The sequence below is a fragment of the Scyliorhinus canicula genome, chromosome 3, assembly GCF_902713615.1.
Source record: "Scyliorhinus canicula chromosome 3, sScyCan1.1, whole genome shotgun sequence".
Classification (NCBI taxonomy): Eukaryota; Metazoa; Chordata; class Chondrichthyes; order Carcharhiniformes; family Scyliorhinidae; genus Scyliorhinus; species Scyliorhinus canicula.
The window spans coordinates 250,972,457-251,044,545 of NC_052148.1; the positions used below are offsets into that span (position 1 = coordinate 250,972,457).

At 41.8% G+C, this 72,089-nt stretch overlaps 1 protein-coding gene and 1 long non-coding RNA gene across 2 annotated transcripts; both read right to left on the minus strand.

Annotated features, from left to right (window-relative positions):
* Window positions 1-1,524: 1,524 nt before the first annotated feature.
* LOC119963424 (TBC1 domain family member 14-like) lies at window positions 1,525-46,591 on the minus strand. Its single transcript, XM_038792530.1, has 12 exons — window positions 46,270-46,591; window positions 39,718-39,836; window positions 33,978-34,060; window positions 33,250-33,367; window positions 32,061-32,167; window positions 29,365-29,445; window positions 28,044-28,138; window positions 23,891-23,962; window positions 16,930-17,058; window positions 11,856-11,965; window positions 8,475-8,733; window positions 1,525-5,625 (listed from the first exon to the last, which is right to left on the minus strand). Exons 1-12 carry the CDS (start codon window positions 46,270-46,272, stop codon window positions 5,560-5,562), a joined length of 1,242 nt encoding a protein of 413 aa, XP_038648458.1. The 5' UTR covers window positions 46,273-46,591; the 3' UTR covers window positions 1,525-5,559.
* A 1,787-nt stretch (window positions 46,592-48,378) lies between these two features.
* Window positions 48,379-53,435, minus strand: LOC119963425. Its single transcript, XR_005460099.1, has 2 exons — window positions 52,564-53,435; window positions 48,379-48,457 (listed from the first exon to the last, which is right to left on the minus strand). It is a non-coding gene; the product is annotated as an uncharacterized LOC119963425 (long non-coding RNA).
* Between the last annotated feature and the right edge of the window lie 18,654 nt (window positions 53,436-72,089).

Sequence of the window (72,089 nt, forward strand, 5' to 3'; positions counted from 1 at the left end):
GCAGACCCGATGGGCCGAATGGCCTCCATCTGCACTGTAAATTCGGTGATTCTATGTTAAAACAAGCTTTAATCTAAACACAGAATTAACCACATTGTCAAAGAAATAGCTATACAATTATATTTAGTCAGACTAAAATCCTTTGGGAATCTGCTGTTCAATTTAAAATCTTACAACAGACTGCAAAACTACAGACAGATCTGGCTCCTCCCATTAATTACATCATCTGTATCCCACTAAATTCCATGACCTGCTTAGCGAGGATTAAATACAATCCCTCATGAATGATCTACACTCCAGGGACCATCCAAAATATAAACAATGTTCCATTAGCCCCTTTTCTGCAACCAAATAGCTGGGATGAATGATTACCTCAGCTTTTATGACTCTTTATTTACAGCTTTAGTGGACACGCTGCATCTATGTATTTTAAATCAGGGGTTTTAATAACATTACTGCCACATATATGAAATAAATATTTAACAATTCCTACATTCATCATATATTATAGAGGCCACTCGTGGTTAGAATATAATTTGAGTCATACATTTCCAGAGCTGGCATGCCCCTGCTGTGCCTCTCCTGGACTCTCAGGCCAGTCACATGTAATAGCTATCACCTCATAAGACAATGCTTTGAAAACTGATATGCATGACATAGTGCAACTGATGGTTAACATTTGATGGAATCTGGTAACTTTCAGTATTAACGGATGATTGAAAATGAAAAGCTACAACAATGGTCTCAATGGATCCTTGCATTTAAAATATATTTTATATCTACAATCATTAAATACGTAACAAATTGGACAGGTGTAGAGATTTCTGGTTCAAAAAAAGCTTAAACGGTTGCAGGAATACAAGGGGCTGCCAGTGCTAAATTATTTAATATGCACCTTGACTTGAAAGTGATAGCAAAACAGGAGAATCAGGTGTCAATCTGGTTCAGCGTGCTGTCAGGTCCTCATCTTACACAGCTTGGACCTGTGGTGTGAGACTCCATGGTGTAAAGTTAAATTCAAGGTTATTTGGTAATATGATATTAACCGTTGAGCATTAGATTGAATGCATCAAAAGCTTACGTTGCCATAGTGTAACCAGCTGATTGATTCATGAACCTACAATCAACCCATCGGCTGGCAAATGTTAAAAATTTCACAGGGAAATTTAGAGCCATTGCACAAGCCTTTTTTTTTCAAACTATCTCAGTACTTACAATATGTTATGATCTGATTAAAACATTGTCGTGGTGAACCTTAGAGACCATGTGACTTTCCTGTTCGAGGTTTTAGCAGATGTCCTGTCCAGTGGAATGGGAGCGCGCACGCGGATCAAAGCCACTGCCATACCTGATCCATTTTTTGAAAGTTATGCTCTGGATTGATCTACCATATTGACAACATCTTTAAACGCGTCAATGAACTGCTTTGGTTTAAATCGGTTTCCAGAACGGCACGCAAATTTATAAACAGGTTCATGGCTGTGGAGCTGCAAGATCCTAACAAAAACATACAAAGGCCAAACATTTCACTATCAGTCTGTCTTTATTCAGAGTTATTTCTTTTAGGAAAACATCTTATTTACATTTGAAGGAAAATCTTATATTTTGTAACTTAGTATAGCTTTTTCCACAATCGGCTGATTCTCAGTCTGCTCAGCTTAAAGCATTTGTAGCCAAACATACTGCAAGGATTAATAGAGTATGGACCATTATTAAAACTACAGACGTGCTTTTTAAAATGTTGGTTCATAATTTTGAAACTGGGTCAATTACATTCCAATGATTGTACAATTAATGAGGCACATTTAAAATGTGTGAAAACCACTTCCAGTGCCAAAACAGCAGAAACTTTCCAAAATCCGGGGAAAATAAGGAGTGGTTCCTGTCCCAAAAACATCAAATGTGGGAAATAAATCACACTGCAGTTAAAATGAAAGGGTCATGGTCCTCCAAAATAGATATAAACATAGTCCTTAAACATTTCCATCTGTACAATTTGAAATTATCTAATTTGATTGAGACTTATATACACATCATAATTGTATTGTTTGTACCTCAAATCGAAATCAAAGAAAAAGTTCTCAACTACACCCCATGAGGGATATTTCATGATAAATTCTCTTAAAAGAAACTGTGCAAATATTTACTTATTGCAGCATTTAACTCTTCACACTACCACACTAAATCTTCATCGGTATGACACATCTATACAAAGCACTAAATGGTGGAAGTACTGCACACAAACAACTGGAAAAAAAAAGCAGCTTCACCAGCACAAGTTACACAGACATTTATCAGGTATTGTATTACACAAGTGCAAATAAGTCACTTTCTGCTAACAGGCCTTCGATGTCCAATTATTCACATCTCCTACAGCAGTCAGTAGGGAAGGAGAAGCTTAGTTTATTTATAGCTCATTTTATTTCCTCCATGGGAATGTGGTCCTGTGCATGGTACTGTACCCTCTGTACTGTACCTCTTCACGACAACGTTTTGCATAATCCAGATAAATAAACCTTAACTCGACCTGTTAATTATGCATATGACCCAAAATCAAACATATTCCTGAACTTTGTGTAACTGTTTTTTTTTCCATTTAGTTCAGATTTTCAACCTGGAAAATAGAGAATTCTCTTCAAACAAGGTTTCCAAATATGCCTGCAGTTCTGAGAGTTCCTCCCACTCTTAATTTGGGATGATTCTGTATGGCTGAATCCCTGCTGATGGAAGTCCTATTACACATCTATTCACTGAAGTGTTTGCGTAACAATAGCTTACAATACAGTTGACAGCAAGATCTCCTATGTTCCTCAAAAGGAAATTTCAGGTCACTAGTACAAAAAAACCAAGCTGACATTGAGACGCACGGGTCATCACATCTTTTTGTTCACAAACCCGGAGCTCTCACGTATTCAGAGGTACAAAAAAAACATAGGACAACAAATTTAAAACACGCAAACCCTTTGATCGCATGTTGATCATAAAGCATTATGAGGGTGAAAAACGAGCAGTGTTTGAGTTTAATTGGGAATGCAATATTATGGAAGCATTTTAGCAGAAGTTGACCTCTAAACCCTCGTGAACATGTTAACCTGACAGCATGGAACCACAAAGCCCAGCGATGCAATTAGATACTGCCAGTTTAAAATTTTGGTGTGAGTTCCTGAGGATGTAACTGGACATAGTGTTAATTACCGTTTTGTCCTGATCATCATATTGCACATCGGCATTAATTCAGTAACCCATCCCAACATGCATCAGTACTAACAAATTCCAATACCCAAACAACAAAGTTTAATAGAATTAGGATTCAATTCAGAACTGGGCTAGATTCTTTTGCGTGTCAAAATATCTTATTGTCAGGAGGTACCTTAGTGTTTGATTATGCGAAACAACCTTTACAGTTTCAGTTAGATACAGAAGTAATCAGTTAACGGTTGAGGAAGAAGACGACTGGCCAGCACTCATACTCAATATTGAATGATTCCTGCTGGAACATGCATGTTGGAGGCAAAGGGGGGCAGCGCCGAACATCAGTTATGCTGCATGTTAAAAATGTTTACAACCGTCAGAATTTAGACTCAACATGAACTGGGGCCACTTAGGTGTGCTACGATGCAAGTCTACACGTACTAGTTATTAACTTCAGGAGAACAGAGAAAAACCATGTCTGGGAAAGAAGTGGAGAGCAAAGATCAGAAATATTAATGTGCATTCAGCTGTGAAAAAAGATTTAACCATGTTCTGCTTTACTTTAGGTTAAAATATATTTGGAATGGATGGATCATTTCAATAACAATTTAGCTAAGCAATTGTATTGAACGACTGGCTAATTTAAGAATATGCTCAAAACTCCAAACTGCCGTCAGTTTTTTCAGAAAGGTTTTATTTCTTTGAAGATGTGAACTAATATGGCATCACAGTGTCACTGATACTATGTGACCTTACAGATGAGCAAAATGTGTTTTGCTCACCTGATGTTCATACATGTGGACTTTCCGATAAAGATGATTTGTCGCGATCAGGAGCTGGGATTCTGGCTGAGATTTTTTAAATCCTCTTTAGTCCAAGGGCTCTTCTATTCTAGTTAAGAGCTGAAAAACAAGTACAGTCCAAGAAGCTGACCCAAGTACTACTGGTCATTATGGGTTAGATAAATCTAACTGAGCCATTGAGCCAAGTGAATGATTTATGATGGTAACCAGGACTCCCAAAACTCGCATGCTTTGTGCCACATTGATATTTTCAGTATGTCAAAGCCAAATAGGTAATATGAATCTGCTAACACAGCTCAGTAAAAATACAAGTGAGCCCATCTCCAGCAGTTTCAGCAAGAGCTTAAAGAAAGGCTGTTTATTAGCTTTCCTTGTAAACCGCTGGTGTACAGCAGGCCACCTATTAATTGTTTGATCACAGAAAACTACCCGGTGTTGGAGAGTGGCAAGGAGCACCCCACACATTTTATTGAGTGCACTAGTTTTGAGCACTGCAGTCTGCCCCTTCACACCAATGGCTCCTTACTTTACTGATAAGATTAAATGTATGGCCATGCAGATGCTAAAGTTTCTTCTACAGCTTGCAATGGATAGATTGACTGTAGCAGAGGCCACAATCAAAATACAAAAGTTTTATAACAATAATGCTGACGTAGAAACTGCATTATGGCCTGCAAAAAGAAACACGTGCTTTGCTACCGAAAATCATATTTTTGTACATTATTCAATAACGGTACTCTGGAATTTGTTTGCACAAGCAGCAAAATGACCTGTATTTCGATGTAAAGCTCATGGAAAGATTAGGTGGTATGGCTTTAAACAGTTCATGATGGATGGATGGATGCAGCCACAGCTCTGTCTTCTCCTTTAAGGTGAGATGAGATGCACATTAAATTAATGGGGTGCACAGTTATCCATAAAGAAAAACTGCTATATAAACAGGGGGAGGTGAAGTACAAAGTTTATTTGAAACTGAGCTGAAGTTAGATGCTTCCAGTTATACAAAGATATAAAATGGTTGGAAACATTAATTTATGGGGTTATGGTTGAAGTTCAATATGACCCCAAATCTCCAGTGAGATGAAATTAGGGCAGCTGAGTTGAAAGGAAAACTACGCTGTCAAATTTCTGGACCCATTCTATTACATGTTCTTTGAGAGTGGACATGCGCGCTTTACAAATCACATGTTGATCAAATTTGTGACCCTGCTGGCAGTATGTCATGTGCCACCTACTTAAAATGCTTCACGAAAAGTTGGTCAAAAACAACTGAAAAAATACTTTGGTCGTACTGTATTAATGAAGTTTAAAATTGTTCAACTAAAGTAACCTCATGTGATTGATAGGAGATGAAACTGTTCAAGATTCTTAAGGCTGCATCCATGATTTAAATTACGTAAAATATATTCTTTTAAGGCTAATTTCCAGTGTATCAGATAACTCGATGATTGTTGTAAATCACAGTAAAAACCCCTTCACTGTAATTTACAAAGTCTGATATGCATTTTTGAATATGGTGGCCATAACGTACTGCAATCTGGCTTCAAACGTTCAAATATGCAGGTCATCGTTTCAGAGCTGGGCTTCCTTTGTCCACCTCTCTTGTATCTTTCTGCAGTGCTGACAATACCTGAAAGTGAAAAATTAAAAAGAAAAATCAAGACTGATGAAGCCAATGCAGAATTTCAGGCTATCATAGAACATAGAACAGTACAGCACAGAACAGGCCCTTGGGCCCTCAATGTTGTGCCGAGCCATGATCACCCTACTCAAACCCACGTATCCACCCCATACCCGTAACCCAACAACCCCCCCCTTAACCTTACTTTTATTAGGACACTACGGGCAATTTAGCATGGCCAATCCACCTAACCCGCACATCTTTGGACTGTGGGAGGAAACCGGAGCACCCGGAGGAAACCCATGCACACAGGGGGAGGACGTGCAGACTCCACACAGACAGTGACCCAGCCGGGAATCGAACCTGGGACCCTGGAGCTGTGAAGCATTTATGCTAACCACCATGCTACCCTGCTGCCCCTATCGATAGGTTAAGTTTTTAAAAATAGGGTTGCATCAGAGATTCAACACTCTGGCGCAGAGAGCCACTCAAGTGGGAGGCGGAGATGTGAACAGGGGGAGGTATTGTTCAGTGGATATGGTGCTCTGCAGCCAACAGTGAGATTCCTGAAGGTTGTGTTGTCTGCCTGGTGCCAGAGTTACGGACATCTCTCCCAGGATGGAGACAATGGGCCACAACTTCCTGATTCACCAGTGTCTAATTTGGGGGGTACCCCAGTGATGTGCTGGGGAATCCCTCCAGACATTTCCCATGAATTGAAATCCATTTCTCCCACACCAATCATTGAGCCATGTATTCAACTCTCTTATCTTATTTACTTTGTGCCAATTGGCACATGGCTCAGTCGGTGATCCAGAAACAATTATTTTCATGGGTCTGCTTTTTAATTTAATACTTAATAATCTTCATTGTCCCAAGTAGGCTTACATTAACACTGCAATGAAGTTACTGTGAAAAGCCCCTAGTCGCCACATTCCGGCGTCTGTTCGGGTGCACAGAGGGAGAATTCAGAATGCCCAATTCACCCAACAGCACGTCTTTCGGAACTTGTGCCCCTCCCCAAAACAAATGACATCCACTCTGAGGTAGTTATGGGCCCATCTTGGAATTGAAAGGAAGGATCCAGTTATCGTTCTGCATGTGGGTAACGAGATAGGTAGGACTAAGAGAGGGGTTTTGGTGAGGGACTATGAGTATCTCAAAGCTGTAAGGGTTGACCCAGCAATTGTCAGATGTGCTAACTTCCTCTGGGCAATAGCGCAGGGCTGGAAGCCATCTGACAGAAGCGGTTTAAATCGCTAACTTCGGGTGGTTGTGTCAGTTTTACCCTGATTGTTACTCTGAAAAAGAGGAAAAAAATTCACTTCTAACTCCCAGAGTAACTATTTAAAAACCCAGACCCAGCCTCGCATGGGTTCCCTTCCCCAACACAAATGACATCCACTCTGAGGAAGTTATGGGCCCATCTTGGAATTGAACGGAAGGATCCAGTTATCGTTCTGCATGTGGGTAACGAGATAGGTAGGACTAAGAGACGGGTTTTGGTGAGGGACTATGAGTATCTCAAAGCTATCTGGGCAGTGCGGTAGCAGAATGGTTAGCATTGTTGCTTCACAGCACCAGGGTCCCAGGTTTGATTCCCGGCTTGGGTCACTTTGTGCGGACTCTGCACGTTCTCCCTGTGTCTGCGTGGGTTTCCTCTGGGTGCTCCGGTTTGCTCCCACAAGGTCCGAAAGACGTGTTGTGAGGTGAATTGGACATTTTGAATTCTCCCTCCGTGTACCCAAACAGGCGCCGGAATGTGGCGATTAGGGGCTTTTCGCAGTAACTTCACTGCAGTGTTAATGCAAGCCTACTTGTGACAATAAAGATTATTAAATATTAAACTAAATTAAAAAGCAGACACATGAAAATAATTGTTTCTGGATCACGGACTGAGCCATGTGCCAATTGGCACAAAGTAAAATAAGATGAGTGTCGAATACATGGCTCAAAGATTGGTGTGGGAAAAATGGATTTCAATTCATCTTTGGTACCAATACTGTGGAAAAGAGGGAGCTGCACTTTTGGGATGACCTCCACCTGATAGGTGTAGGGACCAGTGTCATATAACTTGGACTCTAGAGAGGGGATTAACATAAACAGTGAGAGAGGTGAAGAGTTCACGAGGTTAACTAGAGAAAGGACAAGCAATAATTCAGGAGGCCATTAGAGCTTGAGCCTCCATGGCCAACAACCGAGACAACCTCTCGGGCATAGGGTGAAGGTGTGGGGATAGGGTGGAGGTGTGGGCTTAGGTAGGGCCGGTGCAGACTCAATGGGCCGAATGGCCTCCTTCAGCACTGTAAATTCTATGAAGGTTAACGTTGGGGCTCTAAACATTCTCCCCAGAAGGATCTACCCTGCAATCAGCAGGGGGCCTTCCTCCTGGGCCATCTTGAACTTAATTTGTACTTGCCTCTGACAAAGGTGCATCCATCTTCAAGGTCTCCAATCAGCATCAGCAGCAACCACCTTCGCTGGTGGTGCTGTTGAGGCTTCAGTGTTTTTGGTTCTCTAATAGTGTTGGCAGCATCACTACTGTCCTTGGTAGGATTTGGGGTCATAGATGGCCGATAGGAGGCCACCAGTGGTAAAATTGCCGAGCCAATCCCACAACAGCTAAGTGCGGGCTAGGTGCCCATATTTCAATTAAATATCAGGGCCCCCGAGGCCTGGGGTAAAATTCAGCCCATTTATTTCAAATGGTAAATATTCTGATAACAAAGGTTGAAGATTAGTTCCTATTTTTGCAATAATTCAATTTAAGGGATCAAGAGAAGAAAAAAATACTTCAGCATCAATAAATTACATTGTTTTTCTCTCTCATAGTAATAAGAGCTTTACTTCGCTCTTACCTGAGACCACTTTTTATTTCTGCTCTGTAACTGAATGGCTGCAATGGCTCCAAACAAATCCTCAGATGACATATCTTCAGGGAGTTTGGTCAGGAACTGTGCCATGTGGATAAAATCCAATTGGGTCAAAATATCCTCATATAGCTTTAAGATCCCCAGAGCAGTTCTGAAGAGAAATTCCTCTTCATCCCGGCAGAATACATCCCAAACACGACATGCAAGGTCCAGAGGGAAAGATTTACTGTACAGAGTGAAGATCCTGAAGGGAATTAAACACAATCATTACACCTTCAATTACCATTTTTAAAGTATTACTTGTAGCAGTCAAATATTTGTTTCAGAAATGCCTAAAGAATAGTGGACATCTGGCAACCAAGTTTTTTAGAAAATTGTTTTGCCAATGTGCTGTTCAAGTCAATCCAGATGAGGCCTTCCTTATGTTTACCAAATTCATGCCAGTTTGAAAACATTTCTTGTGAATTCAAATGCCAATTTAACACTTGAAGGATGACCTTGTCCTACATAAGAACCGTACATGAATGTGGTAGAATTCAACTTATTCATTTGTCCAGTAGAACCAATTGTATCATTTATAGGAACTGATATGTGATCATTTCTTTAAAACTGAAATATGAACATGTGCCCTTCATAGTACCAGGGCTCAAAAGAAAAGGCAGGTATTTGTCCTCATCATTTTTTTTTCCCACTTCCTACAATCTTTGTAAATCCTTGTTACAATAAAAATAAACCTACTGTAAATGTTCAATAACAGCACAAATGCATAGTTGTGAAACAATAGGAACAATGTACTAAAAATGTCACATATTTGTGCATCACCCATAAACATTTTCCATAATAACTGTAAATGGTCGTGTTTATAACAGAAATTACCGACTGAAAATTTGTCATACTGTAATTACATCCTCCCATCAGTGGAGGTGCTGCAGTGCCACAATAATTATAGTTTCAGGAACTTAAACAGCCTCCGTCATTTACAATGCATGCATTAGTGGTAATGTGGTATGCCTGTCGTACATGGTGGACCGTGAATGCAAAAAGGGAAGCAACCAGAATTTTATTTTTAAACAGTAATTAATTTCTCTGGGCAATTGTTAGAACCTTATCGTTAGAAAGTGATCGTCCTTCAACAAAGTATGAAAGCAAATTACTGCAGATGCTGGAATCTGAAACAAAAGAGAAAATGCTGGAAAATCTCAGCAAGTCTGGCAGCATCTGTAGGGAGAGAAAAGAGCTAACGTTTCGAGTCCGATGACTCTGTCAAAGCTAACAGTCAGAGAAAGTGGGAAATATTTATATAATATTTATACAGTTGTGGATAGGGCCCTCAACAGTGTGCGGTCCATCTCCCGCACCACTACCCTTGCCCCCTCCACTCCCTCCCAGAACAAGGATAGAGTCCCTCTCGTTCTCACATTTCACCCCACCAGCCTCCGGATGCAAAGCATAATCCTCCGCCATTTTCATCAACTCCAGCGTGATGCCGCCACCAAACACATCTTCCCTTCACTCCCTCGGTCAGCATTCCGCAGAGACCGTTCCCACCAAGACAATCTAGTCCACTCCTACACCATACCCAGTACCTCTCCCATCACCCATGGCACCTTCCCATGCAATCGCAGAAGGTGTAACACCTGCCCCTTTAACTCTTCCATGCTTAACGCCCCAGATTCAAAACATTCATTCCAGGTTAAGCAGCGTTTCACTTGCATCTCTTCCAATTTGATCTACTGCATTCGCTGCTCCCAATGTGGTCTCCTCTATATCGGAGAGACCAAACGCAGACTGGGTGATCGCTTTGCTGAGCATCTTCGGTCTGTGCGCGTTCAGGATCCTGACCTTCCTGTTGTTTGCCATTTTAACAAAAGACCCTGCTCCCATGCCCACATGTCTGTTCTTGGCCTGCTGCAATGTTCCAGTGAAGCTTAATGCAACCTGGAGGAACAACATCTCATTTTCTGGTTAGGCACACTACAGCCTTCTGGCCTGAACATCGAATTCAATAACTTCAGATGATCAGCTCTACCCCACCTCGACCCATTTGTTTTCATTTTATTTTAACTGTCTTTTACCATTTCTTTCTTAATATACATTTAATTCCCCCCCCCCTCCCAATCTTACCCACCTTTCCTTCACCTTTCTCCTCTTTGCTTCCCCCACATCTACAGTTCATCCTCTGATGTTAGTTTCCCTGCTGTTTGACCCTTCACATCTTTTGTCCTCTCTGGGGACTGCCATTAGCACTCTTTCCCCTTGGTTTCTGCGGCCAGGGTTTCCCTGGGTTTCATCTTTCATTCTCACTCCACCGTATAAATATTTCCCACTTTCTCTGTCTGTTAGCTTTGACAAAGAGTCATCAGACTTGAAACATTAGCTCTTTTCGCTCCCTACAGATGTAGCCAGGCCTGCTGAGCTTTTCCAGTGTTTTCTCTTTCAACAAAGTATGAACAGCTCATGAAAACTGTAAGGCCAGATTTCTCATTGATATCAACATAACCTTTTAAATTAAGTCCATTTATTAAACTGTTTGACACTTGGGTTGTAAGCAGCACCTTTGCAATCAGAGCCTTATAGCCCTGGAAAATGGTTGGCATTATTTGTCTTATATTGGCAGCTTAATGTGGAAAGCAAGAACAATATAAGTGGTGGGGGTGATATAGGTAGTTTCCATATGAATATGGACATTGGAATTTATTAGCAAAATCTAAAGCTAAAGACAGAATGAATACATTTAAGCGAGGAACTCAATTATATCTGTAAGCAGTAGCCTAGTTAACCACCACTCTCTGTCACTTCACCTGAAAATTATGCTTCACTGACTGTATACATCATAGAAGTCTAGTGTATTTGCCAAGCATTCACAGTCTCATGGCAAAAAAAGTAATAATTCCAAGCGTTGTAAATAATGAACTAGAAGCCCCATCAATTTAAATAAATTAATTTCTAATCACTCCTTTCTGCCTTAAAAAAAGAGCTTCTCCAATTAGTTTCCCCCACCACTGTGGGAAGGAGTTCAATTATACCCCACCATCCAACACAGCATGCTAGCGATAATGGTCTTGAAGATTATCCTTTTGTAAACTACATAAAAGCCAAAAGCTTTTTGGCACCGTGCATATATGTGTATGAGAATTGGATTAATGAATGCTTTAGTTCCAGGAATCATTCTACATTTCAAGGAGCTGTTTCTTTTTTTTTTTAAACTCAGAAAATGAAAGAGCGCATCTAAAAATAGTTTTAACTTTAGTAGTTAACATCCACTCTGCCAGTGCTCAACTATTGTTGAGACCAGAAGAGGCGCCAACAGAAATTTGCATTAATATAGCATTAAAAGCGTCAGAAAGTTAAGAGAACACTGCTTACCAGTCAATTAAATAAATATCTGGGGTAAGGTTGTTTCTCTTGAAATGTGCAAATAACCTCGGTAGGTTTTCCTCAAAGAATACCTCAAAGGCTGCAAAATATTTCAACATCTTTAGGAGAGAAGAAAAAATGTTTGAAAACTATTGTTATAATGAAAACTAAACAACCGTCCTATTAATTAGAATAGGCAATAACCAGTAAAAATGCTTAGCCAACCAAGATTTGAAATCACAATTTCAGATCACCATGGTCATTGAAGGTTTCTCCAAAGGCCTTCAAACCTTTCAAAATGTAATTTACAATAACATCCTTCATGTAGCACCACTATAAATCTTAAGGCAAGAATGTTGGTATGAGGGGCAGCACGGTGGTGCAGTGGTAGCACTGCAGTCTCACGGCGCCGAGGTGCCAGGTTCAATCCTGGCTCTGGGTCACTGTCCGTGTGGAGTTTGCACATTCTCCCCGTGTTTGCGTGGGTTTCTCCCCCACAACCCAAAGATGTGCAAGGTAGGTGGATTGAACACGCTAAATTGCCCTTAATTGGAAAAAATTAATTGGGTACTCGAAATTTTTTTTTTTAAAATGTTGGTATGAACAGGATTCATCTGCCACACACAATTGCCAGTGTAAACGAAATGCTACCCATTAATACTTTTGGTAATTCCTGTTTGCATTTAAAGAATATATTCTGCTTTCATCTATAAATATTTATCTGTGCCTTCAAGCCAACTCTTCCATAAGTTAGTGTTTTTTTTTAGCTTGATAAACCAGTTTCTTCAACATATATTTAGTGCCCAGGCCAACCTTTGTATCTACCAGGTTATAATAATATTTTCACCCTATCATCTACCTTTCCCTCAGGTACAAATTAGTAAGCATAGCTATATTTCTTACAAAGAACAAAGAAAATTACAGCACAGGAACAGGCCCTTCGGCCCGCCCAGCCTGCGCCGATCCAGATCCTTTATCTAGACCCGTCTCCTATTTTCCAAGGTCTACTTCCCTCTGTTCCCACCCATTCATATACCTGTCTAGATGCCTCTTAAATTATGCTATCGTGCCCGCCTCGACCACCTCCGCTGGTAAAGCGTTCCAGGCACCCACCACACTCTGCGTAAAAAACTTTCCACGCACATCTCCCTTAAACTTTCCCCCTCTCACCTTGAAATCGTGACCCCTTGTGACTGACACCCCCACTCTTGGGAAAAGCTTGTTGCTATTCACCCTGTCCATACCTCTCAATTTTGTAGACCTCAATCAGGTCCCCCCTCAACCTCCGTCTTTCCAACGAAAACAATCCTAATCTACTCAACCTTTCTTCATAGCTAGCACCCTCCATACCAGGCAACATCCTGCAACTTCCTCCTCAAATGAAACTTAACATGCTGTTGGAAGCAACTTTGAGATGGACTTTAACGCAAATTGTAACGGTTAAAGATTTTTGGCAAATAAAAGCAGCCTCCCAATTTAAATAAGGATGCTTTAAACTGTGGTAACAGTATTATGTAAACTCAGCAAGCAGGTAAGCCATTTTTGTTTATAGAATGAATGAAGAGTAATTTATAATTTATATCAAGCTGCACTTTGTATCAATCTTTTTCAAACTTTTATCCCCAGGACTCACTTTTACCAACCGGCCATGCATCGCGGCCCATGCTTGTTTTGCTCAGCAATGGATACTCCATTCCAAAATGCTGACAGCTTCATGGATTTGGCGCGAGTTTTTAATGTGCTGTCACAGGTGAGGCACACAAGTTCAGTCCCTTCAGCTGCAAGTTAATAATTGCCTCTGGTTTCTCAACCTCAAAAGGATTTTTCATTTCACCCCTTCTCTTTCGAAACCTGAAACATCTCTGGAAAGTAGCGGCAAAAATTGTTGATCAGAACAGCCAGATACAACTGGGTAAGGCTTGTCAGTCTGTTGACAGGTCCCTCACTAACACTGTTTTTTTCCCCCGATGTGTCCTAGCAGTGGGGGGAATATGTAGTAGTTTTGGCTTTGTACTCGCACTTGCCAAACTTTCAATTATTTTTGGGAAGCATCTATTTCGTCACAGTACCGAAAGCAATCAACATCCTTCCCTTGCAATTTGAGGTTCAGTGTGTTCAGAATTGAAAAGACGTCTGCAAGGTAAGACACAGCCGTTTCATCACCAGCCAGAGGGGTGATATTTCAAGAAGGAAAGCTTGGATTTCATAGTTCAGTTTGCAAACTCTGCCAAGCAGCCTACCCTTTGACAGTCAAAGTACCTCTGTGTGGAACAATAACTGTGTGTGCTCGACCTGCATATCAAAACACAGTCTCAAAAAGCCTGGTATTGAGTACGTTGCAGTTAATGAAATTCACAACTTTCACAATTCTTTTCAACGCCACTTCAAGATCAGATAGAGTTCCTTTCGATGACGATGCCTCACGGTGAATAAAACGATGATTCCAAACAATGTCCTGACCAGCTGCCTCCTTAATATGACTCCGCTGTTTGTCCCAGTCATGTTGGCCACCCCATCGCTTGTGATTCCTCTGCGATGAACCCAGTCAAGCCGCACTTTCCAACTACGTATCTGTTCAATGTTTCATAAATGTGTGCCAGTCGTGCTGGTTGGTAATGTCAGCAGCACAGCAAAACATCACCAAATCCACTGCGCCAGTGGTTAGCACTGCTGCCTCTCAGCGTCAGGGTCCCGGGTTCAACTCCGGCCTTGGGTGATTCAGTGTGGAGTTTGCACTTCCTCCCAGTGTCTGCGTGGGTTTCCTTCGTGAGCTCCGGTTTCCTCACACAGCCCAAAAATGTGCAGGTGAGGTGGATCGGCCATGCTAAATTGCCCCTAAGTGTCGAGGTTAAATGAGGTTATCGGGATAGAGAGGAGTGGGTCTAGGCGAGGTGCTCGTTCAGTGTCGGTGCAGACTCGATGGGTCGAATGGTCTCTTTCTGCACCGTAGGAATTCTATGACTCCAAATCCAACCTAAACTAGCAAGGTTGCACAATCTGAAACATCTGTACTTTCATCCAACTGTATTGAGAATCCCTGTGCTGACATGAAACGAGAAATAAGCTGGGCTTCTAAATTATCAGCAATATCACAAATTCGGCGAGCCACTGTGTTATCACTAAGTGGGATGTATTCCAGTTTTTCAGCTAACCTCTCAGCTCGGATCGTAAGAGGCATGTCTAATGCTGCAGGGAGAATTAATCTCCCTGCTAATGTAGGTCATTTTCTCTTTGGCTGCGTAGTAAGCTACCATGCAAGGGACTAACTGTGCTTTGTCATTCAATGTTACATTTCAAGTTTTTGCTGCATCCTTTGAAAAAAATCTAGAGGTTTGTCCTCAGACTCGTTATGCTTAGTCTTTAAACGCCTTTGAAATTTTGAACTCTCATTTGCCAGTACTTCCCTGCTTATAACACACATGGGCTTTGCATCGGCACAATTAACAAAGCCATATCGCAAGAAATTATCCTTATACTGCTTTTTTTCTGATTTCAGATTTTTCTTTGTTGGCTGTTCACCAGAGGCCCTGGAGCTCTGTACAGAGCTAACACTAGCACTGCTTTGTCCTGTTGTGGCCTTTCCTGAGCCAGCAGATTCAGTTGTGACATCCTGGTCAGGAAGTACACTGTTGTTTGTGTCTCTGGCCCTCTTTTCCTAACAACAAAACAATCCTTCTTCACAATCCTGTTGTCTTTCTCGCTTGCAGCTAGAAAACGGAGGGATCTCTTTTGGCGTTAATTTACGCCAAAAGTGCAGGGCGCTTGACGCCAAGTGTATGTGCCAGGTGCGTGATCTGCTCTCTGCTGCCATTTGGGGCCTGAAGACTGCACCATTGGCATTTAAAAGCCAGTCGCGGCCAGCATTCTCGATTTAAAAGCCAATAGCAGCCGTTGACCACATCTCCCATGATCGGGACCACAGCAGGAACACAGTGACCGATGGCTCCGCAACCCTTCCGGCAGCCGCCCGCGAGTTGCAACCCACACTTTGAAAAACCCTGCTACATATCAAAATTCTATTAAATTTTGCATGAAAAATGCATAGCTAATTGCATATTTTTAGTTTTACGGCAATTGTTACAATTATCCTAATGCCAGTGAGCTTACCCAATTAATAGAAGAGCCTTGCACACTAGAAGGATCTCGGGTCCAATCTTCAAAACATGCTAAGTTAGCTGATCTAGGGTATATCTGGGGTACTGTTACTAACTGGCCTGAACACCCATGGATTTGGAAGGGAAAACGATCCAAGGTTGCTATGCTAGATTTGGTTGCACATCCTGGTTGAAACTAGAGGTAGTTGTGTACAGGGAAATATTCTTTACTCTTCTGACTTATCCCCATCCATCCCTCCCAATACACACGCAATGAGGACTGTTTTTAAAAAAAGTTAACATCTCGAGATTGGCTGCAGAGATGCATGAACCGACTGACCATCTTAATTGGGGACTTGCAGCAAGGTCTTAAAGCAGCAATTCAGTACATTAAGTAGAGACTTGGTTATGCTGTAAACAACTCGTCATGTTTCAATACTCTGCATTGTTAAAGCAACTTTCAGTATTTTTTAAAAGGATAATGTGTCTGCATACAATATTACCATTTCGATATTAAACCTTACTACGGAAACGTTTCTGCACATGGTCAATTAGTTTCTCCACCATGTCACAAAGTAACATTACAAAGTTGCAAACAAAAGCAATCTGAACGCATCTCATATGCATGCCTTCTGTTCCAGCATTTCACACAAAATCTTGATCATTTGTTCTGTATGTAGTTATATTCTTTACTCTAACATTCCACTCTTGATTAAAGAATTCTAGCGGAGAATGAGAAAAACTCGCCCTTTTAAAAATTGATTTCAAGGGATGCCTGCATTGTTGGCAAGGCTGGTATTTGTTGCCCATCTTTGATTACTTGCAAGAAAGTAGTGATGGCCAGCCCTCTTTGGACACTATATTACTGAAATTCTGGTTCTGTAATTTAATTACACAATTTAAAATTATATTAGCTTTTCAGCTTTCCCCAGACAACTGGTGTGAACCAAGGAGCTTTCATGACAGAACAAAGGCATTTATGTACTCACAAGGCCATGGTCCACACGGAAAAATGCCATTTGACATGGTTTGTTCAATAAGTTAGCAAAGGCAATGAAGGCATCTGCAGTATCCAGGTTTAGAATTAACACAGCAGCAATGAATGACATTCCCTGCACCTTTTGAGAAAGAAATTTCAGAGTAACTAAAGCAGAAGATCGATCGCAGAACAAGAGAAAATAGTTCAAATATTAACGTGAAAATCTTAAAAATTGTATTACTGTCTTTAGTTTATTCAAGTAACAGTGAAGATGTTGGCAGAGGTGTGGTGTATTGCCCCTCTCCCTCCAAGGTGGAAGAACATATGGGGAACTTGTTGCCGTTGTCATGGAACTTCACGTCCCAGCAGGCTGTGGCTCTCAGGTCTTTCATGCCTAACCCGAGGCTAACTATAGTTTAAAGTCAATAGAAGAGATACAAAAATATCACTGAATAATAGATGCAGTGTACCAGTAATAGGTTTTCACGCGTGGCACCATCTTCGATCCTACTGGAAGAGGGTCAGGCTGAGAACAGGCTAGCACATGCGCAGTTTGTCTTCTGTTGTTCCTTGGCCGTGGGTAATAGCCTTACATGCATGAAAAGGGCTTAATGGGCTTGAATGCCACAGATGTACAGGTCAGGTGACTTGAGCAGGAGTGCCATTACAGAAATGGCGGCTCACGGAGCAGGACACATCAAGGGAGACAGGAGAAAGGTCAAGGAACTTCCAAAAGTAAAGTCAAAGAAAGTTCCAAGTTAAAGAAAGAGCTACAAGAGGAGAAGCAAAGTGGGCTTGAAAGAAGCCAAAGTTTGGTGCCTCCTTACTGCGAGCCTTTGGAGCAGTGGTGTTCTGCCTGACATGGCCAAAAATCTGAAAGAGTGCTTCAAAGTTGAAGCTTGAGTGTATGTGGAAACCCAGAGTAATTGCAGACAGTGTGGTTGAAACCCTGAAGATGAACAAACCTACATTCCATTTTTGGCGACACCACATAGAACATTACAGCGCAGTACAGGCCCTTCAGCCCTCGATGTTGCACCAACCTGTGAAACCAATCTAAAGCCCATCTACACTATTCCCTTCTCATCCATATGTTTATCCAATGACCATTTAAATGCCCTTAATGTTGGCGAGTCCACTACTGTTGCAGGCAGGGCATTCCATACCCTTACTACTCTGATTAAAGAAACTACCTCTGACATCTGTCCTATATCTATCTCCCCTCAATTTAAAGCTATGTCCCCTCGTGCTAGCCATCACCATCTGAGGAAAAAGGCTCTCGCTGTCCACTCTATCTAATCCTCTGATCATCTTGTATGCCTCAATTAAGTCACCTCTTAACCTTCTTCTCTCTAACAAAAACAGCCTCAAGTCCCTCAGCCTTTCCTCATAAGATCTTCCTTCCATATCAGGTAACATCCTGGTAAATCTCTGCACCATTTCCAATGCTTCCACATCCTTCCTATAATGCGGCGACTAGAACTGCGCGCAATACTCCAAATGCGGCCGCACCAGAGTTTTGTACAGCTGCAACATGACCTCATGGCTCCGAAAATCAATCCCTCTACCAATAAAATCTAACACACCGTACGCCTTCTTAACAACACTATCAACCTGGGTGACAACTTTCAGGGATCTATGTACATGGACACCGAGATCTCTCTGCTCATCCACACTACCAAGAATCTTACCATTAGCTCAGTACTCTGTATTCCTGTTACTCCTTCCAAAATGTATCACCACACACTTTTCTGCATTAAACTCCATTTGCCACCTCTCAGCCCAGCTCTGCAGCTTATCTACGTCCCTCTGGAACCTGCAACATCCTTCCGCACTGTCCACAACTCCACCGACTTTAGTGTCATCCGCAAATTTACTCACCCATCCTTCTATGCCCTCCTCCAGGTTATTTATAAAAATGACAAACAGCAGTGGCCCCAAAACAGATCCTTGCGGTACACCACTAGTAACTGAACTCCCATTTTCCCATCAACCATCACCTTCTGTCTTACAGCTTGCCAATTTCTGATCCAAACTGCTAAATCACCCTGAATCCCATGCCTCCGTGTGTTCTGCAATAGCCTATCGTGGGGAACCTTATCAAACGCTTTGCTGAAATCCATATACACCACATCAACTGCTTTACCCTCGTCCACCTGTTTGGTCACCTTCTCAAAGAACTCAATAAGGTTTGTGAGACACGACATAGCCTTCACAAAACCGTGTTGACTATCCCTAATCAAATTATTCCTTTCGAGATGATTATAAATCCTATCTCTTATAATCCTTTCCAAGACTTTGCCCACAACAGAAATAAGACTCACTGGTCTATAGTTACTGGGGTTGTCTCTACACCCCTTCTTGAACAAGGGGACAAAATTTGCTATCCTCCAATCTTCTGGCACTATTCCTGTAGACAATGACGACATAAAGATCAAAGTCAAAGGCTCAGAAATCTCCTCCCTAGCTTCCCAGAGAATCCTAGGATAAATCCCACCCGGCCCAGGGGACTTATCTATTTTCACATTTTCCAGAATTGCTAACACCTCCTCATGAACCTCAAGCCCTTCTAGTCTAGTAGCCTGTACCTCACTATTCTCTTCGACAACATTGGCTTTTTCATGTGTGAATACTGATGAAAAATATTCATTTAGCACCTTTCCTATCTCCTCTGATTCCACGCACAACTTCCCACTACTGTACTTGACTGGCCCTACTCTTACCCGGGTCATTCTTTTATTCCTGACATACCTATAGAAAGCTTTAGGGCTTTCCGAGATCCTACCTGCCAAGGACTTCTCATGTCCCCTCCTGGCTCTTCTTAGCTCTCTCTTTAGGTCCTTCCTAGCTAACTTGTAACTCTCGAGTGCCTAACTGAACCTTCACATCTCATCTTTACATAAGCCTCCTTCTTCCTCTTGACAAGTGATTCAACTACTTTAGTAAACCACGATTCCCTTGCTCGACCACTTCCTCGCTGCCTGACAGGGACACACTTATCAAGGACACGCAGTAGCTGTTCCATGAACAAGCATTGCGTGCCAGCCGTTGCCAGTTTAGTATCCAGTTATTTGGTCTTTCTTCCTGATGCCCGGTTCTTGTTATCTCGAAAGGACAGGTTTACCGCTTATAGGCCAGAAGACATAGGAGCAGAATTAGGCCACTCGGGACATCTAGTCACTTCAACATTCAATCACGGCTAATATTTTTCTCATCCCCATTCTCTGCCTTCTCCCCGTAATCCCTGATCCCCTTATTAATCAAGAACCTATCTATCTCTGTCTTAAAGACACTGTGATTTGGCCTCCATAGCTTTCTGCGGCAAGGAGTTCCACAGATTCATCACCCTCTGGCTGAAGACATTTCTGCTCATCTCTGTTTGAAAGGATCGTCCCTTGAGTCTGAGATTGTGCCCTCTGGTTCTAGTTTCTCCTACTAGTGGAGACGTCCACTCTATCCAGGCCTCGCAGTATTAAAGAGACTAAAATCTACGAGCCTACTCAGTAATCACTGCCAGCCTGAAGGGAGAAAGGCCTCAGTCAGAATTACTAACAGCTGCCCACAGGAAACAGGACAATTTCTAAAATCTCCAAGCCCAGCGAAATGTCATTAATTCAGCCAATGGACCAAGGCAATTTTCGGATCATTAAACATAAACGATAATCAACATTTCTAGTTTGGTGGGGAGAGTGAAAGCTGATCTAGCAAGGTGGGATGGTCTCGCTCTATCACTGGCGGTCGGGTACAGGCAGTTAAAATGAACATGTTGCCGCGATTTCGGTTTATTTTCCAATGCCTGCCGATTTTCCTGCCAAAGGCTTTTTTCAGAGAGATTGAGGGAAGGATTACTTCGTTCATATGGGGAGGGAAGGTGGCCAGAGTTAGAAAGGTGCTGCTACAGAGGGGAAGGCAGGCAGGGGGTTTGGGTCTTCCGAATCTGGTGTATTACTACTGGGCGACGAATGTGGAGAAGGTGCGGAGCTGGGTCAGAGGGGTTCATCCCAATGGGTCAGAATGGAGGAGAGTTTGTGCAAGGGGTCAGGATTGAAAGCACTAGCAACAGCGCCGCTCCCGATAGCTCCAGGGAAATACTCAGGGAGTCAGGTAATAATAGATTCATTGAGAATTTGGAGGTTGTTTCGCCAACACTTCGGGTTAGGGACAGGGTCAAGGGAAATGCCGATTTGGGGGAATCGCAGATTTGAGCCAGGGAAGTGGGGTGGAAATTTTCAGAAATGGGAGGAGAAAGGGATTAAGACGCTAAAAGATTTGTTTCTTCGGGGTCGGTTTGCAGGATTGAAGGAGCTGGAAGTGAAGTATGGGCTGGAGCAGGGGGAAATGTTTAGATACATGCAGGTTCGAGATTTTGCCAGAAAGGAGATACAGAGCTTCCTGGTGGAGCCGGCCTCCGCATTGCTGGAGGAGGTGCTGACGACAGAGGGACTGGAGAAGGGGGTAGTGTCTGAAGTTTACGGAGCTATTTTGGAAGAGGAGAAGGCACCACTGGAAGGGATAAAAGCGAAGTGGGAGGTGGGGCTGGGGCGAGGTGGGGCTGATACAGCTGAAGGTGGTATACAGAGCACAACCCACGAGGGCGAGGATGAGCCGATTCTTTGAAGGAGTAGAAGATGTGCGAATGTTGCGGGGTTAGGGGAGCTAATCACGTTCATATGTTTTGGTCCTGTCCAAAGCTGGAGGATTACTGGAAGGAGGTTTTTTGGGTCATTTCTAAAGTGGTGCAAGTGAAACTGGACCCCCAGGAAGCCATATTTGTGGTGTGGGACCAGCCAGGGTTGGAAACGGGTGTGGAGGCAGATGTTGTAGCCTTTGCCTTGTTGATCGCCCAAAGGCGGATCCTGATAGGTCGGAGAGCAACCTCTACACCCTATGCCCTGGCGTGGTGGGGGAGACCTGTTGGAATTCTTGAATCTTGAGAAGGTTAAGTTTGAACTGAGGGGAAGGATGGAGGGGTTCTACAATTCATGAGCATTATGCACTTTCAAGAACTGGATAACATTGAACAATAGGTGGTGGGGTGGGAGAGCTGTGTATCTTAATGGTGACTATGGGTGATTCCTGATTCCTTTGTCATTTGTTTGTGAACATGCGGGCTAATGTTTGGGGTTTGGTGGGAGGATGAGATTTTTGTTATGGATATGGGGATTGACATATTTGTTACTGATTATTGTTTATTGTTGGTGGGTGTAAATTTTGGAGAAAATGTGATAAAGGAGAATAAAAATATTAAAAAACCCAGAAATAATAAAACCAGCGATGATGAGGATGACAACGTGAATCCAATAGAGAAAGTGGCCGTCAACAATATTCGCAAGATTTGCGACAGGTTGATAGATGCATTTGAGCAACGTGCATTCATAAGGGAGGAAGAAATAATGCAGATCTATAAAATAAAAGACAAATTTATGAAACAAAAATCAATGTTAATGAGGCAAATGAAGCTGGAAGAACTATTCAAGGATGTCTCCCAGCTGAGTACATCGACATACTGAACTGTCTTCTACAAGCAGGATTGAAGATGGTGCCACGGGTAAGAACCTATTACAGGTACCCAGCATTTATTATTCAGTGATACATCTTACTACATCTTTAACTTTAAGCTATAGCGAGACTAAGCTTAGGTTATTATAATCTAAGTAGGTCTAGTCCTACATGTGGTAACTGAAAACTGAAGTTATCTGAAATGCGAAACATGATCAACTCTCACGATTTTGAATAACGGAAACTCGGTATGTAAAATGTTGCATAATGAAATTCTAGCTATGCTTAAAGACTAATGATTTAAAACACCACACGATTCAACATAAAATTCTGATTAGTACTAATATTTTTCACTTAAAAAGCATAGTTTACTGAGTTTTGGGAACTCCAATGATTAATACGTAGAAAACAACATTATAATAGATTTAGAAATGGTGTGGCCAACACATTTTCTTAAAGCTCCTGCACCTCAAAATTCTCCACTGGATGTTGCCTGCATAATTGAATGATTGAACAAAACACAATACCATTTATATCAATGTCACTCATATTGCTACTTAACATTAGCACCATGCAAATTGCAGTTTTACACCAAATCAAAATCCAGTAAATTTTTCAGATCGAACTGTTATATCTTGAAGTATTTATCAAACACTCAGGTCATAGCCGAATATTTCATCTTCTTCTCCCCCAAAAATTTACACATTTTTTTCAATTGAACATTAAGTTACTCATTGCATCCTAACCCCATACATATAACTAACTTTGGCTGAATACCTTAATGCCCCCTGTACAGAATAATTTCTGATGTCATTCTATAGTTTTTACTGCAGTATTTGTAAAGACGGAGGATAGGAGTTCCATGTGGGCCTTTCAACATTACTAACAAAAGATCTACACCTAAAATAGTAATCTATTATTTGTCTCGTCAACAAGCCTCATGAATTTTCAGTATTTTTCTTTCATTTGAGATATTCAATATTTGCAGCTTTGTAAAAAAGAAAATCGACAACATTATAGTTATGCTCCTCTTTGCATTTTCCTAAGTGCTTACTCGTTCACCATGATCCTTCCTACACAAAAACCTGTGCTCAGAGCTCTGTGAATGTCACAAGCATGTACTGATTCACTGGCTCTCTGCTCAATTTGCTTCATTTTTGACTGCCTTGGAATTAGACTGTTATTATGAGGAAACATGCTCATCCTCCTCTTGAGGTAGTGTGGATATTACTAAGCTCATTTATAGACTTTAAACCACCAAGAAATCCATTCACCATTGTAGCTGATTTAATTTTAAAACAAACTTCATTTGTACATTGCGGTTAGCATAAATATCCTAAAGCACTTTATAGGAATGCTATCAAAGACCGAAGCAACCAAAAACGTTTGGTCAAAAAGGTAGTTAAGGAAAGTCTTAGAGGAGGAGAGAGCCGTAGAGAGCTGAAAGCATGGCAAACGTGCAAGAGACTTACATATCCTACATCAGGTCTGTAGCAAGTGTATGCGCCTAAAATGCTGTGTAGTACATCATAATAAGGACCTCCCTGTGAAAATAAGTAGATATTAGTTTTATCCCAATGTAACAAAAAGATACTTCAGACACAATTTTAATTCAAGGCTGCTATAATAGGAATAACTTGAAATGAATACAGTATGTGAAGTTTAAGTGCACCATTTTAGAAATGGAGCCAACTTAAAAACAGCACAATTCTACACAATGTATTTGAAAGCCATTCTTATATCAATCTTGGATCTGAAAGTACAGTAAAGAAAGTTTGTAATTCCCTTAAAATGTCTATGGAATCTGTAATTGTTTTTTTTTTAAATATTTTTTTTTTAAATTTAGATTAGCCAATTATTTTTTCCAATTAAGGGGCACTTTAGCGTGGCCAATCCACCTACTCTGCACATTTTTGGGTTGTGGGGGCGAAACCCACGCAGACACGGGGAGAACGTGCAAACTCCACACGGACAGTGACCCAGAGCCGGGATCGAACCTGGGACCTCAGCGCCGTGAGGCGGTTGTGCTAACCACTAGGCCACCGTGCTGCCCCTGTAATTGTTTTTAAGAATGTTCAAAAAAGACATGCACAAATTTGTATCAATTACAAAAGGAGTAATTGTAAAGTTCTTGTATAATAAATACTGGTACTTGTAACCTGGTTACCCTTAACCGAGAAAAAGTACCCATGGGAAGTTAAGATACAGCTGCCATCCGGCCCCGGGTCACTGTCCGTGTGGAGTTTGAATATTCTCCCAGTGTCTGCGTGGGTCTCACCCCCACAACCCTAAAAGATGTGCAGGGTAGGTGACTTGGACACGCTAAATTGCCCCTTAATTGGAAAAAAGAATTGGGTACGCTAAATTTAAAAAAGATACAGCTGCTATGTCACCAGACACAAAGGAGAGCTGCAGACACAGAGGAGAGCTACAAGAGGCAGAGGATGAAAGCCCAAATAGGCAGAAAGAGAAAGCAGTTACAGACAGAAGTAGGATTTTCTATCCCTGCCGAAGATGCATCCTCGCCGTGGGTTTCCAGTGTTGTGGGATGGATTCAACAGGAAATCCCTTTGAAGATCTCACCGCTGGCCAAAGGCTGGCTGCCTCCCAGAGGCGAGAAACACACCGCAAGGAGGTCGGAGATTCTTGCCCAGAAAGAGTAACACACCAAATTCCTGCGAAGAGTCGCAGCAAATCACTCGCGGGAAGATGTCAGTTTTTCTGTCTGGCAGAAAGGATCTCTTGGGAGTTCTGTAAAAGCTGACCAAAAAAAGGTCTAAAACCAAGAAAGCAGTATGAATACCTCAGATATTAAGGAGGTGAACAATTTCCCAGAGGTGGCCAAACTGTGAAATGGGTGTTATCAATTGGTTGGGTGAAAAGGAATTCTGAAAGCAACACCACTGTCTTAAGCCAAGGGAGAGAGTGTTCTTTGAAGTGTGCCTTGCAGATGACAATCGTAACGGTGAAACTGAGGGGTGAAAGCTGTTGTCAGAAAGAATACCTGACCTCTCCTGCACGACGGGCGGCACTGTAGCACAGTGGTTAGTACCGTTGCTTCACAGCTCCAGGGTCCCAGGTTCGATTCCCGGTTTGGGACACTGTACGTGCGGAGTCTGCACATTCTCCCAGTGTCTGCGTGGGTTTCCTCCGGGCACTCCGGTTTCCCCCACAGCCCAAAGATTTGCAGATTAGGTGGACTGGCCATGATAAATTTCCCTCAGCGTCCAAAAAGGTTTGGTGGATTACTGGGTTACGGGGATCGGGTGGAGCTGTGGGCTTAAGTAGGGTGCTCCTTCCAAGGAAAGGTGCAGACTCGATGGGCCGAATCGCCCCCTTCTGCACTGTAAATTCTATTATCTATGAATATAGAATTGTATGTTGTGGAACTGCGTAGTTATGTAATGCTGAAGTGGAATGTTTGCGGTTGCTCGAGTGCGTGTATTGATTACTTTAAGTAAAATTTACCTTTTCATTTGAAGCATCATTTGCCTGTTAAAATTAACTTAAATTACACATAAATTGATTTGAGTTAAAGTAAAAGTTGCAGAAAGTGAAATCTTGTTGGTAATTACTTCTTTGGGAGTTGTTTGGTTTACAGTTCCCTCACGGAGATCTAATAGATGGCAATCATTTTTCAATGATCCAGCAAAGAATTTGACAAAGGTGCTGCAATTGTTAAAACGTTTTAGTTTATTACAATAGAATTAGAAAGCCAACCATGAAGATCAAATATATTTCTATAGAAGCTAAATAACAAAAACTGCCGACTTAAGTAGGTTTATACATTTTATGCAATTCTATGATGATAGCAAACTGGCTTTCATTATACGAAAAGAGATATGTAGCGAATAATGTTGATTGAAAATTGGGGATATTTTTATACAAACGCAAGAGGGGGGGGGGGCATGGTAGCACAGTGGTTAGCACTACTGCTTCACGGTGCCGAGGTCCCAGGTTCGATCCCGGCTCTGGGTCACTGTCCGTGTGGAGTTTGCACATTCTCCAAGTGTCGGCTTGGGTCTACCCCTACCTACCTACCCCCTACCCCCCCCCCCCCCCCCCCCCCCCCCCGGGGCCAGGCCATGATAAATTGTCCTTGGTGTCCAAAAACGTTACGTGGGATTACTGAGTTACGGGAATAGGGTGTAGGCGTGGGGTGCTCTTTCCAAGGGCCAGTGCAGACTTGATGGGCCGAATGGCCTGCTTCCTTCTACACTGTAAATTCTATGAAAATTCTATGAAACCCATAATGTGCAGGATTGGCCACGCTGAATTGGCCCTTAACTGGAAAAAAATGAATTGGGTACTTTAAATTTAAGTTTTAATTTAAAAAAAAAATATTTTTGTTAAGGTATTTGCAAATTTTTTATAACAATAACAAAAACAATAACAGTGACATGGTAAAATAAACATTTCCCCACCCGACCCAATTCTCTCACACCTCAACCATCTATCCGCCCCCCCCCCCCCCACCCCGGCATTTTAAGTTTCCCCAAGAAAGTCAACGAATGGCTGCCACCTCCGAGAAAACCCCAACATTGACCCTCTTAAGGCAAACTTCATTTTCTCAAGACTGAGAAACCCAGCCATGTCACACACCCAGGTCTCTACACTCGGGGGCTTCGAGTCCCTCCACATTAAAAGGAGCCGTCGCCAGGCTACCAGGGAGGCAAAGGGCCAGGCCGTCGGCCTTTTTCACTCCCGGATCTTCTGACACTCCAAACATCGCTACCTCTGGACTCGGCATCACCCTAGTTCCTAGCACCGTGGACATTGCCTTTGCGAACCCTTGCCAAAACCCTCTGAGCTTCGGGCACGCCCAGAACATGTGGACATGGTTTGCTGGGGTTCCCGCGCACTTCACACATCTATCTTCTACCCCGAAAAACCTGCTTATCCTCGCCGCCATGTGTGCCCGATGGACCACCTTACATTGTATTAGGCTAAACCTGGCACATGAAGAGGAATTGACCCTGTATTGGATTGGATTTGTTTATTGTCACATGTACCGAGGTACAGTGAAAAGTATTTTTCTGCGAGCAGCTCAACAGATCATTCAGTACATGGGAAAAAAAGGGAATAAAAGAAACCGGCATAGGATGAAGCATACAGGATGTAGTGTTAATGAGGTCAGTCCATAAGAGGGTCATTTAGGGCGTCCGCCCATAGACCCACCTCTAACTCTCCACTAAGCTCATCCTCCCACTTGCCCTTAAGCCCCTCCACCGGGATTTCCTCCGCCTCAACAGCTCCTAGTCGATATCCAACACCTTCCCCTCCCCCACCCAGGTACCGGAAACAACTCTATCCTGTAGGCGGCAGCAGCGGAAAGGCCGGCACCTGCTTTATATTTAATTTTTTAAAATTCAAGCTGCATAATCCATCTTTAGAAAGCACCAGCGGAAGGGTGCTAAGAGATTGAGGTATGCTCAGTTTTCAGTATATTAGTTTAGTTCAGACCTCAGTACAGATGTTCCCAGAACAAATTTGCTACGTTGTCACATGTTGTTTTTCTATCCATATATAGGTGTCTGTGTGTGTGCATACTTTCCACTGGACTTCTAGCCAATTGTGTACAAAACACACCCCAGTTCCACAGATCAAAAGGTAGAAAACATTTACCTGCTGAAATATACAAAGATTAGGAAAGGTGCGAGAAATGTCCAACTTTATGAGCTCCAGACTGGCTTCCCTGTCTGCTACAGACAATCCTAGATCTGGAAAGTAGCAACATATACAATTATTCCAGACCACGTAACACATGCTTGGTAGCTTATTTTATGTTGCTGCAAAAATTAGAACATTCAATCAACAACCAAATATCTAAGTATCGAGATACCAGAAAGGATTTAATTTTTAACAATTCATTCACTGTTAACATAGTAGATTATATTTAAGAGAATCAAGTATAATTTCTATTATACTTCCCTATTAAGAAAAAAAAGGACCATTTCAATTTTAAAAAGCCAATTTCATTAATTTTTGTTGACCATTAAGGAATTGAGGGGGACAGCACGGTGGCGCAGTGGTAGCATATTACTTCACATAATGCATACACTGGTTAATATACCATTTAAAGGCAGCACGGTGGCGCAGTGGTAGCATTGCAGCCTCACGGCACAGAGGTCCCAGGTTCGATCCCGGCTCTGGGTCACTGTCCGTGTGGAGTTTGCACATTCTCCCCGTGTTTGCCTGGGCTTCGCCCCCACCACCCAAAAATGTGCAGGGTAGGTGGATTGGCCATGCTAAATTGCCCCTTAATTGGAAGAAATGAATTGGGTACACTAAATTTACAACCAAAAAAAAGGAATTGAGTAGGTGCATTTCCAGTAGAGATTGAAGATGGGGTCAAGTTTAAAATATTGTCGAGTAACGAAAATGGCCGGGCCTCAAATCCAATCAAACCAGCAAGTCACAAACTCATTCCCTTGGGTCACCCTACTACTCGTGGCGAGTTACAGTAGTTTTTATGCAGGTTGCTCAATGGAATCACACAATGAAGTTGGGCATGGGAGATCAGTCAACAGCTTTGATTAACCCATTCCCATATCAAGATGATAATGTGTGCTGGGAAATGGTTCAATAAGAATCTCAATAGAAGATGGTTCACTAATAGCAAGTAAAGATTGAGCATCAGACGCATTATCAAGCACGTTGAACGTTGCAGTCTGCTGATGGTCTAACTAATCATTTAAATCTATCATGATCCCTCTTTCACATCTTGCTGTTCCCCCATCCCCTCACCTGTTATGAAGATCTCCAAAAAAGCCTATGAGTTGACACTTTGTTACTAATGTTGACACTGAATGCCAGATGTTTAATAGATTTCAACATTAGCAGCTTGCAGGAATACATTACTGCTGACATTAACAAATGCAAAATGAACATGTTGCTTCTATTCAAACCCCTCCAGGAACACCATTAAGTACTCAAAACTATGTACCTTCACTGTCGACATCAGAGTGTGCTGTACTGAGAGATCTACATTTATCTTTAGCCCGAGTTAAGCAAATATCATATAGCTCTGAAAAGACAAAATTAGTTGAAAAGTGAGTTTGAAATTTCTGAAGAAATTCTGACATGAAAATTAATTGCATTTAAATTTAAAACTATTTTTTTTTAAAGTGAAGCAGTTTGTCATATTAGATTAAATTAGCATGCCAAATTCAGGCTCAGCGCAGAGAAATAAATATTTATCATAAAGTGCTTTAGAATTAAACTGATCACATTTTAGTTGCTGCATAACCAAGTACCACAGAGACATTTGCTACCACTAAGGGTCGCTCTCAACAAATAGGAGAAACATAAATTATTTGCGTTGAAAATACTCAAAAGTTCTAAAGAACAAACCAATCTGGACTGTGGCGATTGCACATAATCCTTACAGTGCAGAAGGAGGCCATTCGGACCATTGAGTCTGCACCGACCCTTCAAAGGAGCAGCTTACTAGGCCCAATCCCCCACCCTATCCCCATAACCCCACTTAATCTTTGGACACTAAGGGGCAATTAATTATGCCCAATCTACCTAACCGGTACATCTTTGGACTGTGGGAGGAAATCAGAGCACCTGGAGGAAACCCACGCAGTCAATGGGAAAAAGTGCAAACTCCACACAGTCACCCAAGGCTGGAATTGAACCCGGGCCGCCAGTACCACTGTGCCGCCATGACGCCTTCATCAAGAAAAGCCAAAAGATATTTGACAAAAAAAATTAAAGTAATATTAAAGAGTCGGGCCTATTAGAGATCAAATAGGGAACCTGGGGAAGATGTGGGCATGGTTCTTAAAGAATACTTTGTGCCTATATTAAAAGTGGGGCTTTATACAGGCATTGTAGTTAAGCAGTGTGAAATATTGGATGGGATAAACATAACAAAAGAGGGAACTATTAAGGAGTTTAACATCTTTGAAAGTAGACAAATTGAATGAAATGCACCGCAGGCATTTCAGAGAAACAAGAGAGAAAGTAGCAGAAGCTGAGAGATCATCATTCCCCAAATCTCTCTAGTTACAGGTGTAGTGCTGGAGAACTGCTAACATTGTGTCATTGTTTAAAAAGGAAAAAAGGGATATCCCGAGTAATGTCGATAGTGGGCAAAATATCAGGATAAAACTGGAGGGGCAGTGTAATTTGTCCTTTATTAAAAAAATGCATTCGTCGAGAGCAGTCAGTGTGTTCAGGAAAGGCCATGTCTGACTAACTTGTTTGCATTCTTTGAGGTGGTAAGAAAGAGGGTTGATGATGCTTGTACATTTGAGGCAGTGTATATGAATTTTAGCACGGTTTTGACAAGGTCCCACATGACAACAAACAATAAATAGTAGAATACTGAAGCGTAAAGGGAAAGGGGAAACTTGAAGTAAATGTCCACATATCCCTGAAGGGAAAGGACAGGTGGAAAAGGCAGCAAATTGGATCATTTCCTTTATTAGCTGAGACACAGAATTTAAGAGCAGGGAAGTTATACTAGAACTGCATAAATCACTACTTAGGCCACAGTTAAAATACTGCAGGCAATCCTGGTCACCACATTGCAGAAAGGGTGTAATCACACTGGAGGGGGTACACAGGAGATTTACAAGAATGTTGCCAGGAATGGAGAATTTTAACTATGAGAAGAGATTATATAGACAGACTGTTTTCTTTGCAACAGAAGAGACTGAAAGGAGATTTAATTGACCTGTATAAAATTGAGGGCTTAGATAGTGGATACGAAGGATCTGTTTCCATTAGCAGAGGGGGTCAATAAACAGGGCATGGATTTAAAGTAATTGTCAAAGGGATAATCGAGGAGTTGATTCACTCAGTAAGCGGTCAGGGTAATAAAGGCACAACCTGAAAGGGTGGTAAAGGCATCACATTTAAAAATTACATGAGCGTGCACTCATTTCAAGTTCTGTAACCTACATGGCTACAAGACCAAGAGTTGGAAAGTGGGATTAGGACGGATGGCACTTCAGACAGCACAGGCCTCCTCATGCACTGTAAATTTTCTATGTTTCTGTATTCTGTGAAACCAGTGCATTTGCCTGAAAGCAGAAAATTTGAACAGGGTAGGAAAGAAGAGTGAGAAACATATCACCATTAGTTGGATAAAAATAGGATGAACATTATATGACTGTGGTAAAATAGCCAGAACTTATTCATAGCTGCTAAGTTCTACTGTAAATGCTTTTTATGGTTTTAATCTGGTCCATAGTTGCATTGTGATATTTCTCAATAGCAGATCTTTAACTTTTAACCCAAGTCAGGAGACTGAAGGGTAATTCAGTGATTGAGACAGATAAGCAACAAGGACGATGGAAGGCAGAGAACAGACAGACAGGAAACTGGATTGTTGCAGAGCATGAGAGTACAGGAAAGGTCCAAAGAAATGAAAAAAATGGACAGCGACTCTCTTTGATTCAACGATAATTTGCCTAACAGATCTGATACATCATCTCTTTCTTCACCCCAACCAGCATCCTAGTACTTCTCTCTAAACATGTCCTACCAGCAACAATAAACTACAGCAAATGTCTGGCTTCTTTGAAGTCAAAGCAGAGACTCATGAACTTATTTCTCCAAAAAAAAAAGATGCAGGTAGATTTTACATTTATCATAATATTTACAGCTAGGTAGCTGTGTAACACTCACCATGAGTAATGTTTAAGTCATTGCCTATTGCCAAGCTCCACACCTTTCCTCTTACGCTTGGAGGAATACCTTGCCACCAGAGATCACGAACTTTACGAGAATGACACCTTCAGGGGTTTTTTTTAATTAAAAAAAATATTTCAACGATGGATAATAACTCTTGTGCAACTATAAATATGCATACAAAATACAAAGTCACTATGTTTTTCAAGTGTACTCTAGGATAAAGTTACATTTTTATTAAATCCAAATCCATGTCATTGAGCCAAAAAAAAAAATATGCTAGGGTCACCCATGTACAGATTACCCTAGGCAAACATTTTGCAATAGAATTTCAACCTCAACAGTCAAACTATCCCATTCAGGGACATTTCCTGGGAGACTGCTCTTTTTCTGAAATTTGCACCTTATGCGATTGTTTTCTTTTGCACCCTCAGCTCCTAGCCCAGGCAGGCAGCATTGAGACCAAATAATAGCAAAAGCAAAGAGACAGCTACACAGAGATAAACTAGCTCCAGGCCAAATTAGAGTGAAGAAATAAAGGGTTGGGCGAGAGCAAGGTTTACATCTGCACCTTGTAACCATAAGAGACTATCCTTTTAGTTTCAAGTCTTCCACCATTTCCCCTTTTCTTCCAAATGACTCCACATCAAATTAAAGGAACTAAAGAACTGACTCAGGCCTTATTGTGGCAGAACTGGGGAAAATCATTAGAATGCTGAACTTCTTTAAGGAGTTCTTTCTGGAAAGTGCATTCGGTGTCCGTTTAGCTGGGGTAAAATGGGGCTCCGTTAGCGCCCTCCCTTTTGCCAAGATAGCCAAACTCCACTCATTCTGACGGCTCACACTTGCGGAATGGCCAAACATGGCAGTGAAATTCTACCGTGGCTTTTTTTGGAAAAGGAGCGGTAAAAATTCAGGAGAAAAATTAATATGATTCATGTACTGCTGAAATGACAACAGGACTGCACAGGGAAACTGATAGGTCTACGTGTGCTCTATGGTTGGGAGTAATTTCAGAACTTCAATCCCCTCCTGTCATAATAATTGCAAGATTGCAACAAACACTTGGAAGAAAATTCTATTTCCAGTATGTATTCGATCAGTCCACACAACAGTGCTAAGAATCTAGTCAGCATTCACACAAGCCAACTTATTACATTATAAGTTTTCTTTGTTCCTCACTCACATAGCCTCCCAATTAGGTAGGATTTCATTGTTCCAGGTAACCACAGCATTACCGATAGTGTCTTCCAGTTTACACCTGTCTTCCAGCAGTTTCCTTCGCCTTTGAGCATCTTTTTGCTCTGCATGAAACAACAAAATCGTAATATAAATTTATGTAATTTTAAAACAATTTTCCATACAAACATCTTAAGCAAAGTGACATTTTATAAAACAAAACTCAAATTCAAGTATTTGGTTCAAAACAATTCAGAAAAACATACCATCTAATAGATGGTCTGCACAAACTTCTGATCAACAAGATGTCCAAAGCCTCCATCTATTTTTCATTCACAAACATTGTCAACTATGAATTTATCTTCAACTACAGAAAGTGACCCTGCAACGGTCTGAGGAGTAACATTAACCTAACCTGCCTGACTCAAAACAGATTGGATCAGACAGGATGTCCATTTTTCTCCCATTGGATTTTTTTTCTAATGGTCAAATGGAAAGTAAAACAAAGCAGGGTGCACAGCATTTCCCACCAGGCAGTTCAGGTTAAGCTAGCTTTTGAAAATGCAAGGGCAGGAGGAGGTTTAAAAAAAAACACCAATTTTGAAAAGAAACCTGAAATAACCAAGAGTGCTGCTTCACATCACCTAGTCACAATCCTGAAGCATAAAGATACCTCCCTGAAAGCTGCCACTAAAATACACGCACAACAATAAATGAAGAAAACTAGCATTTAACCTCGTTTTTTCACTTGAGCCACCATCTCCTCGTACTGTTGTCTGTGTTTCTGAGCCTCTTCTGCAGGCTTTGCAGGGAGGTTCCTAAGGAGAAACAAGAGTCGTTACTCAGTGCTTGTTAATTGCCAATTATTGTAACAGTTCAAAATAGAAAAGATGCACAATGAACCAAGATGGGTCCATATAATCAATCGCCAGCAAGGATGCAACTACTGTATTTGAAATGAAAAATGAAATGAAAATCGCTTATTGTCACGAGTAGGCTTCAATGAAGTTACTGTGAAAAGCCCCTAGTCGCCACATTCCGACACCTGCCCGGGGAGGCTGGTACGGGAATCGAACCGTGCTGCTGGCATGCTTGGTCTGCTTTCAAAGCCAGCGATTTAGCCGAGTGAGCTAAACCAGCCCCTAAAAGTGAGGGGCAAGAATATTTTTAGCTTAAAAAGTTCAATAACTTGGCATGGATGCTAGAGTGTGCTATAATCAATGAAATATTAAGCAAGAGATGTACCTATAAAGCAGAAGAGGGAACCAAGGAGGGAGGAAACTAAATGCTCATTACCTCCTTATTGTTCTCACTCACAACCCTTCCTTTCACTACTCTACTGAACAGCCCACTGCATCTCTGCAGCACAGTGATTAACACTGTTGCTTCACAGCACCAGGGTCCCAGGTTCAATTCCCAGCTTGGGTCTGCATGTTTTCCCCGTGTCTGCGTGGGTTTCCTCCGTGTGCTCCGGTTTCCTCCAGCAAGTCCCGAAAGACATGCTTGTTAGGTGAATCGGACATTTTGAATTCTCCCTTAGTGTACCCGAACAGGTGCCGGAGTGTGGCGACTGGGGGCATTTCACAGTAACTTCATCGCAGTGTTAATATAAGCCTACTTGTGACAATAATAAAGATTATCTTACTGGGAGGCTCCAATATATTTAGCAACCAGTGACATATTTTTGAAGTGCAGTCTTTATGCAGGGGAAGATTGTTCATAAATAACCAATTGATAATACTAATCTTTATCAGAGTCAGAAGAAGGCTTTGTTGATCTAGCAGGGTAGCTCAACAAGTCCACTTTTCTTCCAATAGTGTCATGGGATTTTTAAAATCCACCCAAGATGGTGAATAGGGTTTCGTTTTGACATTTCATTCAAAATCAACCTGGCAATGCACCACTCCCTTAGTAATAGGTTGAATTATCAACCTGGATGATTTGTTCAATTTTTAGAAAGGGGCTTCAACCCATCTATCCCACACGCCGCAAATGATCCCAATTTGCTTCTTCCCAATATGTCACCCTGCAACTCACTTTCCCACCTACGAAACTGCCATACTCTTCCCAAATTGAAATTGAAGCCATTGTACAATGAAGCTGAAGCCCTTCCAGCTATAACATTGGAGGAGAGTCAGCAGGCCATCCTCCAAGTTTCTTGTCAGCCATTTTCATCACATCCCCTCAGGATTTGATTCCGCACAACTAATTTAACTGATGTTTTGGATTATTATCCCATGGGTCTGCATAATTTAACAATTAGAAAAATAAGTCGAAGAATCTTGAGCCTTAATTTGAGTGTATTTCCTTTGAGGAGGGAGTTCAAAGAAACATGTAGTATATATTTCTCAGTTCTAAACATTTGCACTGCAAATATTTTCTACAGCATCTGAGAAAATTCAATAAGTTTCTATCAAATGATTCAAAACAATTTAAAAAAATAAATTTAGAGTATCCAATTCATTTTTATTTTCCAATTAAGGGGCAATTTAGCGTCGCCAATCCACCGACCCTGCACATCTTTGGGATGTGGGGGCGAAACCCACGCAGACACGGGGAGAATGTGCAAACTCCACATGGACAGTGACCCAGAGCTGGGATCGATCCTGGGACCTCAGCGCAGTAAGGCAGCAATGCTAACCACTGCGCCACCGTGCTGCCCGATTCAAAACAATTCTGACTCAATAGTGTTCCACAAGTGTCAATGTTGCCCTAATAAGATGGATACAAGAAAATAATGATTTAAAGCTACATTATTTACCTTCAGTTTCCTCCCTGCTTTCTCCCAAAGGCAATTCTCATTGAGGCACGTTGCCATAGAGAGAAGCAATTAGTACAACTACGTAGCATTATTTACATACGAATTTATGCAGTGTGTCTCATAAGAACTAGGAGCAGGAGTAGGCCATCTGGCCCCTTGAGCCTGCTCTGCCATTCAATGAGATCATGGCTGATCTTTTGTGGACTCAGCTCCACTTTCCCGCCCGAACACCATAACCCTTAATCCCTTTATTCATCAAAAAACTATCTATCTTTATCTTAAAAACATTTAATGAAGGAGCCTCGCTATTTCTTCCTTGATGATAGATTCCAGCATCTTCCCTACTACCGAAGTTAAACTAACTGGCCGATAATTACCCGCTTTCTGCCTACCTCCTTTTTTAAACAGTGGTGGCACGTTTGCTAACTTCCAATCTGTCGGGACCACCCCAGAGTCTCGTGAATTTTGGTAAATTATCACTAGTGCATTTGCAATTTCCCTAGCCATCTCTTTTAGCACTCTGGGATGCATTCCATCTGGGCCAGGAGACTTGTCTACCTTTCGCCCCATTAGCTTGCCCATCACTACCTTCTTAGTGATAACATAATCTCACATCTCAAGGTCCTCACCTGTCATAGCCTCATTTCCATCAGTCGCTGGCATGTTATTTGCGTCTTCCACTGTGAAGACCGGCCCAAAAAACCTGTTCAGTTCCTCAGCCATTTCCTCATCTTCCATTATTAAATCTCCCTTCTTATCCTCGAAAAGACCAATATTTACCTTAGCCACTCTTTTTTATTTTATATATTTGCAGAAACTTTTATTATCTGTTTTTATATTCTGAGCAAGTTTACTCTCAATCTATTTTACTCATCTTTATAGCTTTTTTAGTAGCTTTCTGTTGCCCCCTAAAGATTTCCCAGTCCTCTAGTCTCCCACTAATCTTTGCCACTTTGTATGCTTTTTCCTTCAATTTGATACTCTCCCTTATTTCCTCAGATAGCCACGGTCGATTTTCCCTCTTTCTACCGTCCTTCCTTTTTGTTGGTATAAACCTTTGCTGAGCACAGTGAAAAATCGCTTGGAAGGTTCTCCACTGTTCTTCAACTGTTTCACCATAAAGTCTTTGCTCCCAGTCCACCTTAGTTAGCTCTTCTCTCATCCCATTGTAATCTCCTTTGTTTGAGCATAAAACACTAGTGTTTGATTTTACCTTCTCACCCTCCATCTGTATTTTAAATTCCACCATATTGTGATCGCTCCTTCGAGAGGATCCCTAACGATGAGATCATTAATCAATCCTGTGTCATTACACAGGACCTGATCTAGGATCACTTGTTCCCTCATAACTTCCATTACATACTGTTCTTGGAAACTATCGCGGATACATTCTATAAACTTCTCCTCAAGGCTGCCTTGACGACCTGGTTAAACCAATCGACATGTAGATTAAAATCCCGCATAACTGCTGTACCATTTCTACATGCATCAGCAGTCTATTTGACTACTAGGGCATCACAGCCAAGTTCAATCTCAACATCAAACATTGTCTATACAAAAAACGTGAGATGAATAGTAGCAACCTTGGTGGAGGTTTATTGCCCCTCACCTGAAACAAATATGTTGAAGTTAAACAGTGTCCCAAAATGAGCCACCAAAGGTTAGCTAACTTTGCACATGTCACAGAGCGAAATTCCATTGTGCTACCACACTGAGTAATGATTAACTGACTGATCTGCTTAGAATGACACAACAAGGCAATGGTTGTCATAGTTTTTAAATAAATTTCTTCTTACCACTAACAGATGGCACCTCCTGGGGTACAGCTTCATTGTAAGCTGGTAGGGCTCAAACAGATTGCTTATCCATTATCTTTTAGGTTAGATGAGTCATTCAGATAATTTAATCATGGGGCATCACAGCCATCACCTATTTTTGTGCACCCCTCTATCCACACACTGGGGGCGCAATGAAACGGCCACGCTGCACCCGAAAAGCAGCTCACCACAGCCCACCTAGGCCGATAGAAGCCAGGAAACCCTGCTCCCGGGATCAACCCGGTTCACAACACCTCAAGATCGAACAGTCTAGACTTTGCGATGTAAACCCCATCCACATCAGCATATTAAAGCGAGACAGATAGTTTCACTTTAATGTGCAGTTTCTCAAGATGCCCGATGCATTGGAATCTATCCCCTCAGGGAGACCTCGGGTAAGCGCCGTTCAGTGCTGGTCGCCACAAATGGCGACCAGGTGGAATGGCATTGTGGGGGTCTCGCAGGGGATCAGACACCCCCAGGTGCATGCCCTTTGAGCAATTTGGTACCCTGGCACTGCTGGTGCCAGCTGGCAGGGGCAGTGTAGCATGCCAGGTTGGCACTGCCAAAGTGGCAAGCTGGCATTTTATTATGCGGTGGAGATCGGGCCAGAGGAATTCTACACAGGTGTTGGGGGGGGGGGGGGGGGGGGGTTGCGGCGACCTCCCATATTGCGGTGAGGCTTGGGTGCTGGGGTCTGGGGTCGCTTCAGGGGCTCCAGAGATCGGGACGCCATTTAAAAATGGCATCCCGATCTCTTGCTACACTGAGGATTCTGGCGAGTGAAGATCCTCAGTGCACAAAACGGGGCTGTGTCAGGTCTCGATCGCAGGTTCCCTGCTGAGGCACCCTATCGAACCTGGGTGCCGTTTTATCGCAGCTGCCGCAAGCACCGGGAAACATGCGGCTAAGCGAGCTCGCTACGGAACTTGTTCCCATTTAGTTAAATCCTGCCCTGAGTAATTAAAATCGAAAAGCTTTGGGCTTTTATAATCACTTGCTTTATGCAAAGTGGATCTATCAATTAATTCTCAATAATCACAATGTAGAATACATAAGAGTGCCCCAAGTTTAGTATTTATCAGTCTTCAATATTCCCTGTAGTATGTTACGACACCCTGGCTAGTGTATGATCGACTGCAGCTCCACAGACACTGGAGTTCCAACACAAGTGAATTAACCAATAATTTGTATAAAATTTGTATAAAATCAGCTTCTGAGCAAAAAGTAAGTAAAAGCAAAAACAATCACACAGAGGAAGGAACATTGCAGAGAAACCCGACCAAACGCCAGAAGCCTTTTATAATGTCCGGCAATTCAAAACAGTCCATTAGCTGACAGCCAAGTCCATCACAATGTCAGCCCTGATCTCCCGTGAATCTGCTGATCCAAAATATAAAGTTCTTTGCAACATGTCTTGTCTGAGGTAAGTCAATCTTGAGTTTACCAGCCAGTTCAATTAAAGGTGAAGTTCATCTTAAAGACATAGGCCCCATTAATTGTCCAGTTAGAAAAATTGAAATAGCAAAACAGAAATTAAATGAAAAAAAAAAAGGGACAGACAGGGATTGACAGGAGGATCCTTACATGTATAATGGACAAATAATTTACCTTAAAACTTAAAAACTTACATCCCTCCCCTTTCAAAAAAAAGAGGTTTAGAAAAACGATCCAACATTTTACTTTTTAGGTCTACACACAATAAAAAGATAGATTGGAAGTTTACAAAACTTACTACCACAAGCCAATTTAGCAAAGCAGTTAGAAAAATACAAACACAAACTGGTCTGAAGGCTACCCGTTTTTTCTCATACATCGCAGGAGAACAAAAAGTACTTTAGGGCATATAATCTTCTTCGAGCTGAACTTTAAAATTAGGGAAGAGGTTAGTACTCACGCTGGCCGATCTTCAAGGATAAGTGCTGTTGTGGAAAGGGGCTCAAAGTCGAGGTTTTTCCTCACACTCTGATTAGGAGAGAGGGGTTTCTGAACTCTCCTAGATCTTTCTTCATATTCCTGCATAAAATAAATAATTCACTTGAATCTCCAATGATAAAGAATATCGCCCATAAGCTAAATATCATCTTCCAAGTAGATACTATCAATTACTATCAACCGTCTACAACAGACCCGAACATGACGACACGAGGAAAAACACGACACTCATCCGGATGCAATATGTGCCAGAATCAATGCACCCAAAGCAGAAACTCCACCCATATTTAGTAGCCCCCCACCCCCTCCCACCGGTAGACCAGCTATTGTCAGTGCTAGCATGATTTGTTTAAGTGCCCTCTGGGATATATAATCTTAAAAGATCTGGCAAGTTTACCTTGATGTTGTGTAGGGGGTTAAGCGAGAAATTGATTGAGAATGCCAAGATTCTTGACTTATATGGTTCTCCAGAGCAAATTGGTGACGCTTACTCTTCACTGGTGTCAGCGATGGGGAAGTAGAAATGTTGCATGGTCAGTGTGGTAATTGCAAACGATCACTCGTATGAGGAAGTGGAATGCAGAAGTGTATAGACAAAGTCAATGATGCAAGATGATACTTTGAATGTGAGTATCATCTTGCATCTTTGACTTTGTCTATATATATATGGTTGTGGAGACCACCTCTTCATTCACCTGATGAAGGAGCTGTGCTCTGAACGCCAGTGTTTCAAAACAAACCTGTTGGACTTTAACCTGGTGTTGCAAAATTTCTTACTGTGCCCACCCCAGTCTAACGCCGACATCTCCACATCCATGTCTTTGTGGAGTTTGCACTTTCTCCCTGTGTCTGTGTGGGTTTCCTCCGGGTGCTCCGGTTTCCTCCCACAGTCCAAAGATATGCAGGTCAGGTGGATTGGCCATACTAAATTGCCGCTTAGTCTCCAAAACATTAAGTGGGGTTACTGGGTTACAGATCCATATCCACCCATCCAGTGCCATTTTCTAACTGCCCCATGACATTCTATGAGAGGTTCATCAAGCAGGATTGCCCATGTTGAAGTGTGTGATGGCTGCTTCTCACTATTTTGATATATGTGGTAATTTCATTGTTAGTCTCAGAAAAAAAAATCTCTCACAATCATTGATATTTAGACAAACTGGCCTGTAATCTCCCAGATTCGTTCTATTTCCCTTTAAATACAATTTCTAACGCCTCGAATTTTCTCCAATTTCTTCAGGATCCAATGCCATCAGCTCCTGGTGCCTTGCTATCGCTTAGACAGACTAACGTATCTAAAATGTTTCCGTTATCTATCACAATATCACTTTTCTCATCAAAGACTACTGCAGGGGTCTTCTCTCGGATATCTTTTCTTTCAGTAAAGGCCAATCCAATGTATCAAATAACTCTACCATTCATTGACCATTCCATCCATGTCCCCGCAGCTCTAGCATCACAATTAAGTCCATTTGTTTGTTTCAGAGGTTAATTTTTTTTTTATAAATGTTTTTATTCAGTTTTCATATTTTATATTGAACAAATTACAAATTGTTAGGAGAGAAAAAAAAAACAAACACGCAAAAATTAACATACATATTTACAGGTAAGCATCTTCGTAGTAGTAACTGCGCCCCCCCCCCCCCCCCCCCCCCCTCAACATGTTTATTTAGTTTGGTTTTGGGCCTTAGCTAGCCATCGAACCCCCGTAACGAACCTGTAGCCCCCCCCCCCTCCCGCTACCTTCCCCCGACTATTCTTCCTCTTGTACATTGGCCACAAATAGGTCCCGGAACAGTTGCATGAATGGCTCCCACGTTCTGTGGAAGCCGTCGTCCGACCCTCGGATGGCAAATTTGATTTTCTCCATTTGGAGAGATTCCGAGAGGTCGGACAGCCAGTCCGCAGCTCTGGGCGGTGCTGCTGACCGCCAGCCAAACAGGATTCTACGGCGGGCGATCAGGGAGGCAAAGGCAAGGGCGTCCGCCCTCCTCCCCAGGAATAGATCTGGCTGTTCTGAAACCCCGAAGACCGCCACTATTGGGCATGGCTCCACCCTCACTCCCACCACTTTGGACATAACCTCGAAGGCGGCTGTCCAGTACTCCACGAGTCTGGGGCAAGACCAGAACATGTGGGCGTGGTTGGCCGGGCCTCTTTGGCACCGTTCACATCTGTCTTCCACCTCCGGGAAGAACCTACTCATACGGGTTCTTGTTAAGTGGGCTCTATGTACCACTTTTAGTTGCGTCAGGCTGAGCCTTGCGCACGTGGAGGTGGAGTTGACCCTATGCAGTGCTTCGCTCCAGAGTCCCCACCCTATCTCCATCCCCAGGTCGTCCTCCCATTTCCTCCTTGTTGCGTCCAGTACGGTGTCGTCCCTATCTACCAGTCGGTCATACATGTCACTACAGTTCCCTTTCTCTAGGATACTTGCGTCCAGTAGGTCTTCCAGTAGTGTCTGTCGTGGCGGTTGTGGGTACGTCCTTGTCTCCTTTCGTAGGAAGTTTTTGAGCTGCAGGTACCGTAGCTCGTTCCCCCCAGCTAGCTGAAATTTCTCTGTCAGTTCGTCCAGTGTTGCGATCCTGTCGTCCGTGTATAGGTCCCTGACTGTCAGTGTCCCCCCGTCCTGCCTCCACCTTTTGAAGGTGGCGTCAGTCAGTGCTGGTGTGAACCTATGGTTGTTGCAGATGGGAGCCCTGTTCAACATTTTGGTCAGGCCAAGTTGCTGCCGCAGTTGGTTCCAGGATTGGAGGGTGGCTGTCACCACTGGGCTGCTGGAGTGTTTTTTGGGTGGGGATGGGAGTGCTGCCGTGGCGAGGGCCCGGAGGGAGGTTCCCATGCAGGAGGCCTCCTCCGCACGCACCCACTCAGCTTCTGGCTCCTGGATCCATCCCCTTACTCGCTCGGCTGTTGCTGCCCAGTGGTAGAATTGTAGATTCGGGAGGGCTAACCCTCCCCTCGTTTTTGCTTTTTGTAAGACCTTCTTTGGGATCCTAGCATTTTTACCCCCCCATACGAACGCCATGATGAGTTTGTCCAGCGCTTTGAAAAAGGCCTTGGGGATGTAGATCGGAATGGATCTAAACAGGAAGAGGAACCTGGGCAGTACGTTCATTTTGATCGTCTGAACTCTCCCCGCGAGGGAGAGCGGGAGTGTGTTCCATCTTTGCAGGTCCTTTTTAACTTCCTCTGTCAGGCTGGTGAGGTTCCATTTGTGGATCCCTTTCCAGTCATGGGCTATTTGGATCCCCAGGTAGCGGAATTTATGTCGGGCTTGTTTGAACGGCAGCCCCTTTAGTGCTGCCCCCCCCCCCCCCCCCCTCCCCCCCCTTGCGGGTGTACTGGGAAGATCTCACTTTTGCTCATGTTGAGTTTGTAGCCCGAGAAGGCTCCAAACTCTTTCAGGAGCGCGATGATTCCGTCCATGCTGCTTTGTGGGTCCGAGATATAGAGGAGCAGATCATCCGCATAGAGTGAGACTCTGTGCTCTCTACCTGTTTCAGAGGTTAATTAATTGAGAATGGGTATAATTCATTGTAACCTGCACAAACTAAAATAACATTGCTCGAGATGAAAACAGAAACGTGTTCGGAGTCATGTCTGGAACACAACTAGCACAGATGTGTGATGTTTAAGTCGGAATTAAACAGCAAAAGATGCTGATCACCCACAAAATTCATGATAAACTGCAATCAGAAGACGGAACCAATTATTTTAGATGAGAATTACTATTTATATACTTATCACTGGGAAACGACTTGAACAGCATTAACACATTTAAATAGATTGGACTAAATATGGCTCACAACTTACATTTAAATGTTTAAATAGCTAAAACAGCAACAGGAAACTTTAACAAGGAATGGCAGTGCATGCTGTACATAGTAATTCCACCTGGCTATGGCAAATGCTTAATTATAAAATAAATTATGGAAGCAACAACCAAAGCGGTTTACATTACTAGAACTTACACAACTTTCTAGAACAGAGCTAACTGGTCCGAATGTCGAGCAATTATTTCCATATATTGAGAGTGTAATGCTGAAACCCAAAAAATCATCCAAAGAAAATATTTTGTTTGGGAATTGATTTCCAACTAAGAATCGGAAAAGCAAGATCCAGTGAGATTTTTCAACTATCCACAATCATACTTTCCAGTACAGATCATACAATATCAATCAGAAGTAGAAACCTAAACTGAATTGTTATTTTCTTCAACTTAAGAGATAGTGAAGACAATTGTGCTGCCGTTGTTGCCTGGTCAAGCAGAGTTAGGCCATCACAGGAATCTGGAACCTTCTCCACCTTATGTCTCAGCACTTAGTGAAACTTATAACTGAGCCATTTAGGAAACTGGGCTGTTTGACTTAAATGGCTGAATTGGTTGTGCCTCTATCACTTCAGCCATCCAGCAAGCAAGAACCCAAAATAATTAATTGACTGGAGCACAGAGCTGGGAGACAACCTTCCATTCTACACTCTCCTGATTACTTAAAGCAAAAAAAGAAAGCAAATGACTGCAGCAACTACATTTCCCTTGAAACCTTCTGCATTGCACATTTCAGCAATGCCACCCAAAGTTTTTCCAGGAATCGGTGGATATAGCCGACTTTTATTCGCCTGTCCTAATCCATCGTGGCTCATCAGCTTGGGCACAGCCCATATTTCATTTAGAAAATTATTCCCAAGAGACTGACCAAGTAACTTTGACAAAATCTAATGATCACAACCAAAAGCCAAAATCATCCTCGACAGGTTGCAAAATAATAAATCAACCCAAAGGTACTGACTCGACATAATTAAAATACCCCACGGTGCAATGAAAGGCTGTACTAATCAAACAATAATGAATTTTAATCAGGATTGATCAATGCTGTCATACATCGGGCTTCCAATACAATCTTAGCTTTCTGCTTTACTCCCAAAAGGTTTTCTCTCCAAAAATGTTGAGTTTATTGTACTTTCTTAATAGATGTATCATGTTCAATACTTTTCTCAAGACAAGATGTATTATTGCAGTGTTCTTCAAAGTCGGGGGCGCGACCCTCGGGTGGGTCGCGGCTGGTGTCGGGAGGGTCGCGGAGCCGTTGTCCGCGGCGCTCCCGGTCGCGCAAATCCCTGCGCAGCAGCCGCAAACATGTTTTTAAAAAATTTGGCTGCATTGTGCATGTGCGCCAATAATCGGGCCGCATGCGCAGTGCGGCCGCTATTTTTTAAAAAAATGGTTGCAGCTTTTTGTTTTACAAGTTCTGTAGTGGTTTTTATTCATTTATTTTGTTCGTTTAATTATTATTTTTTTCATTTATTTTACTCATTTTATTTTTTATATATTTTTTAAAAGTTCAGGGGGGGTTTATTTGATTAAATTTTACAGGAAAAAAATTCAGAACTTCGGACAGATGGGGACTCCATACTTTCCGACACCGGAAGGCTTCACCTTCATCCAACAGGTTCCATTGGAGGAGCGTGTATGAGGGCCAAAGGGACCCAAAACCATTTCCTCCATTTTTGTCAGCAGCAAACAAGCTAAGAGAAAATGGTGGGTTGCGCAGGTCGGCCGGCGTGGGTCGCAAAGGTCCGCCGACGTGGGTCGCGAAGGTCGGCCGGGTTGGGTCCCGAAGGTGGGCCGGTTGGTAAAAATGGGTCCCCGGAAATAAAGTTTGAAGGACACTGTATTATTGCGATACAATCAAAACCTGCAAATGCAATTAAAATAAATTCATTCCCACACTTCAGATTGAAAAGTGTTTCACTAATTATAATGACATGTAGTAAATTAATCTATTCTACAAACACGAATCTGAACTGCATTTACAGCATATTAATTTCCACATATTAACTGGGATCCCATTGTATCCCTTTACCCTTCCACATATTTGCATGACTGCACCCCGTTGAAGTAAATAATACGTCAACACTACCATTAGATTTACTAGGCTTGTCCTTTAAACAGATGACAACCTTCTTTCACCTACTGAAGCATGGAAATACAAACTTAAATTGTTGAATGATTGCCATTTTGCAGGTTGGCTATATGCATAGCATACAAACCCTTTTACACGGAGAAGAAAAATATGAATTTAATTTGAATAAAATAAGTATTTAACATGGTAACGTTAGCACACACATTTGATTGTTGGTGACCAAGTTCAACACAAAAATAAACACACGGTACTCTGCAGAAAATGAATTTGATCAATAAAAACAAATTTTGATAAAGTTAATCTTGAGCTCATGACTTTTCCAATACATTCTAGTAATATCATTGTATCAGCTTCAGAAGGACGCATTCCCCATGGAAGTCGGAATTAAATCTTTATGAAATGAAGCTGAAAGCAGTGTCACCTACAAACTGATTCATGACCATTGTTCCTGGTGTGTGCTGACAAAACAGGAAGAAAAGCTGTATAAAAAAAAAACTTATTTCTAATCTTTTTAATACCTATAATTAAAGGCCGGCATCTTGTATAAACAAGCACTCTACCATCACAGCTTTAAGGTGTGTACTTACCATGAAAGCTGGCCTCACAACAATCCAGGGGATAGCAACAATGAAATGCCTTCATTATGTGCCTCAGAAGCTCAAACTGCTTTTTCTGCAAAACACACTACAGCATTCGAGGCTAGCTAACTCATCTCTTGTGACCTTCTCTCCCTCTCTCTCCAAGTTCATACCACTGCAAGCATAAAATCACGGAGGTCTGCAGTTAACCGCCGACAGTGAGGAAAAAAATCTGCAGCCATATTAATCATCTGCAGAGAGGAAACATCCAATCAGTTCTCTCAGATTTCCCCTGTAATGCCTTAGCCTCGTATCACGGCTAGGAAAGCATTCAGGTTCAAATGAATTTGACACTGCCTCCTAGGTTTGTATACAATTATTGATGTACCATGGTAGTACAGCAGAGGATTAAACTGAAATCCCTGTTGCGGAGGCATTATTAGCCTATTATAGAAAGAAAGTATTTAATCAAGCAATCAGATTTAAGTATCTCTTTGAAAAATTTGTGGCACTTTTATAGTAGTTTTAAAAAATGTATTTATTCAAAGTTTTTCAATACGTTTTACAGAACACTCAAAAAAGGAAAATAATACAAAGAAAAAAAGGCAACATGCCAACCCAACAGAACAACTTTACCCTCTAAACGATAAACAGTTTAACAAATTAACACCCAACTCAAAACAAAATAGGGCAAGCGGCCCTTTCAAAAAGGAAAATAAATCCCCCCCACGTTGCTGCTGGTGTTGACCTCCACCTAACGTTCCGCAAGAAAGTCAAGGAACGGTTGCCACCACCCGGAAAACCCCTGCAAGGACCCTCGCAAGGCAAACATTATCTTCTCCAACCTAAGAAACCCCGCCATGTCATTGATCCAAACCTCCACACTTGGGGGCTTCGCGTCCCCCCACAATAACAAGAGTCTTCTCCGGGCTACCAAGGAGGCAAAGGCCAGAACTGCGGCCTCTTTCGACTCCTGCACTCCCGGATCCTCCGATACCCCAAATAACGTTATCCCCCAACTCGATTTTACCTGAGTATCCAAGACCTTGGACATGACCTTTGCAAAGCCCTTCCAAAACACCGCAAGCGCCGGGCACGCCCAGAACATATGGGCATGGTTTGCTGGGCTCCCCGAACATCTCACACATCTGTCCTCCACCCCCAACAATTTACTCATCCTCACCTCTGTCATATGCACCCTGTGTACCACTTTAAACTGGATCAGGCTGAGCCTGGCGCAAGATGAGGAGGAATTGACCCAGCCCAGGGCGTCAGCCCACAGGCCCTCATCCAGCTCCTCCTCCCATTTGCCCTTCAACTCCTCCACTGAGGCTTCCTCCGCCTCCTGCAACTCCTGGTAGGCACTTTTATAGTTGATAAAACAAAAGAAAATTTGGACTCCCAGCTTCCTCTGCATCAAGTAAAACTTTGAAGCAATTGCCTGTATAGTTTCTGATCACTTTTAAGCATTTAACAGATTTGTACAGAGTATTGTTTTTCATAAATCACAGGATGCTGGCCAGACTTCCTGAATGTTAGCATGAAGATAAAGGCAGACAAGTGAACACCATCAGCTGAGGACCAAATCTCATCCCACTGTTCAGAGACAGGCACAGGGCAAAGTTAGGGGGTGGGGCAGGACTGTCATCTTGCCTCTACACACCCTCTACACCTAGACTGTAACAAGCCCGAGCACAAAACTGAAAAAAATAATAGAAAAGCTAACACCAATATTGAACAGCTGATTTACAATAATATACAAATATATTTCCCATTCTGGCTGAAATAATCTTGGGCCTGCCCCTGAGAGTGGAAGGCAAACCCCCACTTGCTGAAACTACCAAGAAAAATGGTTCACAATGAAACCTCAGACAATGAGCCACGGACCAGTTTTCAGGCTGAGCACAAATATATACTCCAGATATGCAGGAAAAGGGTAGTTAATCTTGTGCATTAAAATTCAAACTGGTCCCCGAACAGGATCTTGGCCTTATACCTACTTACGATTTTACCGTTCACCATCTACAAAGTCCCTTTGCCGTTGTGACTACTTTGAATCTCTGAAGATACATGTTAAACGAATGGATGCTGTGGTATGAAGAGACAAATGTCTAGCTTCTTTTCACAAACACCTTTATTTCACTTTAACAGACTCTGCACTAAACTCAATCATCACATCACAAGATCCCGAGTCCACCTAAAGCCCCTTTACATATCAGTGTCAATCATTGAACACTTAACATAAATGAGACAACTAATTGCAATGTCTCTTAACCCATTACTTAACAGTCTCCCCTTCCTTGGAGAAAAAAAACCAATGAGGTGAAAACAACATTTCAAGAAACTATAATTTCAAGAAACTAAAACACACACCTGATTCCCCCCCCCCCCCCTTTTCTTTTTAGAAGAAAAAAAAACATTCACAGAAACAGGCGCCCTTCATTCACAATATCTAAAAGTTTCTGTGAACGGGCCCCTCTTTTCATGAAACAGTCCGACAGTTGATAGCTACTATCAACCCATTTAATTTTTGTTATTTCCCCTCTGTGCAACATCTGCTTTAAACTTGCAATGTCTATCCGTAACCTCTTTTCATTGACACTTTTTGTAGAGTGCATATCCATAGGGATTTATTGTCAATGTGACAGTCAATAGGTATATTACCCAAATTTCTGTCAATATCTGACTTATATAAAAAGCCATATCCACCGCTTCCACTAAGCTTAATGTCTCAGCAGCCAAAGTGCTTTTGACCACTCCTTATTTTCTTTGTTTCCCACACAAGAGGGCAACATTTACCATTGTTCCCCAAAAGGAAAATTATAGAACCACCTGCACTTTAAACTCCATCACATAAATTTGCATAGGACGCATCACTATAAACTATGAGTTTTAAATGCCTAGGATCACCTAAAACAGGGAATCTACCCTTAAGTCCTGATCATCTAAGTTTTCTTCAAATCCCCTTGCCACAAGCCTGGCTTTTGCCTTATAAGTTCCATCTGGAAGAACCTTTTCTGTACAAATCCATTTGTGGGATAGAGCTTTTTGTCCCCTATCCGGTGCTTCCGTGTATACCCCAAATTCACTCCAACTATGCAATTCTTGCTGTTTAGCATCTTTGATAACTTTTTCATCTAATTTATTTGAAGCCACCAAAATCTCACATGCATGTGGGCTTCTACTTCTATTAGTATTCGTAGTCTTACTCCTGTTCCGAGATCTTGATAAACTACATCCCCTTTCCTGCCTGGTATCTCTTTCTGTACTGCTACTGCTTGATCTTTCACTTCTGTAGCGGGATGTCCTTTCAATAATTCTCAACCTTTTCCTGCAAACCTGTTCACTGTCCGATGTACTATCTGAACTGGCACTGCGTTTCTGTGCCCTCCATTTTTGAACTTCGTTTTCCCAATCCATCGTCTTAACTTCCTCCCCTGAATGCTGTACATTCAACCAATGTTTATACTTTCCAGTGGCCTTCCCTGCTCTACTAATAACAGTTGCATCCTTCCATTGACTAGACCCTTCAGGCAAGTATGTCACTTTTGTACCAACCTTTGGCAGTTGCCCTTTCGGAAAAATGGCCTGATCTAATTTATCAGAAGTGTTGTGTTCCTCTACAGAAACCCTGTCTATATCAGTTAACTGGTCCTCATAGTTCTGTAACACATGCGTACCAGATGACTCTGGTTCCTTGTCATGTCTGCTCTGTCTAAATTTGAAATCGGTACCCATTATCCTTGATGAATGTACCCTAACAGTTTGATTACTATGTTGCAAAATAAATGTTTTGCCATCTATGCCTATGATCTTCCCTGAGCCTTTCCATTCATTAGAATTGTCTCTCTTATAGTATACCATGTCTCCTTGCTGAAAAACGGCATCTGAAGGCCGTACATTATGTCTTAAAGCTCTGCAAATTCTTTCAGAGACTTCTGCTTCCAAAAAAGCTTTTCTACTGCTATGTAACACATTTAAATGTTCAGCAAAACCTGAGCTAATTGTAGTCCCTTCCCAAGCTGGAGGCTGGTCATCCAAAATGGAGGGAATTTTAGGATTTCTACCAAACACTAATTGATAAGGACTATAGCCCCCAACCATCTGCAATGAATTCTTTGCATGTACCGCCCATGCTAAAGCTGAATTTAGCGTGCAGTTTGGTCGATCTCCCAAAATTTTCCGAAGCATGTCATCGATAACAGCATAATTTCTTTCGCAGACACCATTACTAAACGGGCTTTCTGCAGCCGTATTCATAACTCTGATATTCATGTTTTCACACATATCCCTAAACTCACCATTTGCAAATTCTCCCCCATTGTCCGTAAAGAATTTTGCTGGTGGACCCATTCCTGTCCCGATCCATTTTTCCACAATTTTATCCAAAATTACTCTCTTTTCTTTACTTCGTACAATCGTTGATTGACTAAATCTGGTTGCTAAATCTCCAAAATGCAAAATAAATATATTATTTGCTTTATCCCAGATCTTAAGGTCCATGGCCACAATGTCATTAAAATCCCTGGCCAAAGGTAGGGTTACTATCGGTCGTGTTGGTGTCCTTCTGTACTTCCTACAAACTTCACAGCGATCACTAACCTGTTCTATCAGCTTAGAATAGTCTTCATCCCTTACCCCTGCATCCTTTAATAAATTTTTCAACCTCCGAGGAGACGGATGTGCAAATTGCCTATGCAGGTTTACTACAATAAGCTTTTTACCAGCTAAAGTCGCATTATCAACTGCCATTAACACATCCTTAACCACTCTACTCGAAACATTATTTGTCAATAATGGAATACAATAATGTCCCGACTGTGTAAATTGTAAGTCCACCATCTTTCCAAAAACTGTTGCCTTATTCTGTTCCATATCCAGCTTCATGTGTGCTTTCTTCATCGACGGTCTGCTCAGAAGCAAAGGTATCTCACTTGATACAACATCCGTGCTAATAAAATGATTCATTCCAGCAAGGGATCACCACTCTTTTCAGCGACTTCAGAGTATTATCATCCCCAAACCTGAAACTTGTGGAAATTTTAAATTCCTTAACCTTGTTACGATTTTCAGCATCCAATCAGTCCAGATAACATTTTAACCAGTCAATCCCACACACAGTAGATTTGCAGCCACTGTCCAATACAGCAGAGTTGAAAGATTCTGCAACCAACACCCTCATTACCGGTGTAAAACAGCTTGTTAATAGGACAATGCCTTCTTTCTGGTCACTATCTTTTCCCTCTTCTGACTCTTCCATGTCATGTGTCGCTTCAAATACTCTATCATAACGAGTTGGACAGTTGAAAGCATAATGGTATTGAGAGTCACATCGAAAACATCGATTTATCATGCTCCGTGCATTTCTGGGGTTCATCCTCCTATTGTAGGTTCTAACTGGGTTTCTGTCTTCATAATTTCCTTGTCTCGGTCTCCTTTTATAGTCTTGAGTCCTGTTCGTAGCCATACGATTTTGCTATCCTGTTAGTAATGTATCTTCCATATTCTGCCTTATTGCAGGCTGACCTATTTGGGTCATCAGAGCCATTTTTTAAAGCTGTTGTCATCTGTTCGAATAAGGTATCGTTATCCGTAAACTGAATTCCTGTCAAAACCAAGAGCCTATCCATGTTGCTCACTCTAGCAGAGTCAAATAATTTAAAGGCCAACACAGACTGTGGAAATTCCAGCCTGTGTTTCTGCAGCCTTTTATAAAGTCTGCCAAATTCCATTATATAGTCTTCCATAGATAAATCCTCCATTTTCCGGAACTTATCAAAATCCGACCATGCTTCATACGCACTTAGCAAGTCATCTTTCTTATAAATCTTATCCATATAAAGTAATAAAGTCGCCAGACCTTCTTCTGAGTCTAACTCTTCCACCTGCAGCTCAGAAAGCACTTTGTTTTGGATTTTACTGCCATACGGTAACGAAAGAGCCAATGCCATACCTTGCTTTCTCTTTCCTAAAGCAGTCACCTTAGTCCTCATAACTACCGCACTTCTCCATTGGTCGTATGATTCCCTTTCAGAAAATAAGGGAGGATAATCATATCCGGCCATCTTCGTCCTGAGTTCACCATATATCCCCTTTTTTTCACTCCTTGGTTTGAACTGGAAAAATTGTATCTTTCAATCCGTCACATTTACACAGCAGCCGTCCTCTGCTACCAGTTGTTAAACGAATGGATGCTGTGGTATGAAGAGACAAAAGTCCAGCTCCTTTTCACAAACACCTTTATTTCACTTTAACAGACTCTGCACTAAACGCAATCATCAAATCACAAGATCCCGAGTCCACCTGAAGCCCCTTTACATATCAGTGTCAATCATTGAACACTTAACATAAATAAGACAATCATTGAACATTTAACATAAATGAGACAACTAATTGCAATGTCTCTTAACCCATTACTTAACAATACATACATTGAAAATAAACAGTAATGAAGAAAATTTTAAAATGTACCTGTATTTCAAATAGATGCTTGTATTTGAACCCTGGATTTCAAACCTTTTCACTGGACTGAGAGGCATTTCCTCATTGACAAATGAACATTTGTACATTGAAGATTGCCTGAACTATACCAACATTTTGGCTCTATCCTAATGTGCACCAGCCAGACCAAGAATTTCTTCAATTGATCATACATACTCAACAAGAAAGCAAGCGATTGGTTTTCCAGTATTTGCAATTTCTTGCTCTTTATATTATACCAGGATTTCCTTTTGACAAAAAAAAGTGTAATATGAAAGAGAAACAGAAGAAAACAAATGCTCTTTCAATATTTAGCCCCCTGAATGGGCGTGCAGTTAATTAGTGACAGAAAATAAGATTAAGTTTCTTGTTCAATAATTGATGAGGCACTTGGCAATTCGGGTCCATGGGGCAGGAGATGAGGACAATAGGTTAGCATAAATTAAGGATTGGTTAACAGACAGTAAACATGGCATTTAGGGTTGGTAGGCCCTATTAGCTGGGTACTAGGTTTTACCTATTTTACAATCTGCATCGATGACTCAGATTTTGGGGCCAAGAGTAATTTATCCAATCTTCCCAAGCGAGGAAAATTAGATAGGAAAGGAAACTGCAGGGAATACGGATATGGGCCGCAAAGGATTAGTGACAGGTTGTGTAAGTGGACAGGAACATGGCAAATGGGTTATAATGTGGAGAAATGTGAAGCGCCCATTTTGGAAGGAAAAAATGAAAACCAGAATATTTTTTCCATGGCGGGAGACTGAGAAATGCTGCACTCGGCCACAAGAGTGCCCTTGTAAACAGATATCAAAGTTAACACACAAGAACTCAGGAAGACAAATGGCAGGTTCGCTTTTAATACTAAGCTTTTAATAGCTAAGAAGTAGAGTATAAGAATAATACAATTATGTAGGGCCACAGTGAGACATCAGTCGTACTCTGTACAGTTTTGGTCTCCAATCCCAAGGATGGATGTACCTGCCTTACTTGGGAGGCAATAAGGATCACTAGACTTATTCTTGGGATCAGAGGATTGCTGTGCAGAGATTGGGCAGATACTGTCTATGTTTCATAGGATATTGGAGATTGAGAAGTGATCTAATTGAAACATAACATTCTTAAGGGTCTTGGCAGGATAATTGCAAAAGGATGTATCTATGCATACAACCAGGATTCATAGTTTTGGAACATAGCGTCAGCCATCTCAAACTGAACAGAAAATAAATTTTTTCACTCAAGGTTTGTGAACTTTTAGAATTCTCCATCTCGGAGCTGGGAATGCTCACCGAAGACAAATGTTGGGGACAGGGTCAGAAGAGAACTGAAACCCTTCTTCCCATTCCCCTCCTGGGCATAGTTAGTCTGGTTTTGGAAACAAAGATGGGTGGGTGCCTCTTCGCCCTCTTGGGTATGCAGTTAATTTGAATAGTAGCAGCAAGCTTTTGTGGTTTTAAATAAAGAGTTATTAATTCACACGTACACAAATACATGTTCAAGAGAAATTATAGTTGAAGACAATAGTGCAAGCTGTAAACATGAGTAGTTAATAGTTTGCTTGCTGGGTTCATCTTTGAAGGCCACAATCATTGTGTGCGTGTTAAAGAAAGGGGTCCTGAGCCAACTATGAGGATTATTGCAGCATTCCCTGAAGAGATAAATGTTCAGCAGGTTCACAAAGTTAGGCACTTCTATCTTTTATATACAGCAGAAGGTCAAACTGCTTTACAGGTGGAGTTGGATTAGCAATCAAGCTTTGCGGCACGCGCGTTTGCGCGGGGGGGGGGGGGGGGGGGGGGGGGGGGGGGAGGACATTTTCAAGATGTTGCATCCTCCAAGTTGAACAACATTTCAGTATTACCGTCTTGATCTGCATGTGATATTCTACAGTGGTGCTCTTCGCAGACTCTTAGGTCTCGTTGGGTCTTTGGTTAATAAGGCATTTTGATATCAGAAGCCAGTTTTGGTCACATGATCAACAGCTAATGTCCACCTGGAATGACTTAAAAGTCAAATGTCATTGCCATAAGACCATAAGATATAGGAGCAGAATTAGGCCATTTGGCCCATCGAGTCCGCTCCGCCATTCAGTTACGGCTGATATGTTCCTCATCCCCATTCTTCTGCCTTCTCCCATAACCCCGATCTCCATATTAATCAAGAAAGCCCATTTTTAATCAAGAACACCGTATTTGTGGGCGACAGACAAAGCGCTGAATGGTGAAATCTGACAGTTGTTCCTTCTTAGCACATCAGAACTAGGAGTAGGCAATTTAGCTTCTGGAGTCTGCTCCACTGTTCAATACGGTCATGGATGATTTCATCATGGCCTCATTGCCACCGACATGCCCATTCTCCATAACCCTTAAACCCCACACCAGTTAGAAATCTGTCTTACCAGTTAAAAATCTGTCTAACACCCCCTTAAATTTACTCACTATCCCAGCATCCACCACACTCCAGTGTAGCGAATTCCACAGATTCACAAACCTTTGGGAGAAGTAGTTTCTCCTCATCTCGGTTTTAAATTTGCTACCCCTAATCCTGAGACTATGAGCTCTCATTCTAGAGACCCACAAGAGGAAACATCCGTTCCATGTCTACTTTATCTATGCCATCAATCATCTTATGTACCGCCATTTGATCTTTCCTCATTCTTCTAAACTCTAGAGATTAGAGGCCTAAACTGCTCAATCTCTCTTCATATGACAAGCCCCTCATCTCTGGAATCAATCTAGTGAACACTTCTCTGAACTGCCTCCAATGCCATTCCACCCTTCTCAAATAAAGGGACCAAAACTGTGCACAGCACTCCTGGTGTGGTCTCACCAATGCCTTGCATAATTGCAACAACACTTCCTTACCTTTATACTCTATTCCTTTGGTTATAAATGCCAACATTCCATTTGCTTTATTACCTGCTGTACCTGCATGCTAGTTTTCTGTGACTTATGCACAAGGACACCTTGATCCCTCTGCATTGAAGCACCAACTCAATGGAGATAAAGGACAGCTCTTCACAGCCACTTGTGTGTTAACTTGTTTTTGGCATTCTCCTTGTTAAATTGCAAACTTGGAAACATGAAGTCTGGAAGTCCACTAATTTTGAGTATGGAGTAAACCTTGAACAATGAATTCCACAGAGGTGTTCTGGCTGGTATATCCATTCAAGGGGGAGGCCCTCACCTAGGATGGTTCAATTAGGATCTTCCTACTCAAAGCTTGGGCAGCGTTGGTGAATTTCAGAAGTCACCATACACCTGGCAGCCATCTTAGCTATCTTGTTAGTGTTCATTTAGAAAGTCCCAGATGCTTGAACACAAACAAAATCCATGTCTGCAGTTGAGTTAGAAGATTAGCTATGATGTTATGGAATGGTGGAGAAGGCTCATAAGGGCCAAATAGTCTACTCTGTTTTTTATTTATTTTCTTAAATGATTTGATATTTCCAGAGGATCATAATATGATTTGTCTTTTTGGGTAGGGAATAGATGGCAGGAACAAGTAATTGTTTCAGAATCTTACAATATATTTACAGTAGACCGAGAGGTTTGGAGAATGTAGGTAACGTTATGAAGGTAGTTTATAGTCTGTGACTTGTTCATAGACTTTCTATGAAAGTATTAGTCAAAGTGGCACATAACAGGGTGCAGGTATAGATCTGCCAGATGTCATTCTACCACTAATGCCATTCTGTAAATGGCAACATCACATTCCAGAACACACGTGCTTATTTTTGAATTTACTTTTTGAAAACAGTAATATTAAATTATAATAGGGTAACCAAAGGTATCAGACTTTTAAGATAACAGAAACATAGAAGATAGGAGGAGGAGGCCATTCGGCCCTTCAAGCCTGCTCAGTCATTCGTCACGATCATGGCTGACCATCCAACTCAATAGCCTAATCTAGCCGCCTCTTGAATGTATTCAATGTCTTAGCCTTAATTATTTCCTGTGGCAAGTAATTCCACAGGCTCGCCACTCTTTGGGTGAAGAAATGTCTCCTCATCTCTGTCCAAAATGGTCTATCCCAAATACTCAGCCCTTGCTGTTTGTGGTCAATATAAATGATTTAGACGCGAGTGTAGGAGGGTTGATCAGTAAATTTGCAGATGATGCGTAAATTGGTGGGGAGGTAGTGAGGGGGATAGTCTTAGATTACAGGAGGGTATAGACGGGCTGGTCAATAGCAAATGGAATTCAATCTGGACAAGTGTGAGGTGATGTCCTTTGGCAGGACAATACATCATGAATGGCACGACCCCAGGAAGCACCGAGGATTAGAGAGACCTTCGTGTCCATATACACCAGTCCCTTAAGGTACATTATAGTGTCCATATTCACCAGTCCCTTAAGGTACATTAACCATATCCCTTCTTATCCACTTCATACAAGAAGGGATATGGTTAACGTGCCTTCATTAGCTGAGGCATGGAGTTTAAGAGCAGGGAGGTTATGCTGGAACTGCATAAAACATCGTGTGCAGTTCTGGAAACAACATTATAGGAGCGATGTCAAAACACTGGAATGGGTGCAAAGGAGATTTACCAGGATGTTGGCTGTGATGGAGAGTTTTAGTTATGAAGAGAGATTGGATAGAATGGGACTATTTTTCTTAGAACGGAAGAGACTGGGGGGGGGGGGGGGGGAGACAGGATTATGATGCATAAAAATAAGGGGGAATGATAGAGTAGACAGGAAGAAACTTTTCCCCTTGGTGGAGGGATCAATGACCAGGGGGCATAGATTTAAGATAAGGGGCAGGAGGTTTAGAGGGGCTGTGAGGAACATCTTTTTCACCCAGAGGGTGGTGGGAGTCTGGAACTCACTGCCTGAAAGGGTGATGGAGGCAGAGACCCTCATAACATTAAGTATTTAAGTGTACACTTGCAATGCCGAAGCATTAAAGGCTATGGGCTGGAAAATGGGATTAGAATAGTTAGGCGGTTGCTTTGACTGGTGCAGACGCGATGGGCCATAGACCTTTTCTGTGCTGTCGACCTCCATGATTGTAGAGTTAAACTTTAATTTCTAAAATGAAAAATTACGTACCAAAACACCTGAATCAGGTATTCACAAGAGCACCCTCTGGTCCTTTGTACAGTTCTAACTTCTAAAGACTTTCAGAAAATCACGACTAGTGCCTCATCTATTTTGAGATGGATATTTTGAGCTGGATACCCTCTCTGCTCATTACTTCTTAGCAGTTTGCCATTGGAAATGTTTCCACATCCTACTTGGGTACTCCTAAAAGCCAGTTTCACCTTATTGTGTGAAAAGGGATGGGAGATAGCTCTGTTTTTCAAACTTGTGAAACTTGGCTGAAGATGGAGGTTTCATTCAATGACCAATGCTGCATTTTTTAGCACAAGCCCTCTATATTTTTTGGGGATGGGGATTGGGGAGAGAGAAGGGAGAAAGACAACGGCTTCAAAATTTTTCCCAATTAGCATTTGGCATGATTGTTGCAGAGGAATTGGAATCCGCTACCAAAGGATTCAAACTGCAGAATGCCATTTCCAAATGAGAGGCCAAGCAACCTCCGTTAGTGTCTCCACCTCAGACACAACCTTTGAAAGATGTATTCCTCGAGGCAAAACAGCAGCAGGATCAGATGTTTGCAAGATGATTGGAAAATTACAAAATGGTGCAGAGGCAGAATTCTTCTGCCAGTGAAATTTTGAGTCTGCTGAAATAATCTGGCGGTGCTTCAAGTGTAAATTAAATTCTAGTATTTTAACTGGAGGCTCTTTCAAACGTTTTGAGATTTTGTTTTAAAAAAACCATGTAACAAAACAAGCCCCACCACAGGAAATGAAAAGAGGAAGTCAACAGGCACTCGTCATACAAGCTCACTGGTACATTTTCAGAAATGGGAGCACTTCATTTATTTTACATGAAGGAAAGTTTTACGGACTTTTAAGGAGTTATGGCAGCATTCGATTTTACTTTAACTAGCCTTGTTGTTCAGGTTGGTTGATGTTTTAAACTTGTGTCAAGAGAATGGATGCATTGCCTTTTCCAAATTCCTCTTCAGCAGGATGCAAGGATCAACAAGTTATCAACGCTACGTTATGCTGCCTATTTCCCTTTTCTCTTTAGCTGAGAAAGGTGGGAACTTAGCGTAGAACAACGAAAACCTGCATGTTCCCACTTCAGTCCCAATTCCCATGCAAGTTTGTAAACACGATTAAAATTGACGCCCGCTAAATGCAATACAATAACAGAGTATTAGAATAATTATTTTAACCCATTTCTACATGTTTGGCTGTAGGTTTGTAGTTCACAATCTTCCACATGATTAGATCCAAAGGTGAGGTGTAGTCGCAAATAAGTAAGGAAAAAACTGTCATGCCATGCAGCCGGATATGTATCCTACAACTATGGCTTATAGGCAGGCATTTTATCAAGGAATGATACCGTGTTAAAATGCACAAAGGAAGAATAATGATTGCATCCACTGATGACAATTTCATCCTGTTCTCTGCTATGCAACTTCATTTTTGCTTTGTAAGGCACATCATTTCCACATCTTCCAGTAGGCACTTCATTTCCCATTTTTTGAGAATGCAAAGCGAGACTGGACTCCAGGACAAATATATGGTTTTTGCTCTACGTTCTCATTTGGTTCTTTGATAACGCTATCATGCACAGTCAAAATCCTTTAAAGAGATAACCGTTTGCAGAAATATTAGCATGGTGGGATTTTATTTTCAAATAGATTCAAATAGAGTCACTCCTGAAAGTGTGCACGCGCTGTCTTCTTTGAGCTATTAAGGTCACTTGTTAATTATTTGCATCATTTTTGCCCATTCAAAATATGCTGCAATTCAGCACAAGTTGTCTATGATCCAAAAGGAAGGTTTGGTGTATGGACAAGCAGAGAAATTAGCACAGAAAAAGCCCAAGTTCCATCTTGTTCACCTTCCAGTAAATGGTACAATGAAAACTGTGTGTTAACTAATATTGGCAATCAATATCACCTAATCTACACTGAACCCAGACATAGTGGGACCAATCAAAATGATCTGTTTCTCCTCAGGTTGCTGCTCTGACCAGATGTCATGTCTGAAATTAAAAAATATTTCTGAAAGAATTCTATTTAATTTGTATTTAAATAGATTGATACCAACTGCTTTCATTATCTCCCCAAGTCTATTCCATAGATAGACTGCTCACTTAAATATTGGGTGAGGTCTAGTGGCCACATTGCACCCGAAAAGCAGTGCGGCCGGCGGATGCCGGGAATTCCCGTTTAACATATATGCTGTACTGCTTGCCATGCCTCCTGAGGTCCAACGGGATTGCGCGCAAGACGGTGTGATGTGAATCCCGCCCACAGGCAAATCTGCATATTAGAGTGAGACAGATAGTCTCATTCTAATAAACATTCCCAAGATCTAACCAAGGCATGGGATCGAACTCCGTCGCCTTGCAGACCTCAGGCGAGCGTCATTCAGAGCTGGTCTCCACAAATGGGGACCAGACGGAACAGCAGTCGTGGGGGTCTCCCAGGGGATCGAAGATCCCAGGTACGCCCTCTGGGCAGGGTGGCACCCTGGCGGATCCCCTTACAGGCGAGTTGGGGTTTGGGGGGTTTCGGGGATCACGTCGGGGGTTTGAGATATCAGGACACCATTATGGGATGAAAGCTGTGCTGCTTTACAACGTATACAGTTTCAGTACTGTACCATGGAGCTGGAGAATCGAAGTTTAATCGCTATCACCGCACCATTTACTTTGCTTTGTCATAAAGAGTCACTCACACACACACACACACACTCACACATCTCAAATATTGTCATTTAACTTATCTTTGCACACAGGGTGCAGTCAGTTGCATTTTGCTAGTTAAATAACATTCCACAAAAATTAAAAGCTAGCAGATTAGTGGCTGGTAAGCTCAATTTCTGCTGGTCTTTGATCAGTAATTTACTGAGTAACCCATCCCAAAAATCAATCCCAAAACATTTCACCAAGAGACATCTGCTGACAACACCAGAGAAAATTTGATTGAAACAATGCAATAATTTGCATCAGAAGTCGGATCTCTTCCTTCCCCAAGCAGCAGTACATTACACTGCAATGTTTAAAGGTCATTTTGTTCTTAATAATAAACTATCAACTCTGCCATCAGTTACACAAAACAGAAAGTACACACTTGCTTTGCCCACTTCCTCATTACTTTTTAAAAACATTTTTAGAATACCCAATTACTTTTTGGCCAATTAAGGGGCAATTTAGCATGGCCAATCCACCTAACTTGTACATCTTTGGGTTGTGGGGGTGAAACCCACGCAGACATGGGGAGAACGGGCAAACTCCACACGGACAGCGACCCAGGGCCGGGATTCGAACCCGGGTCCTCAGCGCCGCAGTCCCAGTGCTAACCACTGCGTCGCATGCCACCCTCTCTTCCTCATTTCTGTATATCTCGGACACAGTGAAGAGGGGTTGGTTTAGCACTGTGGGCCAAGGCCAGGAGCGCGGGTTCAATTCCCGTACCGGCCTCCCTGAACAGACGGCAGAATGTGGCGACTAGGGGCTTTTCACAGTAACTTAATTGAAGCCTACTTGTGACAATAAGCGATTATTATTATTATTATTAATTATTACTATTAGTCAAAATTTCTGAGCTCAACATATACGCTGTTTTCACTGATTAAAAAGATCCAAATGAAACCAGCAAAGTACCTTCTCTCAGCGTCCCAGTGTATTTGTAAAAATAATCCCATTAAAAAATTATACACATTTTTATGCACCGCAGAACAAGCAAATGTGGAACATATTTGAGGCTCAAAACAATTGTTTTTTTATTTGAACACATGCAAGTACCAATGAATTTTAATAACCTCCATTGAGAAAGTAGCTAGGATTAGGATTTATGTGCTGGTGTTCCTCCTTTTTAATCTTAAAGGAAGAGCAAACTGGGATCTGTCCCGCCGATAACACCCCCCCTCCCCTCCCCCCACCCCCGCACGGGTACTGCAGCAGCAAGGGTTGCGTTTAATGGGAAACCCCGTTGACAGTGGCGGGACCAGATGTTCCCGCCACTGGCCAATGGTGGGTCGCCTCCCCGGGAGGTTGCGTGGAAAATTCCGCCCATTGACCGCATGCAACAAAACTCTCAAGTCATCAGACGTTATTGCAATGTTTTAACAGCCATATAATTTACCGAGGTGTTAGCTTCTCAAGCTCTGGGAAGAGACCACAAAGCAAATATTAGACATAATATATGGTCATGGAACTGTAATGACATCAAGCTGGGTAATAATGCCTGCATCCAAATCTCCAAAGCTTGAATCAGTTACAGCAGGCTTTCTCCATTAATGCACTTTAGCAACAGATTTGCAACCTCTTTCACCCTCAGGTGTCAAACAACGAAAATGCAGAACATGAAGGCTTAGCTTCAAAATCTGGGCTTTCCACTTCTCCTTCTTCAATCTTAAGAGTCAGATTGCAAATCCCATTCTGAATTTACAAAACAGATTCAATAATCCACAGCAGTTGCACTGGTGCAGCTTTCAGGAAACATCCTGTACAGGTTGGCAGAGTTTCCGTGTTGTTGATTTATCCAATACACAAATCTATATTGTATAGCAGGTTACAGTTTCAATTATTTTAAGCCACACACAAAAGGTTGATAATGGCGGTTTTGAAATTTTAAAATTGTAAATGCAAATAACTTTGATACACAGTGGTTTCTACTCCCAAAGTATAAGAACTTAAGTGTCTTAACACATTTCTTTTGAAACTTTACGAAGCACAGCAAAATAATTATTGGGTCGCCTTCACTAGGGTTTCATACTACAGAAGAAATCCAGTGTGGCAATCAGTTATGATAATATCAAACCACCTTTGAAGTTTTTTGACATTTACACAACACACAATTGAGTTCTGGGAGGCATGCAAACTTTGCCATTGATTTTTTTAGATTTAGGGATTCCTCCCTCCAGAATAAAACAATAATCTTTTCACTTTAGCACATTGCAGAGTACTAATTGTCTTTGCAAGCCAATGTGTGCAATTATCACAGGCAACAAAGGTCAGCATTTGCTTGGATCATCACTGTTTTTCTAAAGGATATAAAGGGTAGAGAAACATGCAACTGACCATTTTTAAACCGTGACTATGAGAACATTGACATACAATTCATTAAAAGGCGTGCTGCTTGGTTCTGCTCATTGCCACCATGTACCTGATGAGTGTTCTTGGACTCTTTAAGAGGGCTTTCCTTGGCAGGTATCCTCCCAAACAATTTCCATCCTTGAGTATTCTGTTCTAATGGTACGGAATCTTTGAGCTTCTTAGCAAACAAACTCCTGCAAGATGAGAGCAAACATCTATTAGTTAGAATTTTTCAGCTATCTAATTAGATGGCTAGCATATGAAGACCAACATTGGTGTTTCTTTTGTACGGTAAACAAAAATGCCACTTTGCATTACAGTTAACTTCAACAGCGGTGTTGCAAGTTAAATGAGATAGTGCTGCTGCCTTTGGAGTTGCTGAAAACCACTTCAAAACACAGTTGCCCATGCCTTGTCTGTTGGCAAATATAAATGAATAAAAAGAGAAATCACAAATAATGAAAATCTCAAAAACAACAATCAGAACATGCCAGGAATGCATAATGGATTCTTGAACATCAGGAAAAGAGGAGACAGATTAAAATCACAATGCAGAGAGAAACAGAACTCCAAACAGCACAAGAAAAAAAACCCGAATCTGCTTAAATTCTATGTGCTGTTCCCGGTGCTGTTTGACTGTGGTTTAACAGTACTTGTTCTGGTTATGGGTTACGCAGAGCAGTCCAGTTTCCCTGTACCAGCTACATTGATTGTTTTTTACTAGAATTGATCGACGTTATCCAGACATCAAGAAAGTTAGAGTCAAAAGTGACAGCTGAGTTCACAGTGGTCAAATAAAAATTCACAAATAAACTTGCGCAGGCACAATTGTCCTCTACTGCTAGCGGCCTGGAATATATCTCAGCACAAATTAAATGGAGTGAATTTGAAAACAGGGTTTTTTTTTTAATTGCAGAATTCCTTCTGCTTCATGATGAGGATGTATGCACTCTTTACACAAGTTTATACATCCTACACCAGCCTTAATTCACATTTGAACACAGAACAGGGAGGAGAGAGCCATTTTTCCACAGCTCAGTGCAATTTATGTATTTTATTGAAAAGCTTTGTGAACTCTATTTGATGACTATTAGTGAATACAAAGATACTTAAAATGGCAAGGTGCAGCTTGCCATAAAAAAACAATTCAATTAATTGCTGAAAGGATGGCAACAATTTTTTTCCTTTTGCCACTGAGAAATGTTTTTGATCATAGCTGCTTAATATTGATCATGAAAAAAATACTGTAGTTAATAAAAATTGTCAATGCTCCATGAAATTAAGCTATACAGTTTAGGCCCAATGAAAACAGTAGACAAGTGGTGGCTTCTATAGTGGTGGCTAACTATTGAAGATTGTTTTCTAAAGGGAAGATCTAGATTTAAGGCTGCACACAATTGGGATTAATTGAGACCTGCATGCACAGATTATATTAATAGTAAGCCTATCAACCAAACAGCTAAATCCACAAATCGTTCTTAATCACAGATGGAAAAATACTTGTCTTTGCTTCAGGACAAGTTCAAGATACCCCAAAGTATGTTGCAGTCAATGTGATAATTTATTTGAAGTATTATCATGTCGGAAATGCAGCAGCTAATACACTGCCAGGTTCAACAATAAGCAATGTGCTCATGAGTAGATAATTTATTTACGTTTTGTGGCGTTAGGTTTTGGTGAAAAAAAATAGGCCTCTGTTCACATCTCATCCAAAATACATCTCTGACAGTGTCATTGAATGGAGTTTCAGCATAGATTTTATGCTCAAGTTTCTGGAGTGGGATTTGAATCCATATCCTTCTGACTCAAGGTCAGAGTGCTCCCACTGAGCCACAGCTGACTCAATAAGGAAGCATGGAATTCAACAGTCATCCCCAGTGCCCACAAAAAATAGGGCTTCTTGATGTAATTAGGTCAGGTTGGAGCTTTTACATTAAATGTTGTCACCAAAAGCACTCAAGGTAAATCTCCATGTCAGGAAGGTGTCAGATTCAGTTTGGCTGCATGCTGTCCTCATTGATGACTGGTCATGTGAGAAACAGCCATTGGGCAAGATCCCCATTACTATCTGCGACCTTTGCAGTAGTTGCACATTTGACTTTGCAAATCGACAATATCCCTCGCCACGTCAGAATTATTTTTTAAATTTAGAGTACCCAATTCATGTTTTCCAATTAAGGGGCAATATAGTGTGGCCAATCCGCCTACCCTGCACATCTTTTGGGTTGTGGGGGCGAAACATGCAACCATGGGGAGAATGTGCAAATTCCACACGGACAGTGACCCAGGGGTGGGATCGAACAAGGGACCTCAGCACCGTGAGGCAGCCGTGCTATCTACTGCGCTGCCCTACCCAATTCTTTTTCTGCCCATTTAAGCGGAATTTTAGCATGGCCAATCCACTTACCCTGCAAATCTGTAAATCTTTTTGGGTGATGGGAGGGAGGGGTGGGGAGGCGGGGGGGAGGGGGTAGAGTCCCATGCAGACACGGGGAGAATGTGCAAACTACACATGGACAGTGACCCGGGGCCGGGATTGAACCTGGGTCCTCAGCGTCATGCGGCAGCAGTGCGAACCACTGCATCACCATGCCGCCCGTTGCCAACCCATAATAATCTTAACCTTGCCAGAACACAGTTTACATAAGGAGGATGGTTACTTGAGTGAAGCATCAGAGGATTTTAAGCCAATAGAATATTCACATCGTGAAATGATTCCAACTCTTGGTAGCATCGTAAGTGAATCATAAGGACATATATTTCAAGTCTGCACAATGTGGCTATCAGAAAGGTACGCACTTTGCATGTTGAATGCCTTCCGCAGTAGGGAAAATAAATATGCAATTTAAATAACAAACAACTCTCAGGTGGCATTGTTAACAAACAATCTGAAGTGTGGAACATTGCAGTAACATATTGCATGTTCCCATTGTTGGGAGGGAGTGGATCAGAGACAATAGCACAATTAACACAGAATTTCATGGAAAACAATTTGACTTTGACAGAGATTTGTTAGCTTTCCCCTAAGTATTCGAAAGCAGCCTCATAACTGAGTAGACATAGACCATACAGTGCAGAAGGAGGCCATTCGGCCCATCGAGTCTGCACCGATCCATTTAAGCCCTCAATTCTACCCTATCCCCGAAACCTAATAACCCCTCCTAACCTTTTTTGGTCACTAAGGTCAATTTAGCATGGCCAATCCACCTAACCTGCACATCTTTGGACTGTGGGAGGAAATCGGAGCATCCGGAGGAAACCCACGCGGACACGTGGAGAACGTGCAAACTCCTCATAGACAGTGACCCAGCGGGGAATCGAACCTGGGACCCTGGCGCTGTGAAGCCACAGTGCTATCCACTTGTGCTAGTTAAAGACACTACTTTATTCAGTACTTTATTAGCTGCAAGGGTCCTTCTTGTTTCTCCCCTTATTTCCCCTTTTATTTTGCCGTTGTTATTTTTGATCCATGGGTGATTAATGGACATGTGTCTTTAAGGAAAGCAGCAGAATTCAGAAGTTACAATGAGAGCACTCTGCTAGTCTCTGCTGGTTTGAACACGAGCTGCAGCCTTGTCGACACTAGAGGGAAAGATGGGATGTGACTCAGTTTGATTGATTGCCTAGTGGCCAATGAATTAGCCCAAGCAGCTGTATTCTGCCTGGTAACAGGTAGTGATTGGATATCCCAGTGGAATGATTTTCAGAGTCCCAAGGAGTTTCAGTTTTGATCATGGCTGTCCAGAGACAAGGTCCTGCTACTCTCTCTCCTGAAAAGCTAGCAGTGCAGTATTTCTGAACTTGCCCTTGTGTGTGTGTATATATACATATATATAGGGTGGGGGCAACTTAAAGTTGGAATTAGGAATTAGATAATAGTTAACCAGTGTATTTGTTCCATGTTTCGTTATAGTTCTTGTTATAAATAAACAGTAATTGTGTTTACATTTACAAATCTGATGACTGTAAATATTGGACAGCTGAGGGCCAAAGACTTGGGGCATTTTTCTAAGAGTTATTGGTGAATTCATTGTGTTGCGACTCTGGGTCAAGTGGGGCTGGAATTGCCCATGCACTATCCCAGGGTGTTGTAACATAGCTTAGTATTCAGTTACCTTAAATCTTCAATCGTTACAAACTAAAAAGCTCTAAAAGGACTCCAATGAGTCTGTACCAGGCTTACCAAATGTACCTATTTTTCCCATTGCTCCAAAAGGACTCAAATTAAGGCTTACCAAATGTACTTGTTTTTGATCACCAAATATACTTATTGATCCTCACAAAGAAACCATTTTGTTGTCCAAATAGACAACCAAATGGTGTTACTGCACATGAAAACGCTATGACAGTAATATTAAATATTCCAAGAGTCCATCCCAACTTTAGAAACACTTCCTTCCCCAATGTAATCAGAAGGTGGCAGTTTAATTATTTTGTCAATAACTTGCAATTTAGAAATTTATTTTCAGCATTTCATCTTAGTTTCAGACAAATCAAATGGCAATTTGAAAAGATTTGAGTAATTTTATGGCTGCACTTCTCACACTTCTGATTTTATCACAGCGCAACACTTCAATTTTTGCATTAAAAATAATGACATTTTTTAACCATGATGGCATCTGTCCGTGAAGGAGACTATGGACTGCATCCAGGGTGTGCAGCACTTCAGTAAAAAACATCATCTGTTGAGGCTGATGTGTGTGACAGTCACTTCCACAGCTGGCTCAAACAAATAAAGTTGCCAGAGATTGGAAGCCTCATATTTTTCCTTCCCTCTCTTTTCTGCCAACTGTCCATTTCTTCTGCCTCTCCTTTTTCCATGCCCTTCCTGACCACTTATTTAACTAGGTTTCAAGTTACAAATATTAATGACACAGTTAATCACAACATTCTCCTCAAAACTAGTCCGTCAGCTAGTTGGGTGGGACTGCATATGGTTTTGCTGAAACAAATCTCAGGTCCGAGGCTAGGAATCCTTCGGCGGACAACTCGCCTCCTGACCGTCCAAAGCCTGTCCACCATCAACAATGATGTGGAGATGCCGGCGTTGGACTGGGGTGAGCACAGTAAGAAGTCTTACACCAGGTTAAAGTCCAACAGGTTTGTTTCAAACACGAGCTTTCGGAGCACTGCTCCTTCCTCAGGTGAATGGAGAGGTATGTTCCAGAAACATTTATATAGACAAAGTCAGAGATGCTGGACAATACTTGGAATGCGAGCATTTGCAGGTAATCAAATCATTACAGATCCAGAGATAGGGGGTAATCCCAGGTTAAAGAGGTGTGAATTGTCTCAAACCAGGACAATTGGACAATCCTACCAATTGTCCTGGCTTGAGACAATTAACACCTCTCTAACCTGGGATTACCCCATATCTCTGGATCTGTAATGATTTGATTACCCGCAAATGCTTGCATTCCAAGCATTGTCTGGCATCTCTGACTTTGTCTAAATAAATGTTTCTTAGGGCAGCACGGTGGCCTAGTGGTTAGCACAACCGCTTCACGGCGCTGAGGTCCCAGGTTCGATCCCGGCTCTGGGTCACTGTCCGTGTGGAGTTTGCACATTCCCCCCGTGTCTGCGTGGGTTTCGCCCCCACAACCCAAAAATGTGCAGAGTAGGTGGATTGGTGACGCTAAACTGCCCCTTAATTGGAAAAAATAATTGGGTAATCTAAATTTTCCCCAAAAAAATAAATAAATAAATGTTTCTGGAACATACCTCTCCATTCACCTGAGGAAGGAGCAGTGCTCCGAAAGCTCGTGTTTGAAACAAACCTGTTGGACTTTAACCTGGTGTTGTAAGACTTCTTACTGTGCTCACCATCAACAAGGCCCAAGTCAGGAGTCCATTTGGCTGGATGAGTGCAGCTCCAAAATACAAGAAACTCAACAGCACCCATGGCAAAGCAGCCTGCTCAATTGTTACCCCACCCACAAACATAACAACCGTCCACAACCGACTCATAATGGCAGCACTGCAAGAACTCATCAAGATTCCTCAAGCGGCCCCTTCCAAACCCACAACCACTACCAGCCAGAAGGACAAAGATAGCAGATACATGGGAACACCACCACCTTCAAGTTCCCAGGGCAGCACAGTGGCGCAGTGATTAGCAATAGTTTGATCCCAGTTCTGGGTCACTGTCCGTGTGGAGTTTGCACATTCTCCCCGTGTTTGCGTGGGTTTCGCCTCCACAACACAAAGATGTGCCGGGTAGGTGGATTGGACACGCTAAATTGCCCCTTAATTGGAAAAGTGAATTGGGTACACTAAATTTATTTTTAAAAACTTATTCCTTGCTTGAGAATTCTTTTAATCTTAACATTTTTATCTTAAGATTTTTCCACAACATTCATCGAGCATATGGGGAAGTGTGACAGTTTTAGTCTCCTTACTTTAAAAAAGGTATAATTGCATTAGAAGCAATTCAGAGGTTTACTCAACTCATTCCCAAGATGAAGTGTTTATCTTATGAAGATGCGGTTGAACAGGTTGGGCCTGTACCCACTGGAGTTTAGAAAAATGAAAGGTGATCTTACGGAAACATAAGATCCGGAGGGGAATTAATGGGGTAGATACCTGGTGGATGTTTTACTCCTGTGGAGGAGACTAGGGGGGCACAGTTGAAGAATAAGTGGTCTTCCTTTTAAGACTGAAATGAGGAGAAAGAGTTTAACAGGGTCATTATGTGGAATTCACTTTCCCAGAGAGTAGTGGAGGCTGGGTCATTGAATTTATTCAAGGCTGAGTTAAGGTAGATGTTTGATAGACAAGGGAGTCAAGCGTTATGGAGGGCAGACAGGGGGGCGGAGCCGAGACCACAGCCAGACCATCCATGATCTCATTGAATGGCAAAGCAGATGCAAAGGGTTCAATGACTTGTTCCTAAACCTGAAAAAATTCCTAGCCGAGCATTAGTTAATTACAATAAATTGCATTTATAATCACAAAGGATTTCAAACCCAACATTCTGAGTGCACATGGGACGTAGGTAGAAGAAAACTTGCCCTTAAATAGTTTCTCTTCATATCCATGACACAAGTGCTATTACACTGGATTATTTATTCAAATTGTCAAAACCAAAAAAAATCCCCTTTGATTAAAAACTGGTGCTGCAAGTGTGAGGAGCAAATATGCCCTTAAAAGTTTGGATGCTGAACTGGTGGAAACCCCCCCCCCCCCCCCCCCCCAATACTTTAACAAGGCAAGAGAAAAAGACTGCAGAGAAATCCTTCAATTTCCCAGTTTTCACCTCCCCTCTTCAGATGTTACCATCTTGTTAGACTATGTTTTACATAGGCCCTGTTCATACTTCCAATACCTTGAACAAATAACCATTATTCGTCTACAAAGCTAAATAGCAAACTTCACTATGTGGCTACAGTGGCATCTCATTCAAACCAATCCTACCCTTGCCCATGATCAACAGACACATGCTTCCACTTAGCATTGTTCAAGAACAATCGGAAGTTTAAATCATTGGCAATTTCATCTCTTAATAATCATGGGATACTGAGCTGAGGCATCACTGACCTGTCAATTAACTCGGCACTTATTAGAAAGAGAATCAAACACCTTCCGAGCCTATATGCATCAGCTACTCAATCCAGCTGAGCCACAGCTTACATGCAGAAACAACTTACAGCTCAAGGCTGTGATTGCACAGTTCTGCCACATTACAGGTTGCGTATCCCTGATTCAAAATGCTTGGGGTCGAGAGTGTCTCAGATTCTGGAATTTTGGACTACCAAGCTGTAAAGACCTTTGGACAGTGCTCAGAGTCGCTGGTCGAAAGGAAGGATGCACACATGCATGACTGTTCGCCCACAGGAACAGGACAGAGTGCTCGGAACAGCCGACACTGAAAAGTGCTGATTTCAAAGCTTTTTGAATTTCGAATAAAGGGATACTCAACTTGTACTGTAAAAATAAGACATTTCTGCTCTATAAAATAGAAACCATTTTACAATTAAACACATCAGATCAAATTTGGTCAGGCTGTACAGTACACTGTGGAATTGACAACTTTCAATACCAATTGTCTTTCTGACAGGAATTTAATTTTCCAAACTTTTCATGTCATTCAACAGCACTTAAAAGTTTTTACATAATCTTAACTTCTCGTAAACCAACCTTGACCTAAATACTTATCGCTGTTTGTCACACTGATGCCACGCCAAATACAAGAAAGTTAGTTTGGAGAAACTGAACTCCAGAATATGCAAACAGTAGTCTAATTATACATTCTTTACTGACACCATACCTCCTGTCCTGTGCTAGGCATTAACACACACACGCATTATGCTCCACAGAAGCTCCATACCCATCTATCAGACCCAATCATGTTTATAAAAAGGGTATTCAGCGACCCTTTTGTGCAATCAGCAAAGCCAATAATTCCTCAAGCATTGGGCCCCGAACATATTTCAGTCCTTCTCCTGAATGTTCTTAGAGTAGAAGGTAGAATCTTGGGCCATGAATTTGGTAGACATGAATTTATGAAATGTAGTTTCAAAACAAAAATATTAAGTTTTGTGAAAATCCAGGGCAGTGCCTCGACAGCAATCCAGAAAAATATTAACATTAGAGGCAGACTTGAAACTTTACACTATACTTTAGGGAGGGACCAACTACAATAGCAAGTCTGCCCAGAAATTCATTTTTAAATAAAAGCTGTTCACAGTGATCCTATCTAAAGATCTTTCCCACTGACCCCAATTGCAGTGAGAATGGAAGGCATTGTGCGTGAATATAGGGAGGTTTTAGATACATTGTAGGCCAAAAACTAAATGCTCCCAAAAACGTGGATTATAAAAGCTAGGCAAGCTAATAGTTGTCAAAACAAACCCTGCATGCCTGCTAAATGAGGAAGTTTAGTAGTAAATTATCTTCCTGATAATTCTGAATCATAACACTGCAGCCATGCAGGTGGCAAGAGTGAAACTTCCCTAAAAGACCAGCTAATTGAAACAAGGCAGAAATCATTTTTAAAGTCTCGCATGCACAATGGTCCATTTACGAACACTAGGTTTCCAAGTTCTCTATAGCAGCTCTGAAAAAAACTCTGTAAAACGGAGTTCACCATGTAGCTATTATGATTCTATCTTTTTCTGTTTTGGTTTCAGATCCCAGCATTCGCAATGTTTTTTTTTACTTTCAGCTGCTTTGAAAAGGCGGCTTCCATCTTCCACGAGGAAATAGAAATACAAAAGTGTG

Bases quoted from the DNA above. Each gene is read 5' to 3' on its own strand.
- LOC119963424 (XM_038792530.1), bottom strand. The intron at 23,963-28,043 runs GTAAATGTTTTC...TTATTTTCACAG, and splicing joins ATCTTTGTATATTTCAGCAG to GGAGGTCCTTATTATGATGT. The intron at 17,059-23,890 runs GTAAGTCTCTTG...CTTTCTCAAAAG, and splicing joins ACAGACCTGATGTAGGATAT to GTGCAGGGAATGTCATTCAT.